The following is a 60,948-nucleotide window of genomic DNA, read 5'->3' on the forward strand; positions in this document are numbered from 1 at the left end:
GAACAGAAATCTTTGATTTGTTCATTTGTGTCCTCAGTTCTTAAAGCCATGCTTGGCACAGAGCAGACACACAACAAATAGTGCTGAATGAATAAAGTTGTTAAGTCTCTCTGAGCTGAGAGCATCCTCACTTGAAAATGAGGATGACATCAATGTTGCTGCTTCCATGTTGTAAAGAGCTTTGCCCAGGCAGGCAGACAACTGTGTAATGACAGCTGGTGTATGCCTCAGTCTCCTCATCTGTAAAGTGGGAATAGAAGGCCCTAGTCTGTAGGGCTGTTGTGAGGATTAGAAGGGTTAATACATACAAAGCACTTAGACCAAGGCCTCACATGAAGTCAGTGTTCAGTATGCTGGGCAATCTATAATAATAATAGAGGAATATGCAAATTGTCCGAGACTCCATCACAGTAATGACTGAACAGCAGGCTGCGTGGGGCAACAAGGCTGGCAGGGGGGTTAATGAGGGACGACCAAATGACTAAACAGCAGGCTGTGTGGGGTGACCAGGCTGGCAGGTGGGGCAGTTGGGGGCAACCAGACCAGTGGGGGGGACAGTTAGGGGTGACCAGGCAGGCAGGGAGGCAGTTAGAGGCAATCAGGCCAGCAGGCAGAGGTGGTTAGGGGTGATCAGGCTGGCAGGGGGTCAGTTAGGAGTGATCAGGCAGGTAGGCAGGTGAGCAGTTAGGAGCCAGCAGTCCCAGATTAGAGAGGATGCAGGCTGGGCTGAGGGGACCCCACCCCCATACACTAATTTTGTGCACCAGGCCTCTAGTCATAATAATAAAAGGCTAATATGCAAATGGTTGTCACATCGTGACACCGTAACGACCAATCAGCAGGGACCTGAGGCCACGCCCTCCACCTGGTGGGGCTTGATGGGGGTGGGGCTGGCTGGGTCTGGGTCTCGCCCAATGGGGGTGGGGCCAGCCAGGTCTCAGTCTGACGTGATTTCGAGGCACATGCGGGTGGGCGGGGACTTGACTCTGGGTTCTGCAGTGCACCCCAGACTCTGACAGGAGGGAGATTTTCATATACATTTTACTAATTTTCTTTCATCTCTGACACTTCTGTTATAGAGAAAGGACAAATAGCAATATTAAAATATTTCCTCTAATCAATTCCCTTTTAACGTGCACAAATTTTGTGCACTAGGCCACTAGTGTCATTATAATTGTAATGATATTGCCTCAGTTTTCTTAGTCCCTTCCTTTGTATCATTGATTTGAAGGATGAGATGGAGGTGGCTCAGCGAGTCAAAAGCTGAATCTTTTATTATGCCTGGGCTTGAGAGTAAATGATCCTTCTAATCCAAGGGTCAAAACAGACAAAGGGATTCCACACCCCTCTTTTTTTTTTTTTAATACTCACTAGAGGACATGCTTAGAGAGAGGAAGAGAGAGAGAAATAACATTAATGTGAGAAAGAAATACTGTATGTACCCTGACCAGGAATTGAACCCAACACCCAGGCATGTGCCCTGACTGGGGATTGAACCAACAAACCAGGAATGTGCCTTGACCAGAATCAAACTGGTAACCTTTTGGTGCACAGGATGACGCTTAACCAACTAAGCCACTCTGGCTGGGTAACCCCTCCTTTCTAAATATCCACCTAGACTTTAGGGAGTTTCTCCCCCCCGCCCCCACCCCATGAGAGCTGACTCCTGCTGCTCCCTGTACACAGGCCTTCGAGTTTTCTTCTTCTCTCTCCGTCTTTCCTCCTTTATCCCTCACCACTGAGGGCCTGACCCCCTGTGCTCACCATTTCAGCATTTCTCATTGTAGAAGTCTCCCCACGGGCCAGTGGAAATGAGGATTAAAAATCTGGGGCTCCCGGCCTTCTCCCCTCTAACTTAGCTTCTAATTCCTGGTGAACTTCAGGCCTTGATCAAGGCAGGGGACACTTAATAATTGAATGGAATAAATGAATGGGTAGGAAAAGCCCCAGCTCTGACCCTGAGCTTAAGGTAACAAATGTCTCTGGCCTTCAGTGTCCTCATAGCTAATGGGGATTGTATAGATGCCTGTCCTGTCCACCTTACAAAACTGTTGTGAGAACCAAGTGAGATCATCAGCTCTTTGAGCAAAGGGAGCGTGGAGGCCAAGCAGTCCAATTTGCTCATTTTTAAAAATAAGGCACCGGATCCCCAGAGACAAGGTATGTGCGGTATAGACGCAGAGGAACTTAATGTAATGAACGGCTTTCTACCAGCCGCATGGTCCTGGAATCTGGAGTCTGGGCTGGATTTAGAGGTTGTCCAGTTCAACCAGCCAGAGGGACTCTGAGCCTAGACAGGGACAGTGACTTCCTCCGCTCAGCCGAGAAGCTCGAGCACAGCTCCTACTTTCCAGCTCAGCCCTCTTTCCTGCTATGCTGACATCATCATGAGGGCTGGTGCCCTGGGGGCAGAGCCCAGCAGCAGGGTAGGAGGAGTGAGGGAGGAAAGCGGCAGGCCAGGCAGCAGACCCTGCTGCTGATAGCCAATCCCTGGACTCCCAAGGGGGAGGGGTTCCTAGGGGAAAATCACCCTGACCCAGGGAACCCAATACTGGCCATGTGGCACAATCAGAAGTGCCCATCCCTCGTAGTTTTGGGGAGATCAGAAGTCAGAGGCAGGTGCTAGGGGCCCTTGATAGGTGGGATGGGGCCTCCCCCAACTCCCTGTAGGCTCAGCCTCTCAGCCTGGGGATTTGCCCCTGACTCACTGATGGTGACATCATCTCAAGCCTCTTGGTACCCCTAAATCCTTCCCTGAAGTTTGTGAGCGGTTGTAGAGCCCCTCCCAGATTTGGAGCTGTGGTTGCTTTCACCCACAATTTCTTATGCAAAGGTGTTGTATTTCCTAAATGTTATTCATTTACCACCTCCATGGTTTTTGCCATAATAACCCAATCCATTAAATATATAAATATTTACTCAATGTTTTGAGTCACTTTTTTAAAATATAAACTTATGCCCCAAAGGAAACTTTATACCACTCCTGTAAAAAAAAAAAAAATCAATTGTGAAAATTACGAGAAGAAAGAAGAAGAAATACAAAGACTTTCTTAGTTTCTGGTGCCAGGCCCGGGTTCTAGTTCCAGTCATACTGACAAGACACTTGTGTGGTCTCTCGGGGCCTCTGTTTTCCCCTCTGTAAAATGGGGTTGTTGGGAGATAAGGGTACAAGATGCCTGGCCCCGAGCTGCCATGGAGTAGGTAAGAGAGAGAATTCTGGGCTGGTGTTGGTTCTGCTGGTGCCTTGGCCTCGGCCTCCTGTTCTTCCTCCCTCCCCTTTTATCTAGAAATTTAGAGTTTCCTGTGCACTTTTCAACCACGGTCTCATATGACTCTCGCACCACGTGGTGAGGGAAGCCAGCGGAGATGTTGTCCACTTGTTAAGGGGCAGGCGAGTCCACAGAGATCAAGTGACTGGCCCAAGGACACCAGGGTGGAGTCTTGAACCTGGGCTGACTCCACTGCCAGGGAAGTGTGCGCTCAGGAGGCATGTCCTGCGGATCTGGCGGGATGCAGTCAGCAGGAATCCTGACTGGCCCTTCCCCCTCTAAGGAGAAAGGAGGGAATAGACCCTGTACAGGGGAGCACCCCTGGCGGCACCGACCCTCCTAGATCTCCTTGGCTTCTCCAGCCCTGGCCAAGGAGACCGTGCAAGGGCAGGGAAGGGAAGAGGCCGGCGGTCGGGTGTGGAGTGGGAAGAAGAGGCCAAGGAAGAGAGTCAGAGACACAGGTGGACAGAGATGGAGAGAGACAGAGAGAGCAAAGAGACCGACAGAGACAGGTGCACAGAGAGGGTCAGGCAGGACAGAGGGCGCCAGAAGGACACCCACAACGACACAGAACGAAGTCGGAGCTAAAGATACATTAGATAAGAAGGACACAGGCGGAGAGGCGGGGAGAGGGGGAGCTGCGCCCGGCAGCCCGGAGGTGGATGGGGGCCGAGAGCTTCAGGGGCGGCGGAATCCACGGAACCGACGGCAGCGACACCCGCTCCTCTCCAACCCCGCGCAGGGCGGGAGCGGAGGAGGGGGTGCGCCCCGATCCCCGGCAGGGGGCGCCCTGGACTCGCGGCCAGACCGGCGGGCCGGGCTTGGGCCGGGGGCGGGGCGGGGGCGGGATGGGGGCGGGGAGGGCCGGGGCCTGGGCCGGGGGCGGGGTGGGTGAGGGCTGCCCCGGCAGCGCGCGGGCCCCGCGGCCGCCTTTATAAGCTCGCGGGGGTGGTGGCCGGGCAGCATCGTGCGCCCGCTTCACGCCCTCGGACCCAGCGCGCTCACCGCGCGTCACTCGTGCCAGGACAGACCCCAACCCAGGGACTCTGCGCAGGTAAGGACTCGATGCTGCCCGGCTCCCCGGGGCCCCGAGAACTTGGTTGCTCCCCAGCCCCTCCCACATCCTCCGCTCGCCCCGGGATGGCGGCGAGGTGGGGTATAAACGGCAGGGCCGGGACCTCCGCGCCCCCAACCGCCAGCGCAGCGCCTCGGGACCCCCAGCCACTTGTCCCGCTGGGTCCTCGCGCGCATCCCAGGCCCCCGGCGGGCGCGCTGGGCGGCTGGAGGTTGGACGTGGTTCCCGCGAAGGGAGGACTGGAGGTCCCCGTCCCAGGCTCTTCTGCCTCCGGGGTCGCTCCCGGGACCTCCATCCTGGCCCAGGCACCACCACCACCTCCCCGCCCCTCCCCCGCCCCCACCCCGTGCCCGGGGGCTGAGCAGCCCCAATGGTGAACCCTTGGTCGGAGATCTAGAGACTCCGGCTCCAACCCCGGCGCCCGGCCCGGTGCCTTCTCACGCCTCCCACCTAATAGCCCCTAGGTCCCGCCACAGCAGCCAGGGAGGGGGCTGGGCTGCCCTCGTGGGGTCTCAAGTAGTTGGGCCAGAGCTGGGGAGCAGTAGAGGGAGGGGGACGCTAGTGTCCGGGAGCCGCTGGGGGAGTCGGGGTGGGCTCAGCAGCCATGGGTCAAAACTCTGGAGCCCCGGAAGCCGAGGGAGCCTGCGACCCTCCTCTGGGCGTGTGCGCAGGTGAGTGGGTGGCTCAGGGCTGGTTCCAGGGCCCAGTCTGGTAAGAAGGGTTAAATGCATAGTCAACAATGGTGGTGTGGGAGCTGAGGAAGCCCTGTCTTCCCCCACATCGTCTCTTTCTGACCCTTTCCAACAATTAATGGGGGGGGGGGACCCCCGGAGGCCCAAAGACGAGTGATTCTCCGAGGGGACCGGGCAGTTGGGTCCTGGGAACAGCTCAGACTCCGCAGGGGGGCGGGGTTTCCCAGGCGGGCAGGTGTTGGCTCCCACCCCAGAGAAGATGAAGCAACGGTTTGAGTGCCTACTGTGCCCCAGACCTCCACCACCTGGCGTGCATCAGTGTTTACAGGTGGGGAGAGTGAGGCTCAGAGAAGTTAAGCAGGTACACTCGTGAAGAAGTTAAGCAAATAGGCATCAGGATTTGAACCCAGACTAACCCTACAACCTTAGCTTCCTACTTCCCACTCTAACACCCGGGAGATGAGGGGCGGAAAGGTGATTCCTCCTTCTGGCCCTTCCAGGGCTCAGTCCTGCCTCCCACCACCCTCCAGACCCGCCCTCTTCAAATCTAGTCCTCCCCATCCCACCCCCTCAACTCCATGCCCCTGCCCTTGTCCCTCTGCCTCCCTTTTTCTTCCTGAACTCCATGCCTCTGAATTCCGTAAGATGAGGCCCCTGGACACAGCTTCCCAACTTCCCAGCCCCTGGACTGAGACAGGCTTGGGTCCATGGCCCCACCTGTCAAATGGGTGGCTGCCTCTCCCATAAGACTATTGTGAGGAATCAAACCGAGCTGAGGCCAGGAACAAAATTTAACAGCCCTGTTCTGCTGGGTAAATCAAGCAGTAAATCAAGCAGACAAAAGCCCAGACGTTCAGACATTTGCATAACAAACTTTTTTTTTCAGCCTTTGAAATAGATGTTATAGAATTGGAATCAAGCGATTCACAAGGAAAGGGATTTTGGTCCCCACGAATAGACAAGGCAACCTAGCTGTGTGACCTGGAAGGAGTTCTGTTCCCTGTCATGCCTTGGTCTCCTCCTTCAGGCTGAGGAGATGGACGAATAGTACCTACTGGTGGTGAGGTCTAGCTTAATGTATGCCAAGTGGTTAGCCAGTGTCTGTGCTTAAGAAAATATTGGCTATCATCAGTTCTAATCTTGGCAGAAAACGCCATGCCGAGCCTGGGTATATGGTTATGTCACTGACCCTGAGCCCTGGAAACCCATCAGACACCTCCGTAGAGGTTCTTGCCCATTCCCTGGTGGGCTGCACTGTAGGGTGGCCGGGCGCCTTCCTTGCCCACACTCCGATGCCTACCATCCTAAACACAGCCTTGGCCAGGAGCCTGGGCTCTGTGCCTGAGGCTATTATCGGGGGTGGGGGGGAGGGGGGGAGGAGGGGGGCTGTGCCCTCCACCTGTTCCTGTGCCTCCAAGTGTCCCAGCTTGGAAATGGGGTGAACTCAAACTCAAGCCCTACATGTTCTCTGGCTTACATACCCGGCATTCCCTGTAAGCTAGAGTAGTCCTGACTCTACCGCTGAAAAAGCAGGTCTTGGAGAGGAGAAACGACTTGTCCAGGACACACGTGCTACCTGGGGGAGCTGGGGTTGGATGGAGCCCAGGTGTCTAGAATACCAAGTCTAGCGATCTCCGTGTTGCACCCATCTCTGGGGGTGAGGCCTCTTAATCCAGGGGTAGGATCCAGCAGCATAGCCTCGAGTTCTCACCTTGAAATAGAGACTGGAGCTATTAATACAAACTTCAGCGCTCCATGAGAACATTGCAGGGAGAGTGAGCAAGCTGGGCTGGGAACCAGCGCTCAGAAATCTCGCCGTGGCCACAGGAATGCTGACTCAGCGCCCCAGCACAGGCTGGAGCTGGGTATGTTTGTGTGTGTGTTTTTTTTCTTTTTCCTTCTAGAGATGTCCCCGCTTTGAGAGGGCAGCTAGGGGCAGTAGATTGGAGGTTCATTCCCAGCACTGCTCCGTGCCCCTGCACCAGTCACTTTCCCTTTCTGAACCTCAGATGGAGGAAACCATATGTAATGTGGGTTAATAACATGTACTTTGAAGCATTGCTATGAGGGGTCAGCAAGATCATGAATGGTTTTCAGCACCGGACTGAGCCTGTGTTAGTGACTGTTACTGAGAAGTTACTCCTTGTGGGGCAGTGTCAGCAACGTTTTCCTTCACACACAGGTGATCCTGGAGGCCGGAGGGAAGGCCCTGCTAAGGTTACAGAGGCTGGGAGATAGCAAGGGAAATGCTGGCTTGGGGGCAGCACCTTGGGTTCCACTCCTAGCTGTGTGACCTGAGGCCAGTCACTTTGCCTCTCTGTTAGGCTCCTATGAGGCTCTCAGCAATGTCTAAAGGATGCCCAGTGTCCAAAGAACATTCGAGAATAGTTTCCATATTTTTATACCATCCCATACCACCCCCCAGCATTTCATAATTGCTCCCAGAAAAACTTCATACTTAAAGTTTTCCATGCTGAAATTCTCAACCTCACTGTGGCCTGAAATCAATTGTTTGCATTTAATTTGACTTCTCAAATTAAGGGGTAAAATTTGAGATGAGGGTAGGGGGTGGGGGAGGAGATGAGGAAATTGAAGTTAAACCAGATGTGTTTTTGTTTAACTGTAGGCTGGTGGTTAAACTGCCCAAGTATTACCATCGTTCCTTCTGAATTCCAGTAACCGGGAGTCGGGTTTCACTAAAAATTGTAGTGTTCCTTCCTGCTCGTGTGGACTTGCCTTCCCCATTATTATTATTATTACTATTTTATGTTCATCTGAGGCCATGGCTGGCCAGAAAGGAGACCTCACAAATGCCTAGAATTTCAGAACTGGGAGGCATTTAGAGGCTGGCTCTGCCAACTGGCTGCTTTGCAGACCCGGGAGACTGAGGCCCCCGGAGGGGAGGAGGCTTGCCCAGGGTCACCAGCTGCCTAGGGCAGAGTTGGACTATGAATTCAGTCTCCCAGCTCTAGGCGCACGACCTTCCCCAAAGTAACCACTGTCTTGAATTGGGTGTGTATCCTGCCCGTAGTACCTCCTTCATGTACCTGGTTTTATGTTTATTTTTGAAAAGAAAGAATTGTTCAAGGGAGGATACAGAGTGTATACGTTGGTAGAGAAAGATCTTCAGCTCAGAAGAGTAGAGTTTAAGTCCTTGACCTGTTGATGCGCTACCTGTGTGACCTCGGGCTAGTCATTTCCTCTCTCTGACCCTCAGCTTCCGCATTTGTAAACCTGGATGCCTGAGGAGCAGGAGTCGGGGGATGAGACGTACCTAAGGCTTGAAATGGGTCTAATTTAATCAACTGGTCCTCAAACATTTACGGCCTAGGTTATGGCAGGTCAGTCACAAACTGCCTCCCTCCAGTGGCAAGAGACAGGTGTGGTGGATGGTTGACCCACAGTGGGCCACATCGCTGCCCATCACCAGGGCTGGAACTCATTAGCAACTGCTCTGTCCACTTTACCGCAGTCCCCACCACTCCCTCCAGCCCACTTGTCTCTTTGACTTTAGCTACCTGCCTTCTGAGCTTGCAGTTTCTGAGCTAAGTGTGCGAGGCCATGGAAGGAGGACTCAAATCTCATCTGAATGACTGCATGAAGCTTGGGCCAGCACTCAGGGACTCAGGATGGGAATGCGGGATGCGTGGACATCAGTCCTTCTTCTGTGGCCTGGCAGTCTCTGACATGTTGGCAAAGTGGAGGGGGCTTTCTTCCTATTTGGGGGGTCCCCAGGAATAGTACATAGGATCCAGAGATTTGGCAGGTGACAGAGCACCAGCCTGTTGGGGCTCAGAGAGCAGAGTCTGGGGCCTACCCCTAGGGGTCAGGCAGTGCTGGCTGCTTCAGGCATGAGGGAAGGGACTCCCTTGACATCTGCCATCTTACCTAACACTCCCAAAGAACCTAGTCATTGGTCACCACTTCACAGACAAGAAACACCACCTTGTACTCTGAGTCACAGCACCCTGTTCCACTCCCTCCACTGGGAGCAGAGACCAGGTGCTGACGGCAGGCCCCATGGTTGCAGCACAGATCTCCGACCAAGCTCCAGGGCAACTGCTTAGATGGGAGAGTCTAGAGGGGCTCCACAAACTGCTCTGGGGGTACAAGATAAGCAAGGGGAGCTCGGATTCCTGATAGTAACCACGGTCCTAGAGCCTGCAGAGTCAGAGACGTGCCTGCCCGTGTGGGAAGCAGCATTTTGTAAGGACCGCTGGGCACCAGGCACCAACATTTTCTTTGATCCTCACCTACCTCACTGCCTGGTGTTTTAGTTGAGGAGACTGAGACTCAGGGCAGACACCTTGGGTGTCAACCCCTCCTCCAGGTGCCTCTGGCACCCTGTCCTGATCCAGGGAAGGGAGGAGAGCAGAGGGGAGGCTGGGAGAACCTTTCAAAGGCCCTACCATGTGAGTTCCGGTTAAGGCAAGCGCTTGCCTTTGCTGATCCACCTTTTCTTTGTCTACAAGACAACGGGGTGGGTACCCTCTCAGACCCCAGGCTGAGGTCTCAGGTCTCTGTCCCATCATCCCCCAGGCCTCATGGTTGGCCGCCACTGGATTGTATCAGACTTGGCCTTTCTCTATCATTTGTCTCTCTCCTTCCACCTGTTTCCACTTTGACTTACCGGCCTCTTAATATATGGAGTTAGTAACTTATTCATCTGCCACCATGCTGGGTAAAAAGTGACTCGGCTCCTTCTGGCCCCTCCCCTCCCTCACGCCTGCGTGGCCTCCTATACCTGCTCTGTTTCTCTGCTCCCCCTCCCACCGACACACCACTGCTCACCTTGCCATGTCGGGTGTGGTGTTCAGTGCCTCGCCTGGAATGGCCTAGTCTTAGAGCAGACCTGTGCGCAAGTGCTGTTATCCCCCCCCCGTTACAGACGAGGAAACAGGCCCTAAGTCAGCCGGGAAGCGGAAACATACCCATTAGTCCCCGACCATTGCCCACGCGCCCCTTCAAGGCTGCTTCCTTCTCCACCAGCCAGCTTCCTAGAAGGACCCAGTTCCTTCTTTATTTTGAAGCCATAAAATATAGCACTTCCTGTTTCAGCTTCAGTTATCAAGATGTCGAAGATAACCAGAGTTCCCCTCGGCAGCGGGCCCAGGCCCTTGCCTGGATCACCTGAGTGTGTTTTGGTGAAAATGCTGTGTTTTAATTTTTCCTCTTCACTTAATACTTACGATTAACGTTTAAGGTCTTGTCAGTGTCAGGAACTGAGCCAGTCTCTGTGAATGGCCTGCGTGGATTTAACTTGTTACCCTCTCCATTTTACAGAAGAGGAAACTGAGGCTCAGAGGAGCTGAGTAACTCTCTCAGAATCACACAGCTGGGAAGTGGAGATGCTTTCTTGCTCAATCAGATTGGCAACTGGATTCACATTTTCTATGTTTGGAGATAAGCCCTCGGGGAACTGCGGTGTATACATTTGTTTTCAGTAGAACCATCCATCTGTCCTTGGGGTTTGCAAAGTGATGTGGGTGGGAGGTCTCAGAGGGAGGGACCAAGCATAGCAACTCCTGATTGGGCAAAGGCATCTGTTCTCCCAGTTGGTCTGGGCCTGGACACCTGTTTTCATCAAGAAAAGGAAATAAGAGTCTTAGCAGGAAGCACCCTTAGGAACCCAGAGGGACTTGGGTTTGAATCTGCCATTTCAAGCTGTGTGACCGCAGGCAAGTCCTTTCCCGCTTCTGGCTTTCGGTTACCCTCCCTGACCACCACGGCTTGCACCGAGGGAGGGAAGGCCTTAGGGCTTTTCTAGTTCATGTGTGGCAAATAGTTGGCATGCATGCTGCCACTCCCCTGTCCTACACTCATGGTAGACATCACTAATCAACCACTGCTGTTTTTTCTTCTAAACCTCAAATTCCTTCTAAATGCAGTCCTCCAGGCAGCCCCTATCAACTCCTTAGAGTTGGCACGTAAGATTGAAGGACATCCCAGGACCAAATTAGATTTAATTATTGTGTGGACAGGGGTGGAAGAGGGACAGGCCCAGGGTGGCACCCAGGGTCAGTGTCACTGTGCTTCGGAGTCTTCTTTTCCTTTGTCTTGTCTGGGAGAGCAGGAGGAACTCAGAGAGACTGCCCAGATCCCACCCCTGGTGGGGGGTGGGGACCTCCCATGGGGCTCAGAGCTGTGCTCAAGGTCAGTCCTCAAGGTTTCCAGGCTGGTCACAACCCAGGCTGAAAGTAAGAGTGAAAGGAGGAGGCTGGTTTCAGATGGTCCTGCAGATCTTGGCCCCCCCCCCCCCCATAATAATAGCAGTATCCTATCAACAGTAATAATAACATTACTAATAAGAGCTATTAACATTTACCGAATAGTTATTAGGCACCCAGCGACTCTGCTAAATGCTTTCTATGCATTCATACTTTTCTTTCTCTCTCTCTCTCTCTCTCTCTCTCTTGTAAATCCTCACCCAAGGATATTTTTCCATTGATTTTTAGGGAGAGTGAAAGAGAGAGGGAAAGACAGAGAGAAACATCAATGTGAGAGAAACACATCCATTGGTTGCCTCCTGCACGAGCCCTGACCAGGGTCCGGGCCAGGGAGGAGCCTGCAACCGAGGTACATGCCCTTGACTGGGAATCAAACCTGGGACCCTTTGGTCCCCAGGCCGACGCTCTATCCACTGAGCCAAACCGGCTAGGACTATGCATTCACACTTTTGATCCCTGTCACAGCCCATTTTTCGAGTGAAGAAAATGACTCAGGTGAGGTAACTCACCTAAATTGCTCCAGCTGATGAACCAGTGGAGCCACTGAGGTTTGAATTCACATCTTTCTAACCCTGAAGCCACTCCCCCCCTCCCCTCTCCCCCCGCCCCTCCAGCTCGGTGTGGGGACTGCCGGACGCTGTCCTTGCTCCTCCTCAGCTCGCCATCATCATCCCTCACTCACGACCGTGGCACTGACTTGCCTGTGGGAAGTGGTGCTCTTCCACGCGGACCTTCCGTAGACACGAGGGTAGCACAGCCAAGGCCTCTGTCTTGCACGTTAGAAAAATGGTGATCCCTCCGCCAGAGAATTCAGTGTCCTACCTGTTCCCTGCACCTTTGCTGAGCAGATGGCCCAGGGGAGCCCAGGGTGGGTTGTTGGGGCTGATGTGGGCTTGGACTTGGGCCCCCATCCCAGATGGACCAATTCTAGTTCCTGTTTTAACCAGCCATGCGGCCCTGGGTGAGTCACTCTAATACTCCCAGCCTCAGTTTCCAGGCGCCTATCCGCTGTTCTGTTTCTAAAGCGATTTCTTATTCATGAACCCCCGACTCCTTCAGGCAGCCCCCGTATTCTCTTCCTTTTGCAAAAGGGGATGTTGAGGCTCAAGTCAAATCGGTGGCAAAACCAGCCCTCAAACTCTGGTCAGGACCCCAGGCTAAGATCGTTCTTAATGTGTCCCAGCCTGTCCCATCTTTGCCTTTGCACCTGCCCGAACGGCCAATTGGCATCACGGCTGCTTCTCTCGATCTTGCTCAGAAATCTCGAGTCCTTTGTAATCTGATTATCCACATAGTGCCTGGCTCTGAGTATGAGTTCCTGAAGGGCAGGAAGCCCGTCTGAGTCATTCGTGAATTCCATGTCTCACCAGGTCACACAAGTTTGAGTGAGTGAAAGGCTGCCACCCCTGGCAGGGGTTTCTGCGCCCAGCAGGGCTTGGTTTCTGTGGGGAAGCCTGTGAAGGCTGTCCTGCTGGCTTGACACCTGAGCCACCCCAGGCTGCCCCTCCCAGATCTCCACTGTGTCTTCCTCTCCCATTCATGACACGAGTTCATGAACGGTTTCTTGGTGATTGGCAGCAGGACAAGCCAGTTTTCCTATTGACGGCTCAGGCCCTTTGTCCGTGTGGATTCCCCCAGTGTCATACCTCAGACCAGTCTTTGTTCATTTTCTTCACAAATGTACCCCCAGCACCTAACCTCAATTTCTTTAATAATAATGATGATGATGATAATGATAACTATGATAATAATAATAGCAATGGCTGTACATGGAGTAACACATCTATATATACCATGCTTCTTGGTGCATAGTATGCACTTAATACACATTTGGTGAGTGAATGACCACTTGTACATCACACCCTGCAGCTGGGGCCCAGATGAAGGTTCCCAGGAAGTGAAACCAATCTGTCAGCTTGCCCCTGTCTGGGGCAGCCCTGACTTGTGCCAGCTCCCTAGTTCCTTGGCACTGCCCAGCCACATGGACTAGCACCCCAGTTTGGAGGGAGATACTGCTGCGATCTGTAGTATCTAGAGCCAGAAATGGGGCTCAGGGTGGTTGAGTCACCTGCCCGGGGTTGCAGAGCTGGTGGGTAGAGGCGCTGGGATTTGAATCCAGAGCCTGGAGTCTTTCCCCTTTTGCCTCTGGTGAGGGAGGACGTGTCTGTGTTGGGGATATCTGGTCTAGACCATCTTAATTTGTTTAATACAGTAAGCGTTATCATTCACGGGGTGCCTATATGGGGCCTGCTAAGTAAGTGTTTTCCACACCCTTTGATAGTTGGTCCTCTTAACCTCCCACAGGTCAGGTACTGGAATCCCTGTTTTTTGTTTGTTTGTTTTTAAAATATATTTTATTGGTTTTTTACAGAGAGGAAGGGAGAGGGATAGAGAGTTAGAAACATCGATGAGAGAGAAACATCGATCAGCTGCCTCCTGCACACTCCCTACTGGGGATGTGCCCACAACCAAGGTACGTGCCCTTGACCGGAATCGAACGTGGGACCCTTGAGTCCACAGGCCGACGCTCTATCCACTGAGCCAAACCGGTTAGGGCTGGAACCCCTGTTTTTTACAGGTGAGTAGAAGCACAGAGAAGGGAAGGGACTTGCCCAACGTCATGCAGTTCATAACTGGCAAAGCTGGAATTTGAACCTGGGCAGCCTGGCTCCAGAGTGTGGGCTTGCAATCACTTAATTAGATAAATCTCTGCAGGCCAGATGGTTAAACTCTTCTTGAACCTGATGGTTTCCCGGAGCCCAACTCGGGAGGGGATAGGAGGCAGCAATGGACTACGTGACACTTCCTGCTCCCTGAGCTGAGAAGTGCAGAGTTTATCTGTCCCCCGCACAATTCCTGGGGTAAGGGAGAGATGGAGGTAGGGAGCCCAGTGGGGCAGTCCTGGTGTCTCCAGGACCAGGGTCAGGGGAAGGCCAGAGCAATTAGCCTGGCTGAAGCCGCTGCTCACTCAGAAACCTCAGTGGTGGACGGGCCCCAGCCTCAGTCCAGGACTCTGGCCTCGGGCCTGCCCCTCCCGGGTTCTATCTCAAGCTTCCAGTGTCTTCTTGGGATGGAAAATCTCAACACGCTGGCTTGTGTGACAACTTTGCTCTGAAATTTCCTCCTGGCGCGCCCAAGTTCCTGGGCTGGCCTGCCTGCCTCACCTCCCCTGTTAGGAGGAGGATCCTTCCTTTTCCTATTGAGTAGCTACATGATTTGAATAATCCAGTTTTTACCGACTGGCCCCTGGCCAAGCAGTGCTCAGCTGTGTGAAGCCTCTAGCTGGGGCTCCAAGGCAGGCCTGTCAACCTCCTTGTCCCATCAGCGAGGGCAAAATATGGGGAGAACACCTGTCCTTGTTCGCTTTGTTGTGCCGGATGATTCCTGTGACAAAGGACAGCACTGGCCTCAGGCTTTGTCCCCTCACTGCCTGGAAGTAGCTCCTGGTGGGAGAAGAAGGGGTTTCCCCTGTTCTAGGAAGTCCCTGTGGGAGTGGCCTTTCTTGTCTGCTCAGTGGGTGCTGGTTTCTTGGCACCTGTCCAGGTGGAGAAGGAGAAGCAGAGTCAGGAAGGGGGGAGGTGAGTACAGGAGCACATTCATTCATTCATTCATTCATTCAACAAACATTTCCTTAGCCCAATGCCAGCTAGGCTCAGGGCTTGGTGCTGGAATTCACAGATGGATCTGGTCCCGTTTTTGCTTTCAAAGAGCATTAGTGTGTGGGGAGATGGCTGTGTGAACAGACCCAGACAGGGTCCCAGGTGGTGAAGGGTAAAGGGAAATGCAAGAGCCGCGGGAGCAGAGGAGGCCACCTAGCCGTGCCATGGGCAGAATGACCACAAAGGATTTCTGGAGGAGGCAGCGTTCAGTCTTGTTTGTTTGCTTTTTCTCCAACGAATATTGACTGAGCATCTTCTAGCTGATGTGGTTCCAGGTGCTGGGGGTGCAGCCGCGAGCTGCAGTCTTTCCTCCCGGAGCTCCATTGCACTGGAAGAGATAGACCATCAAGTCCTTAACTTCAGGTGGTGCTGAGCACTGGGAAGAAGATACACTGGCTTGGGCAACAGTGAGGGGCTGGGGTGCGGTGGGGCTTCTTCACGCGGCGTGGGCAGGACGGGCTCGGAGAACGTGGCCTTTGAACTGGAAAATGAGAGGAAGTGAGCCAAGCAAGTGTTCCTGGCAAGAGAACAGCCACTGCAGAAATCCCGGGGGACGAGCAGGGGCACAGAAGGTCTGGGCGGTGTCGGGGCCAGGAGATGATGTCAGAAAGATGCGCAGGACCCCGAGCTTGTAGACATCCGCTGGGCTCTGGAAGAATGAGCAGGGGCCAGGAGAAGTAAGGGGTAGGGTGACCTCCCGGTTGTTGAATGGCCCCTTTAAAAACAGTTGAATAGGAATGGTCTTTGGGGCTTGACACTCCCCACCCCTCCCCAGGGACAGACCGGGTAGCTGAGCCCAGAAAGAAGTGACGCCTCCCAAGGTCACAATGGGAGGTAATGGGACTGGATCTAGGTCCCCTGCCACCAACCAACTTCTCGCCAAGATGCCCTCACAGCCTCCCTGACTTAAGGCTGACATTTATTAAATCACTGTTTGCCAAGAGTTATATACCTCGCCTAGTTTGACAGGAGGAAGGTGAGACTCGGGCCTGGTGAAGGGTCGTCGTTCAGAGCAGGTTCTTTAGGATTGATCATGGCCAAGTTTACACAGAAAAACGGGGCTAGCACTATAGTAGTCCCTCTTTACCCATGGGGAACACGGTTCAAGACCCCAGTGCATGCCTGGAGCTGTGGATGGACCAGACACCTATGATCACATTTATTTTATAAAATGGGCACAGTAAGAGATTACCTACAGTAGCTAATAATGAAGTAGAACAATATTAGCAATGTACTTAATACATGTTACGTGAATGGGGTCTCTCTCTCTCTCTCAAAATACCTTATTGTACTGTACTCATCTTTTCATTAAAGGAAGCACTCTACGGCTGTTCTTGGGCAAATTCGAATTACCAGCATCACTACTTAGCGCTCTATGAAGTAAAAGCAGGGTTGTTTGAACAAAGCGTGGCGATACCGCTCTAGGCCATCTGATAACTGAGATGGCTACTAAGAGACCACTGGGTGGGTGGCATCTACTACGTGGATACTCTGGACAAAGGATGATTCATGTTCTGGGCAGGCTGGAGCGGGACAGCGAGAGATTTCTTCACGCTACTCAGGATGGTGCACAATTTAAAACGTATGAATTGTTTATTTCTGGAAATTTCCATTTAATATTTTCGGACTGTGGATGACTGCAGGTAACTGAAACCTTGGGAGACAAAGCCACAGTGACGGGGGACTACTGAATGCTTCTGGCTTGAAAGATTGTTGAGGCCCTAACTGGTTTGGCTCAGTGGATAGAGCATCAGTCTGGGGACTGAAAGGTCCCAGGTTCGATTCCGGTCAAGGGCATGTACCTTGGTTGCGGGCACATCCCCAGTGGGGAGTGTGCAGGAGGCAGCTGATCGATGTTTCTATCTCATTGATGTTTCTAACTCTCCCTCTCCCTTCCTCTCTGTTAAAAAAATCAATAAAATATTAAAAAAAAATTGTTGAGGATTCAGTGAGCTATAATGCATGTCAACAACTTTCCATAGTGCTTGGCAAAATGTGAATATTTATTGAGCATTTTTGTTTTCATTTAAATTATTTTATGGACCCTGGGGCCTATAGAAGGATTACGCATGATCCTTGTTTCAAGCACTCACATCATTGGTCCATAATGGCCCTCTTGTCTATTAAAAATAAATTTAAAATACCTGTGAACTGTTATCCAGTACCAGGGCTAGAATGTTGACAGTAATTGGCATCGTCCTTTGGACTCCTTCGGCCCTCTCCCAGCCACCCTCCTTCCTGTGGAGTAACCACTATCCTGAATCGGGGGTTTCTCATTTTCTTGCCTTTTAAAATTATTTTTATTAATATTTTTATTAGTATTATTATTATAAAATATATATGTTTCATATATTGGTATCTAGAGTTTCTCATTCCCTTTGCCTTTTTTTGTTTACTTATTTTTTTAAATATATATTTTTATTATTTCAGAGAGGAAGGGAGAGGGAGAGAGAGATAGAAACATCAATGATGAGAATCATTGATTGGCTGCCTCCTGCACACCCCCTACTGGGGATCGAGCCTGCAACCTGGGCATGTGCCCTGACCAGGAATCGAACCGTGACCTCCTGATTCATAGGTTAAGCCACGCCAGCAGGGCCCCTTTGCCTTTTTTGATTAGTACTTACCTGTCACAGAATTTTGAGACCCATTAGAACAAAGTTTAATGAGAAAAAAAAATCATGTAGGTGAAAAAATATATTTATATGGAAGGTTGTCATGCACAATCTCCTGAGACATTTTTTGTTCATTCAGTCTTGTATTGCTGAGATTCATCCATAATTGTTGTATTCCCCTGGGCAACTGCCACAAGTTTTATTTATGCAATTTCTTGTTAATGGCATTTGGGTTATTTTCAAGTTTTTCCTAGTGTGGAAAAGCACCTATGAATATCCATGTTCATGCTTTCTAATGAATGAATTTAGAGATTTTCTCTTGATATATACCTATGGGTGGAATTATTAGGTCATAGGATCTATGAACATTTGTTCAGTATTAACAAGATAGGAGCAAAATGTTTTCCATGATGATTGTATCTGTTTACATTCCCACTAGTAATATATGAGAAGCCCTCATGGTCTGCATCTTCTGCAATATACAGTATTATTGGACTTCTTAATTTTTTCCAACCAGATAAGTATAAGGATTTTTCATTGTGGACTTGATTTGCAATTCCCTGATTACCAGTGAGGCTGGTTTGTATGAGTACATGTGTGAGTTCTCTAGTGGGAATGTCTTTTGCCCCTTTTTCTATTTGTCCCCCCACCTTTTTGGGGGGGACCTTTTCTTATTAATTTGTAATAGTTCTTTATATTCCTGAGTCTCATCATGTTTTGGAAATGGAAATTCTAAAATTTAATACAGTGTAATTTAACAGTTAGTACTTTGGGGTCTTGTTTAAGAAAGTGTGCCTCATCCCAAGGTCAAAAAGCTATTCACCTACAGTTTCTACTAAATGTTTTAAAGTGTGTGTGTGTGTGTGTGTGTGTGTGTGTGTGTGTGTGTTAGGTTTTTTTCCTTCACATTTAAGACCTTGATCCATCTAGTATAAGATAGAGATCCAATTCAATTTTTTTTCTGTCTAGATTCCCATTTTTTCTTAGGTTTCCCAGTTGTCTTTGTTGCTGATGTATAGAAATGCAGTAGATGTTTTTGCATTTTGATATTATCAAACTAACTTGCTCAACTCTTTTTCCAATCATCTGTAGATTCTATGTAGACAATCAGTTACAAATAATGATAGTTTTTTTGTGTTTTTAATCTTTATGCTTTTAATCTTTTTTCTTATGTTATTGCACTGTCTAGGACTGGCAGTACAATCTTACATAAAAATAATGGTACAAAGTATCTTTGCCTTGATTTTTATTTTAGAGAGAATGTTCTAAAGCAGCGGTTCTCAACCTGTGGATCGCGATCCCTTTGGGGGTCAAACGACCCTTTCACAGGGGCCGCCTAAGACCATCGGAAAACACATATATAATTACATATTGTTTTTGTGATTAATCACTATGCTTTAATTATGTTCAATTTGTAACAATGAAATTGGGGGTCACCACAACATGAGGAATTGTATTAAAGGGTCGCGGCATTAGGAAGGTTGAGAACCACTATTCTAAAGTTTCCTCACTTAGGATATACGTGTTACATATTTTTTATAAATTGCTTTTTTTTTTGGTTAGGGAAGCTCTTTTCTATTCATAACTTATTTGAGAGTGTTTTTAAAATAATAATTTGTGTTGAATTGTATTAAATGCATTCAGAAAGTGTCTTGAGATGATTATATGGCTTTTCTCTTTTAATCTGTTAATGTAGTTAATATATGTATAGATTTTCAAGTATTAAACCATTCTTGTATTCCTAGGATAAACCTAACTTGTTCATTATGTGATATTTGGTTATGGTGTAATAAAATTGTGTTTAGAATTATATAAGTTTGCATGAATAAAATGTGCCTCTATTTTTTACTTTGTATGTTGTACTTTTCTGCCTTGGAATTGCAATTATAATGGCCTTATAAAATTAGTTGGTAATATTTTCTCTTTTACTGTTCTCTTGAAATATTTGGGTAAACTTGAGATAATGTGTTTCTTTTTTTTTTTTTTAATATATTTTATTGATTTTTTTACAGAGAGGAAGGGAGAGAGATAGAGAGTTAGAAACATCGATGAGAGAGAATCATCGATCAGCTGCCTCCTGCACATCTCCCACTGGAGATATGCCCGCAACCCAGATACATGCCCTTGACCGGAATCGAACCTGGGACCTCTCAGTCCGCAGGCCGACGCTCTATCCACTGAGCCAAACCGGTTTCGGCGATAATGTGTTTCTTGAAGTCTGATAGAAGTCACCTTTAAAATCATCTCAGCCTATGTTTTCTTTGTGGAAAAATTTTAACTACTGTTTAAAATATATTATTCAGGTTCTTTATTTCTTTTTGAGTCAGTTTTGGTAAGTTATATTTTTAGGAATATATGCATTTAATCTACTTTTTCAGATATATTTTCATAAGTTTGCTTATAGCATGTTTTTAGTATTCTCTCCATAACAATTGTGTGTGTTCTCTCTCTCTCTCTCTCTCTCTCTCTCTCTCTCTCTCTCTACTCTTGCCTGAAGTTTACTGACTTTTAAAAAAAATACCATCTTGTAGCTTTTATCTCAATCGAGTCTTTGTTTCCTGTTTTGTTCATTTCTGCTTTATAGAATTTCCTTTTATTTTGGGAAGGTTTCTGTTTTTCTAAGTGTTGGACACTTAGGTACTTAATTCTTAGCCTTTCTTTGCTACATTCCATAATTTATCTGTAAGTGTTTTTATTATCATTCAGTTCTAAGTAAGTTTAAATTTCTATTATGACTTTTCTTTGTTCTATGAGTTATTAGGGATGTTTTTAATCTCTACATGTTTGGGGAATTGTTTGTCCTTTTAAAAACATAACTTACTTGTACCATGGTCAGAGAATGTAAACTATGTGAAACCTGCTATCTAAAATATGAGGCTTGAGCTCTGGTCAACTTTTATAAAATGTTTGAGTGTTCCTGAAAAGAATGTGTGTGTATGTACTTGTTTCTATCATCCTGCTTTTTTATTTCAATGTATCTTGATTTTTCTGTTTTATTTTTAATGTTAATTACTTAAAAATAGCAATAGCTTTCCCCCACAAAGACAAGATTAGCATTTTCTCAGTCCCCTTGGTCTCCCTCTTCCCCTTCAACCCTTATTCTTCACCAACATGCCCTTAGCCCCCTTGATATCAGATTAAAATTATCTGGAATTTTTAATTCTGAGTTGTTTTAGATACATGTTCTTCTTGTTCTTTTCTTTGATCTGTGAATTTTGTTAACACTAAACTTTACTAAGTTATTTGGTCAGCCTTCCATATCTTTAATATCATCTGTGGAATTTGTTTCTATACTTAAGTAGTTACTTTGGAAAAAATATGGTCTCTTTTTGTACAAACATGGGCCCTTAAACATGGGAATGTAATTTAGTACAGTGACTTTGGCCATTTCTTATAAAGTGAAGCATACTTACCACATGATCCAGCAATTCCAATCCTAAGGATTTGCTCAAAAGAAATGAAAATATACCTGTACAAAGATTCACACATAAGTGTTCATAGGAGCTTTATTTATAATACACCCCAAATGGAAACAGTTTAAATAATTTTTACTAGCTTTTAACATTTAAATGACAGTTTAGCTAGATATAAAATTCTCAGTTCAAATTATTTTCTTTGGTACTTTGGTCAATTCAGTTTGATACTTATTCCTTTAATTGATCTGTTCTTCTGAACTTTTAGAATGTCTTTGTTGTCTTTTTTAAAACATATTGTCATTGATTTCAGAGAGGAAGGGAGAGGGAAAGAGAGATAGAAATATCAATGATGACAAAGAATCATTGATTGGCTGCCTCCTGTATACACGCTACTGGGGATTGAGCCTGCAACTTGAACGTGTACCCTTGACTGGAATCAAACCCAGGACCTTTCAGTCTGCAGGCTGATGCTCTAGCCACTGAGCCAAACTGGGTAGGGTTGTTTTTGTTGCCTTTAATATTCACTATAATATTTCTAGGTGTGCATTTTTCTCTCATTTGTCCTGTTTGCTATATTGGGGTCCCTTTCAAATTGAGATCTTTCATCTTTTTTTACTTCTAAAGTTATCTTTATTATTTCTTCAAGTATTTCCTCCCTTGATTTATTTTCCTTGATTTATTATCTAGATTTGGCACTTTAACACCCATCTTTCTTTTTTTGTTGATGCATACTTTCATACAGTAAAATGCATTGATCTTAAGTGTTCAATTTAATGTTTTGACAAATGCACATTACCTTGTAACCATGACCACAAAACAAGATTTAGAAAAACAATCAAATCACTCCAGCAAGTTCCCTCCCATTGTCAACTTAGGAGTTCTTTATTGGATACAAGTCCTTTGTCAGCTATATGTACTGTGCATATTCTTTGATTCTTTTTTTAAAAGAATAGTTTATTGATTTTTTTAAGGGGGGGGGGAGAGAGAGAGAGAGAGAGAGAGAGAGAGAGAGAGAGAGAGAGAGGAGAGAAACATTGATGTGAAAGTACATTGATCGACTGCCTCCTGCATGCTCCCCACCGGGGATCGAGCCCGCAACCTGGCCATGTGCCCTGACCAGGAATAGAACCGACAATCTTTTAGTGCAAGGGACAATGTCCAACCAACTGAGCCACACTGGCCAGAGAGCATATTCTTTTTTATTATGTGCCTTGTCTATTCAATTTCTTACTGGTATCTTTCAATGAGAGGAAATTTTAAATTTTGGTGAAGTCCAATTTATCAATTTTTTTCTTTTATGAAGTTAGGTCTTCCTGCCTACCCCAAAGTCATGAAGATATCCTCTTATGTTTCCTTCTAGAAGCTATATGAATCTGGTTTCGTAATTTGGTTTATGATCCATTTCAAATTAGTGGAATAGGATTTTAGTTGATGTTTTAACTTTTAACTGATGTTTTACCATTTCTTAATCCTCCCTGGCTTCCTTGTGGAAGTGTTTCTCCATCTGATACCCCAGTTCCCTGTCTCATTCCTCAGTTGCCATGCCCATTCCGCCTATTATGTTTGTTATTTCAGCTGGTTTTCCATATAGAACGTTTCCATTTGGGCCCTTTAATACTTTCTTGTTCTATTTTGTTTTGCTAATATCTTTCCTTATTTCTTTTGACTGTTTCCAGTGCTTATTTAACATTCTCAGTCCATTTGTTGAACACGGCTAATTCCAGTGGTTTCTCTAATCCGTTTGTTTCGTTTGAAGCCATTGTGCTCCTTGGGTTTCCTGTTTTTTAACCCAGGAGCTCATTTCCTGGGGGTCTTCAGCTATTCTCTCTGGCGGTGGAAAGGAGCTAAGCCTGACCCTATTCTCTGTCAGCACTGAGCCCAAGGAAATGACAGTCCTGGAGGGGAGGCCAACCCCCTCCCCCTGCCCCCCCACCCCAGCCCCCCGCCAGGCACCAGAAACACACAGCTCCTCACCGGGGTTGGCATCACCATTTCCCCCAGCCCTCCTAGTAACTAACTCCACAGGATTGGGCCTCACCCTCAGCATCCCAGGAAGAAGCCGCCAGGGGAGGGGGCTGCCTGTCCAGGTCAGAATCCACCAGACTGGCGATCTGGAAGGGAAGGGGTGGTGGAGTGACTGATTCCTGCAATTCCAGGTTGCCTGCTGCACTGCCCTGAAGTTACTCCAGCAGACACTTGCCATCGGCCTGGGCCACTGATGTCCAAGTGAGAGCATTGGCCTCATTGTTCCAGGGCAGTGCGTGTAGGTGTGTAAGGGGGTTGGGGGTGGGTGGGGAGAGGGAGGTTACTGGGAAGGCCTGATGCAAAGAGACAAGAGCAGAAATCAACCCCTATATTCTCCCACAGTATTCTCCACCGTCTCTCTACTCCCTGACCCCTCTCCTGGCAGCAGCACCCTCCTCGCCCTACACACACCAGTTTAAAACCCCCTCCTGCCTCCCCAGGAGAATCTGTTTTCCCCATCCTTTCCCAGGAATAATTTTGCTCTATTATTCGAGGGTGGATTTAGGGGAGGAGCCATCTATCTTCGTCCTCCCTCACCGTCAGTCTTAGGGCGGAGTGCGTTCACGGGCACCGCATCATCAGCCAGGGCACAATGGCTTAGGAAGAGAACCAGCAACCTGATTAGAGATCCCACTGGAGTCGGCGATATGAGAACCAACGGGCCAAGAATTTTAAATAAGCATTAGAAACATGCAGAAGGAATAAGGAAAGATAGTAGCAACATAAAACAATAAGAAAGTGTTAAATAAAACAACAGGTGGAAATACTCAATATGAAACACTGGCCTCATCCTCCGTCTGCCCCTACCCCAGCCTTTGCACTCATCTTACAGCTCATTGTTCTCAAAAAAGAGACCTTCACGGCCTCTAGACCTTTCCGTGGGCTGTTCCCTCAGCTTAAACGGCCTTTCCTCTATTTCTGCTGGAAAAATTCTTGTGCATCCTCAAGATTCCTTCCTGATGGCCCCTCCTGGTCAGTGTGATACTCCGTGATGGCGTGGGGTTCTGGAATTAGGAAACTAGGGTGCTTGCCCTGGCTCTGTGACCTTGGACAGGTCACACTACCTCTCTGGACCTTAGGCTCCTGCTGGGGGTAAGAAGAGAGTGTTGGGTAGGGCTAGAGTACTATTCCTAGAGTCCCTATTCGCTCTGACGAGCTGGTGGTTGCTTAAGAACAGAGGTTCTGGAGTGACACTGGCCACGACCCCCTCCTGGGTCAGCACTTAATCACTATGTTTCCGTGAGCAGTTATTTCAACCCGCGCAGCCTCGACGTACTAGCCTAGCGTAATGGTTAAGAGCTTGTACTTTGGAGTTGGACAGTTTGGGTGCATAATCCCTACCACTAGCCTGCTGTGTGACTGTAGGCAAGTGGCTTGACCTCTCTGTGCTCAACCCCCCTTCTTCTTCTGTAAAATGGGATTGATACTAACAGTGCCGACCTCAGCGTGTAGGAGCCCGATGAATGCAGCTATTGTTCTGCTGCTGGTGGTTGTGCCCCGTTATACAGACGTCTCCATTCAGTCCAACAAATTCTTGATGTTTGTCTGCCGGGCACTGCTAAGGGTTTTCTCAGTTCGCTGTCTATTAAATGTTATCTCTTGACAGGTGCTCTCCATCGCCTTTTATCTTTATAACAACCTTGCAAGAGAGGGGTGACTAGTTCTGTTTTTGCAAATGAAGAATCTGCAGCTCCAGTGACCTTTGGAGGTTACAAAGCTGCATGGCCAGGACTGAACCCAGGACCACCTCCTCCACGGCCAACGTCTCTCTACAACACTGCCGTGTTCAGAACGATTAGCCTGGGTTTGGGGATCACCGAACAAACTCAGAGGGGAAAGCTTAGCGAGACGCTCCCTACCCCCTTACACGTGTGCTCCAGCTGTCTGCCTGCCCTGGGCCATGCCCAAGATGTCTTTTGTAGGTTTCGTGCAAATGTGGGCCTAGTGATGGGCCAGAAGTTAATTGAAGAGACAGAGCAAGGGTGGGTTGGACAATGAGGGGCTCAAATGACCTGGGAAAGAGAGCCAAAGGGCCTCTGGGAGAGGGAGGAGGACTCTTGGAGGACGTGGAATCAGCTAAGAGGAGGATCGAGTTTCAACAAGCCTGGAGCTGGAGCGGGAGGCCTGCAAAAGCAGATGTGGGTCTTGCCCAGAGGCAGTCCCAGAGGACGGCCTGGGGCTGAACCTCGCCTTGCCATGTGTTCCCGTGGGTCTGGGTACATGGCTTCACCTCTCGGAGCCCCAGTTTCTTCATCTGCAAAAGGGCTCCGAGTACCATTTGGTACCGTGAGGGGAGGTGGCCCGTGGGAGACAACTGGTTAGATTGGCATGCAGGAGCCTGAGATTTAATCCTGAAACTTTCCTTCCCTTATCTGCAATTTGGAAATCACATTCTCGGTTGCATGGGATTATTGCATGGCGACAGCAGGACACTTTTTTTAGTGAGACCTTCTCTGACCTGTCTATTTAAAACTGTAAATGTCACCTCTTCTCCCCCTCCCCCTCCCTGCCTTCTTTTTCTCCATCAAACTTACCACCACCTGGCATTCTATTTATTTTCCTTCTTGTCTGCTCTCCCCACTAGCAGGAATTGGGCTGTTTTGTTCAGCACCTAGAGCAGCACCTGGCTTATCGTAGGTGCTCAATAAACAGTGGTTGAACGAATGTTGGTTGAATAGCACATAGGGAAGGCCCTAGTGCATAGGGAATGTTGAGTCAGAGTCAGCTGGAGCTTAGAGGTGGAGGGCAGAGGCACGAGTGAAGCTGGGACAGGTCGCTTGGGGTGCCAAAGGCTGCCCAGGAAAGGGGCCTGGATTTCAGGGTAGTGCCTGGCCCCTCTCTGGCCACAGGCTGCAGAAGGTGAGCCCTGTAGGAGAGTAGAGCTGGGTGGGCCTGAGCACTGGGACTTCTCAAGGAGCCAAGGCTCTTGGGAAACAGGAAGTCCGTGATCCTTGGTTTTCCTCTTTCCTTTGGCTTTTAAACCACTCTGATTGCCCCTACGTGGGACAAACTACCTCAAAGAAATGACCAGTGCCATCCCTGCCACCCCAAAGGCTAGGAGAAAAAGCACTGGGTTTGGAGCCAGGTTAGATCCGGGGACATGGCCTGGCCCTGCCCCACTTTAACGGAAGGACCTTGGGCAAGTCACTTCACCTCTCTGAGCTGTGTCTTCTGTGAAATGGGTGCAGAAGTGTTCCCCCGTTCACAGACTTTCTAGGGCTTTTGTGTAAGACCCGTAAGCATGTGTATCATGACCAATCGTCATTAGACGGAAGCGCCTAGATCGGAACTGGCACCGGCAGCCCCAAGCGCAGGGCCAGGCACACAGTTGGCACTTGGAACCTAGTGAGCAGAGTTGTTAAACTCAACTGACAGCAACCTGTTGTGAGGGGAGGGTCCGAGTCCCTCCAAGGAGGCCCTTCTACACGACGTCTACAAGTTTATAGATTCGAAGAGAACCTAACTTGTATTCAGCTGGACTCATAGTTTACCATGAACTTGAAACTTATTGACCCACCCTGAGCTTGTTTGCAATATTTGTTCGTTGGTGCAGACAGCTGGCTGAGCAGGCTATGACGTGCTCGCTTACCATGGCAGAGAAAAACTAAACCGGGTCTAAGGTCAGATTCTGTGTTTCAAGTAACCAAAAGTCCCAGGCAAACGATAAGGGGAATTAATTAGCTCATGTAACTATGATCAGGGGTAGGCTTCAGGCCTGGCTGCACCAAGGAGCTCAAACAATGTCCCCAAAGACTCAGATTCTCTGCATCTCGTTATTTGACCTTGCTGAGGGGTTGCTTTATCTTCAGGCTCCACATAATGCCCTCGCCACCACCTCACACCCCACAACACACCATCCAGGTGGAGAAAGCCTCCCACCTGGACCACTGGCTGAAAGGGGAGTCGCTTCCCAAGGGAAACTGCTGTATTCTCAGGCAGGAGGAATGGATTCTGAGTGGCCATAAGTTACTGCAAATCTCCACTACAGTCATCAGAGGCGGGCAGTGGGAAGCCATAGAGACATGTGCCTTCCCGCGCCCCCCCGCCCCCCCGAAGCCAGTATTGGAGGCAGAATGGCATTAATCACCCCTGGTTTGCAGATGAGGACACAGCCCTTGAGCACTCAGCCTCTCTGTGCAGAATCAGAAACCCAGACCGGCCGACCTGGGAGGTTGGGGGCCACTGTGGCCGAGGCCCTCCCTTCATGGAAGGAGTGCTTTGTCCAGATAGGACAGTCCCCAGGGAGGCGGCAATCACGTGACAGCCCAGGAAGAGCTGGTCAGCGTGGAGGGAGCAGCCCGACCAGGGTGGTCATGAGACAGTGTGGGCACAGACACGGTGGGAGTCTGGCAGCAGTCACTTCTCTCTCTCTCTCTCTCTCTCTCTCTCTCTCTCTCTCTCTCAGTGAGGTCAGCTGCCACGCTCACGCCAGCCTCCTGTATCTGGGGTGGCCGAGACATCAGGTCTTCCATCCGTGACGGAAGTTGGCATATGACCGTGATGGGGGTAGCAAGCACACTGGATATGGTGCCAGACAGGCCTGGCCAGATCCCAGCTCTCCCACGTGGTTGCTGTGTGACCTTGCACCTTCCTCCCCCTGTCTGAGCTTCAGTTTTCTCTCTGATCCTGAGCTGACCAATCCCACAAAAAGCTCCCAGCACATGGTAGGTGCTCCATTAAGACCTTCTCCCTTCCCTCTTCATAGCGTCCTGCTAATAGCTGTGTGTCCTTGGCCAAGTTACTTAACTTCTCTGGGAGCAATGATAGCACCTACTTCATAGTGTTGTGAGGAGGTAAAGCGTTTAGAACTGTGCCCGGCACACTTGTTATCACTATTACAACTGGCTAACGTTTACTGAATGTTTCATACGTGCCAGATCCCTGCCCTTATCTCACTGTTTATTGTTGAATTATCATTCTTGCAATAGTACAGTGACAGGCACGCCCCGGGATGACCCCCACTGACCATAAGAGGAAACTGAGGCCTAGAAAGGCGAAGAAGCCAGTAAGCAAGGGGGACTCTGCCAAGCTGTGCGCTTGGCTTCTTGTCTGGGGCGTAGTCCCTGCCCTGGTCCCTCCCAGGGTCATTGAGGAGATCGGTGCAATAGCAGCCAGGAGCCTCCACCGGCTGGAAGCTTCTCTGGGACTGTGAGGACCATCGTTATCCAGAGCTACCTCTGGAAGCATCAATGCACTCCCTGCTCTGACGCGAGCAGGGCATTGACAAGCCCCCTGCACACGCCACCAGGGATGCTGCTTATGCTGGCCACCCCCCAGCAAGCTACAAGTTCATGGCCCATTTCCCCACAGTCCAGAGCCGCCTCAGTCTCCTCTTCCAGGGCCGTGTGGGGCCATCTGTCGGATGGAGGCTTCCTCTCCTAGGGAAGGGCCGCCAGGGTGTGTGGGGCACGGGGGCCAGAAGCAGGGAGAGCCATGGTGGCCCAGTGTCCTGCGCGAGGACCAGCCAAAGGGGTCGTGGGGGAGGGGCAGCGTGTCCAGGATCACATAGGGGTGGTGCACAGCTCAGGGACCTGGACTCGGTCAGTCTTAGATGTGGCCTCTGGCAAGGCACCTTACCTTTCTTCTGTAAAATAGGGACAGCCCTAGCCGGTTTGGCTCGGTGGATAGAACATCAGCCTGTGGACTGAAGGGTCCCGGGTTCGATTCTGGTCAAGAGCACATGCCCGGGTTGAGGGCTCGATTCCCAGTAGGGAGCATGCAGGAGGCAGCCAATCAATGGCTTTCTCTCATCATTGATGCTTTTATCTCTCTCTCTCCCTCTCCCTTCCTCCCTGAAATCAATAAAAATATATTTAAAAATAAATAAGTAAAATAAAGTAGGGACAAGGGGAAGTCCTCCCTCCGGGGGCTGTGGTGCACATACAGTGAAATGACATCTGGGAAGAGTGCAGTGAGTATGAGTCAATAGTAGCTGCAGGAAATCCATTCAAATACGCAATGTATACATGGCGGAGAGAACAGGTATTCGTTCAGGTCTTGCCGGCGGCTTTAGGAGTTGACCCTTTTCTCTGGGAGACAGGAACACCCACAAATACCGCTGAATTCTGGCTTAGTTACTTCCTGGCTCTGTCACCTTGGGCAAGCCACGTAGCCTCTCTGTGCCTCTTTTTTAAAAACCAGGGACAATATTGCCTATTTCATAGGTTGTTGTGGAATTAAATGAGTTAATATAGGCACGGTGTTTAGAACAATGCCGGCACATAGTAAGAGCTATGGAAAGGTTCGCTGTTATTAAGAATACAGAGTAAGTAAAGTAAAGATTTTTCTAGAACAGTCTGAAATGTCTCTTCTGTTGACACAAATCATTAATGTCTGGAATTCCAAGACACTGGCATCCACATTGCCTTGCAGACTGCCTTGTACTTCCAGTAAAAGCTCCCCAAATTCTTAGCTGGTTAATGGGAGACCTATCCTGCCACTGATGTGCTGTGTGACCCTGGGGAGGTCATGTACCCTCTCTGTGCCTTCCTTATTGTGGATTGTGAGAGCGGGGATGGGAGAGCCCCATCTAGTACCAGAGGGGGTCCTGCACTAGGAGTGTTGAGTACCAGAGTATGAGGGGTGGCCAGCGTCTCAGAGAAACACAGCACATGGCCCCGCCCCCACCCCCTCAGCTTCCAGCCTTGGCTCAGAGCCAGGTGGCCCGGAACAGAACATGTCCTCTCCCTGGGATAGTGGAAGCCTGTGTGTCCATCGAGCAGCTTCCCTGACCTTGCTCTGCGTGGGCGCTCTGCCCACTGCAGGCCTGAGGAGCGCTGTCCCTGGGCCCTGTCCTCCCCCTCCCCGCCTCCTGGCTGCCAGCTCTCCTCCCACCAGTTGAATTTTGACTGGCCCAGGCCTCTGCCCTCAGGGCCAGGCACCTCAGGGAGCCCCAGAAAAATCTTTGACTCCAGAACCCAGACCCTTGCCACTTCTGGTTCCAGCTCTGCTGCGTGGCCTTGGGCAAGAGGCAGAGCATCTGAGCTTCCGCATCCTCACCTGGAAAATGGGCTGGCGACGAGGCTTGTCAACGAGACGGGCATGCAAAGGGGCTGCTCCGAGCTCAGGGAGCAAAGCCCTTTGTGGTCGGTCCAGGCTGCCTCTCTGTCCTCTGTCGCCAACTGTTGGCTCCTGTCTGTCTCCCTGACCTCAACCCTGCATTGCTGCCTCCTCGCCTCTGCACATGCAGGTCCTCCTGTCGGAGCGTCCTCTCTCTCTGTTCCTCTCACCCTCCAGCCGGGCTGTCTTCCCCCCCCCCGCTCCATGGAAGCTTCTGGCTGACCCTGGACGTTCTCTCTGTCTGTCCTTCAGGAGAAAAAGAAAGCATCAGGCTGCCTGGTGAGTTGTTTCCTCCCACGCGAATCTGTGTGCGTGCGTGCGTGTGTGCGTGTGTGTGTGAGAGAGAGAGAGGGAGACAGACAGACAGACAGACAGGTATGGTTCTCTCAGGAAACACAGACAGACCCCTTTGACTGTAAGAGCTGGGACCGCTACCCCTTAATCGGATACCCCACCAAGTGGAGGTGCACAGCAGGCCGGTGAGCCTTAGGTTCCTAGAAAGACCTTGCGGGCCTCCCGTGAGCAGGTCGGCAAATGGCCACCTGGCCGAGTGGGCAGAGAAGGGTCTGCCCATTCTCAGCTACAGCCCCTCGTCTGCCCACTTGCCCATCAGTCCGTCCTCCACACCCGTGACCATAGCTGCTGGCCAACATTCATTGAACACTGACCCTGTCCTGGGCTCTGCTTTAAGCCTTTCCATGTATGAACTCGTAGAATCCTTCCAACTCCCTCTGGCTTCTATTATTCCTCCACTTTGCAGGTGGGACGCCTGAGGCACAGGGGCGAGGGGTCACTGGCCCTGAACTCCCCAGCTTGAGATGGGCAGAGGCAGGATCCGAACCTGGAGCCCTGGCTCCAGAGCTCACTCTTACTGCCGCTGAGCGGCCTCTGCAGCCAGTCACCGTGGACCCCGCCACCCTTCCGCCCACCTATGGACACCCCCACCCAGGGGGCCGGGCGCCAGGCACCAGGCTCCACCGGCCCGGGGGCGCCACCATCCTCAGAGCCACACCCCTGCTCTCTAGGAGCTCACACCATGGGGAGGAGGCAACACGGAGAGTCTGGTAAATTCGACCAGGTCTCGAGTGCCTCCTGGGGTTCTGGACGCTTGGGGAGGAGCTATAATTGCTGCCGGGGCCTGGGTGGGGTGGGGCAGCTCCACGGAGCTGAGTTCAGGGTGAAAGGGTGGTGGGAGGACTTCATCGGGTGAACAGCAGGGAACATTCCAGACCAGGAACGCAGTGTGCAGAGGCTGGAGGTGCACGCGGGACAGCTGGCACCTCATCAGAGCCTTGACGACAAAATGGCCTGGAAGCAGGCAGGCTGCCACCGAGCCTCCCTGGACACTCCCACTTCTGTGTTCTGCTGACCGGCTGTCAGCAGCCAGAGGTCTGAGTTGTGCTCCATGCCCAGCACCTGGCCCACTGCCCCTGGGGGAAGTCCCTCCTTCGGTCTGACCTGCAGCCCACGCTGACCACCACGCACTCCCTTCTGTGCCCTGCACTCAGAGGCTGCCTCCTGGCAGCCATAAATAATTCCGACCGTGAATGAATCGAGTGCCGGCCAACCAGGCTTGCCAGAGACACTGGGCTTGGCTGAGACAGGGGCAGGTCTCCTATCCCTGACCCTGAGCTGAAACGTTCCTGGGCCCTGTCTTCAGCCGCACGCTCTCCCTCTCCGGGGCAGCTACCGCCGCCCAATTCGGTCTTGCAGGAGCCCCCAGCCCCTATTCCATTCCCCTCTTTCCTCTCCACCTCCACCCCCCCGCCCACCGCCGCCCCCAAGAGCACAGAGGACGCTCAGCACTTCTCAGCCACAGCTCCTTGCAAGAGCCAAGAAGGCCCAGCTGACAGCCCAGAGGACTGGCTCCCAGTTGGCTGCGGGCTGGTTCTGACTGTTCCCTGTGTGTATCTATCAGGAATAGGAGCTGGGAGGCCGGGGTAAGTCTTTGCTTTTCTTGGAGCCTCAGTCTAACCATCTGGCCGATGGGAAAATCTCTAAGGCACAGTTTGCCTGTGAGATTCTGAGTGAGTAGGTGTGGGGTGGGGGGAACAGGAATTTATTTAGGGGGTTGTGTCTCTTTAATTTCTCTTCTTAAATTTGAGTACAGACACTCCATTAAACTAAACCCTTTCCTCCTCCCCCAACACTCCCTTAACTCAATTCTTATCAGATCCTCACAACACCCAAAGATACAGCCGGTGGGGTTCTTAGGCACTAGGCGAACTTTTACATGTAGCACATGGACATGTAGCTACCTCCCAGATCTCGTAAAGACACTTCCATCGCCCCAGAAAGTTCCATCGCACACTTCCCAGTCTCTACCCCTCCCGGGTAACACTTGGGAATAAGGCTTTGTCCCCAATCACACCACGTGATGTTTGTACTCCCGTACGTTTGGGGGCATCTGCTCAGAGGACCCTCCCCAGCCCAGACATTCCAGATCATGATCTCTGGCCTGGGGCTCCCTCTGACCCCACCGGGCACTCGCTGGGTCTCAGATGGAGTTACTAGGCTGGCTGGGGGTGGAGCTCTGTAGGGGGGCCCAGGCCCAGACCCTGGGGCGGAGAGGGAGGGGGAGGAGGGGGGAGTGTGCCTGTGGGGGAGGGAGCCTGCTGCAGGGGTGGCTCCTCAGGGGTCCCTGTGCAGGGGTTGGCTCAGCGCCGTTCATCTCTGTGGCCCTGGGTGGCCTTCACTTCATTCCCTCGCCTGCGAAGAGGGACAGCTGTACCTCGCCCTCTCTCCAGGTGGTTAGTGAGGGTTAAACCAAGCTCAGCGATGTCATAGGTGCTTTTCTCAGTGGGAGAGGGATGCTCAGAGGTGCAGGGACCCGCCCGGCATCACACAGCCGGGAAGGGATGGAGCGGGGCCTGGACCACTTCCGCTGGCTATGATACTTGACCGAATGACTCCACTGATAAGCCCCAGTGTCCCCATAGGTCAGTGAGGCTAATACGCCCCACCCTGCCTTTTATCACCAGGATGTTGTGAGGACCTGCTCCAATTCAGGTTAAGGCAGTGGTCGGCAAACTCATTAGTCAACAGAGCCAAATATCAACAGTACAACGATTGAAATTTCTTTGGAGAGCCAAATTTTTTAAACTTAAACTATATAGGTAGGTACATTGTTATTAACTTAATTAGGGTTAATAATTAAGTTATTAATTATTAACTATAGGGTAGTCCTAAGGCTTAGGAAGAGCCACACTCAAGGGGCCAAAGAGCCGCATGTGGCTCGCGAGCCGCAGTTTGCCAACCACGAGGTTAAGGGATTATCGAGAAAGAAAAAGGTTTGATTGAGTAATGTCACTGGTTTTCCTGTTTCCATGGTGACTACAGCAGCCTTTCTGGGGCCAGAAAGAGAGGACCTCCCTTGGCACCGGCAGGGTAAAAGCATCTCCCCGATCCCGGGTACTTTGTACCATGGGGTCTGCGGTGCCTGAGGAGGCAGGAAGCGCTGGCTTTCCTTCCGGGCTCTGCATGTGGCAAACGGCTTCACTTCTCTGAGCCTCAGTTTCTGAGTCTGTAACATGGGAACCATACTCACCATCCTGACTTCATGAGATATTGTGGGAACCCAAGAGAAAATGAAAACGGGGGAGGGCGCACTTCAGGCCCCTCCGGGCCGGCGGCGTGCCGCCCAGCTACCTCCAGTCTGTCTCTTGGGTGGCCACTGGCTTTGGGCCGACACCTGCCAGGGACCTGACTGAGCCTCGCCGCTCCCCTGCGAGCCTGGTGCCGGCCCAGTTCCCAGGAAGTGCAGACAGGGGTCCCCTTCCTGCTGCTGTTTTTACCCCACAAGGTGCCAGCACAGCGCTGGCGCACAGTAGGTGCTTGTCTACCCTGGCCGGTCAGGACTGTCCAAGGGGACAGAGACGGTGTCTGCCCTCTTCCCTCTGAGCCCTAGTACCTAGGACAGAGCTGGGCAGACCGCAGGTGCTCAGTAAACGTGTGGGAATGAAGAATGAGTGAGCAGCAGCCGTGTGAAAGGACTGGGCTGGGGGAGGGGAGCTTTGTGGGCTAGTCCCCTCCCATTTCATCCCTCCTGGGCTAATCCCCGAAGATTAACCTGGGGACAAAGCCAGGTCACACTGGCCACTGACCCAGGGCTTTGGCGTGAGCGTCCAAGGCGAGTGTGGCCAGGCGTGTATAGGGTTGGAGGCCACTCCTAACGACCCTCTTCACGTCAAGATGGCCCTCCTGACCCCCACCCTGGACATGGTCCTCACAGGGGTCCTCAGCCTCCTCCTCCTGGCGCTGGCCGTGGTCCTGCTGTGCTTCTTCACCTGCCGCCTGGCCAGGCCGCTCAGGTAGGAGAGCTCACCTGGCCCCACACTCTGCTGCCAGCTTCCTGCCTAAACTCCTTTCGCTTCTGTTTGCACTTGCGGGGTAGGGAAAGGGCGGGCACTAGCCTCCCTCCCTCTCTGAGGTGGAGAAACTGAGGCCCAGAGAAGTTGCATCAGCCTGGGGTTGAGTTGCACTTGGCCGTGGACAAGCTTCGCTCACTTTTCTAAATATTAAAATGAGGGGCGGGGGGGGGGGGCGAAGGGGAGGGGCTAACAACACTCGGGGAGATGAAGTGAGATCACAGGTCACAGCACAGGCTGGGTACAAGAGTGCCCGAGAAGCGGTAGTGATTTTTATCCCTTCTATTATTCTGTCCTTTGTCCTGGGCCTTTTGAGACCCAGCCCAGGGCTGGCTTTTTGCCCAACTCCCGGGGCTCCCGCGCCTTCTGCCCCAGGATGCTGACTCAGGGCCAAGGCCAGCCCCTTGCTCCCTCCCCTGACCTGCCAAGTAGCTGCTCCTTCTCCCTGGACTCTGCCAGGGCTTCTGCACACTTGTCATGAATAATCAGGGCACGTAGCCGGGAGCCTGGCAGAGACGGACCGGCTGGGAGTGGGGGTGATGGGGTTGGCGCACACTCGGACGGTCCATTCTGAGCTGGCAGAGCATTGGCAGAGGGTGGTGGGCAGCCGGGGCCCCCGCAGCCCCAGACTGGGCCCCACGGGGCCCGTCACCCATGGCTGCCAGATTGCAGACTTGGAGCCTCTGAGTGGGGGTGGGGGTGAGAAAGGGGAGCCAGCAGGGGAGACTGGCTTCCTGGATTCCCACCCCCTCTCCTTTCCAAGCAGAGGCAATGGGAGAAGGCACCTGTCCGTTTCCAGGACAAGCCCATCTCAATGTCCCATCCAGAACATTCCAGCCATTACCATGAGGGTCTTTCACTCAGTCCGCATTCACAGAGCTGTGCGTGGGGTTAGAGATTCAGAGCTGGATTCGATGGTCTGTACTGTCACAAAGCAGTCAGTCCAACAGAGAAGAGAGACAAACAAGTACAACCGTTAGCGGCTGGATGAGCCTTCAGATCTCCTGGGGCCACCCTTCACTTCTCCTTTTCCTTATCAATTGTTTGCTTTGGACGCTTGGTGCAGAGAGAGTTGAGTAAGTCATATCTCAGTGTATAGTGGACTGTCATGAACTCAGTTCTTGTTTATTCATTTCCATCTTCACTCCTGCTCCCTGCTCCCCACAACTCCCCCAGGTCCTCATGTTCATGTGTTAAACATGGCCTGGAATGTGAAAGTGTCCTTGGAAATTATGCTGTTTTCTGTATGAGGGCGTGGCTTACATTTATACACAGGAAAATGCATCTTATTCTTTACACCCTTCATCCTGTGTGCGAGTTCACAATACACCACTGTTTTGACTTCTGGTTTTAATGCCACAGAGATAGTGCCACTGCTGCCACCCTTTATTAATTAATTCCCTAGTTATAGGCAGAGAGGTCGCCCCAAATCCTGATAAGCCCGCGGTCAGGGGGAACATGCCGACTGTTTCTCCAGGAAGCATGATGGTTTCTGTAGGTGTGGGGTATAAAGTCTTCGTCAGGTTAACGGAATTCTTTTCGGTTCCTGGTTTTCTGAGGGCTTTTATCGTCTCGTTATCTCTGTCTCCATTCCCTCCTCCTACATGATCTCATCAAGTTTTATCAAGGCTTGACTGTCACCTCTATGCCCCGGTTCCCCAAGTGTCTACCTCTAGCCAAGGCCGCTCTCCCAAGTGCCAGATGTGTATATCCAACGTGACATTGTCCACTCGACATCTTCACTAAAAGACATCTCAAATGCTACGTGTTCCTCATCTTCCCACCAAATCTCCCCTGCCTCACACCTCAAAATACCACCCCAAATGCAGAAAGACTGAATGCTTTTCCTCTCAGAGCAGGAACAAGGCAAGGATGTCCACTCTTGTCTCCCCAATTTAACATGGTGCGGTGAGTCCTAGCCCGTGCAATGAGACAAGAAAAGCAATAAAAGGCACACCAGTGTAAAGGAAGAACTAAAAGTCCTGTTTGTCAATGACATGATTCCCTCCATAGAAGATGGCAAGGAACCCACGAAACTCCTAGAACTAATAAGTGAATTTAGCGAGGTCACAGGATACAAGGTCAAAACATAAAAATCAGTTGTATTTCTATGTATGTACCAGCAATGAACAAGTTAAAATAATGATACTATCACAGCGCCCCCATAAGTGAAATACAGGGGTATAAATCTAACAAAACACATACAAGTTCTGTATGCTGAAGACTACAAAGGAAGAAATGCATGGAGAAGCATACTATATTCTGACTGGGAGACCGAACATTGCAAAATGTAAACCCTCCCCAGACTGGTCTACAGAGTTAATACAATACCAATCAAACAACAGTGATGGAGAACAGATCTGGGGTTGCCAGGTTTAGGGATGAGGGGTGCTTCTGTGACTACAATGAGACAATAGGAGAGAGTGTTTTTGAGTGGTAGAACCGTCTATATCCTGATGTGGAGGTCACACAAATCTATACATGTGTGAAGCCTGTCTCTTCATTCCACAGTTGGGGAACCAGACCCCCCGCCCCCCCTTGGGCAGGTGGCCAGTGATAACCTCCTTGCTAATTCTGGAACCAGCAGCTCTGTAGTCAGGGCTACCTGCTGCCTACTCTGCCACCTGCCTGTTTGTAATTTTGGGGAAGTCACATCTTTCAGAACCTTGGTTTTTCTCATCTACAAAGATCGTAAGTCCCTCTCTGGCCACTGGATAGGTCATTGGTGAGAAATCATGGTGAAAGACTTCATGATCAGTGAACTGCGTGCGGTATGCAGGCCTTTTCCACCTTGTCTGTGTCCTTTATAGATTGTTTATATACGTTCCCAGCGAGTAGTGTTTTTATATTATTGAGGTATAACATACCTCCTCAGGTGTCCATATCATAAACGGACAGCTTATTGTGTTTGCAGCTGAACCCACCCAGTTAACCAGCACCCAGGTCAATCAACAGAACAGCACCTCACAGTCCCCCGTGTCCCCTTTAATCTCCACCCACCCCCTCCAGGGTAGCCTTTTATCTCATCTTCTAACACCCTGGGTTGTTTTTATAATTTGCATCATTGGAATCACACCATATGTATTCTGGGTCTGCTTCCTCCTCTCGCCCTCACCTTCCCCAGATCCATCCATGTTGTAAGGGGAGTTGTCGGTTGCTTGTTCTCATTGTTTTGTGTCATTTCCATCTTGTGAGCCCACACAATGTGTTTATCATCCTGCTGAAGGCGGACGCAGTTTTGAGGTCATTAGGAGCAGGGCTGACATGAACGTTCTTCTTAGTGAGCACACGTGCCCATTTCTCTTGGGGGGCATGTGGGTAGGGTCAGCTCTGGTAGAAGCTGCCCATTTTCCAAAGTGGTTGTACCAGCCTGCACTCCATCAGCAGTGAACGGATGGCTGGGGAGTTCCACAGTCCATCGGGACCCGCCAAAGTCCACACTGGACTTTTCTGCACACACACAGGAAGGATTTGGGGTGATTCTTTCCTTTCCCCTCCCCTCCCGCCTGAGAGCACTGGCTTCCAACTGATGTAAAGATTTCCTGTGCCAACCACTGGAGCACAGACAAACCAGGCAAAGTCCCTAGAACAGTGGTCGGCAAACTGCGGCTCGCGAGCCACATGCGGCTCTTTGGCCCCTTGAGTGTGGCTCTTCCACAAAATACCACGTGCAGGTGCGCACGTACAGTGCGATTGAAACTTCGTAGCCCATCTGCAGAAGTCGGTGGACCCTCGCCCCTGGGCACTGGGGTGCAGCATGTACAGTTTTTTTTTAAATATATATTTTATTGATCTTTTACAGAGAGGAAGGGAGAGGGATAGAGAGCCAGAAACATCAATGAGAGAGAAACATCGATCAGCTGCCTCCTGCACACCTCCCACTGGGGATGTGCCTGCAACCAAGGTACATGCCCCTGGCTGGAATCGAACCTGGGACCCTTCAGTCCGCAGGCTGACACTCTATCCACTGAGCCAAACCGGTCAGGGCAGCATGTACAGTTTTCAGGTTGACTCAACCTCACTTTTTCCGGCGGTAGAGCAGCTCTTACCTATCATGACACTAACCAAGCAATGCGGTGCATCCCTGCCGTTTCTCATGTGGAAAATAATATAAGCAGGACCGCTTCAAAATGGAGTTGGAGCCGCCAGCCCGGGGGCCTGCCTTGCACGTCTTACTCCTCCCACGCGTGGAGCGTTAGAACTGGGCACGGTCACCTTGGGCCGGGCCTGAAGCAGCACTGTAGTGAAATAGCTGTTTGCAAAATATGACGGGAAAGCAAACATTGTGACCATAATGTCTGACTGAGAATTAATGGCACTCTTTCCAATTGCCGTCGCTGTGCTAGTATAGCTGCACCTGTAGAGAAATTCCTTCCTTAGTTTATATGACTCATAAAAATTCCCTCCTCCTACGGATGTAACTCTTCCCCATCCCTTTCTCATAAATTCCCCTTGCCATCAACTCCTAATGCTTCCCAATATTGCAATTCTTTTTTTTTAAAATATAGGATTTGATTATTACTATTATTTTTTAAAACATTTTTATTGACTGCAGAGAGGAAGGGAGAGGGAGAGAGAGATAGAAACATCAATGATGAGAGAGAATCTTTGCACACCCTCTACTGGGGATCGAACCTGCAACCCAGGCATGTGCCCTTGACTGGAATCGAATCCCGGACCCTTCCGTCTGCAGGCCGACTCTCTGTTCACCGAGCCAAACTGAGTAGGGCTACAATTCTTTTTGGATCTCAAACGCTTGTTGCCTCTCACCTTGACTTTTTTTTATTTTTAGGTGAACATTCCCAACAAATGGGAGAGTCGTTTTAACCTTGGTTTTGGTGGAAATAATCACATTATTTCCTAGTGAAGCTCTCGCTATTTAAAATTCTCCATCTTCCATTAACATTTATACAGGGCTAGTGCATTTCTCAGCTGCCAATGGGTGGGTCATCCCTCATGAACCTAACAGGATAGCCACAAGTTAAAAACATTTGTATGCCATTAATACATGCTCATTTTAGGCAATTAGGAAAAATCAAAAATATAAAATAAATCATTCACAGTCCTACTGCCCAGAGAAAGCCACAGTTAACATTTTGGTTAACTTTTTTTTTTTTTTTAAATAACATTTTCAAAAAAGTATAAAGGTAACATCTCAACACAGAAGAAAAAACTTGGGAAATGCAGAAAAAAAAATCATCGGAGTGATCTGTAATGTTACTACTCAGAAATGGCCACCCTTCCCAGCCAATCTTTCCCTATCGGTCACTTCTATGGTTTTGTATCTCTCTCCGTAAATGACAAGCTCTGGAAGAGAAGGTAGCAGACGTAGACGTCCCTCTAAGAAAGGGTGGACTCTTTCTTTGTCTCTGATGTTCTCAGGTCACAGGTAATTAAGAGCCTGAAGACTGATGTTCTAGAACAGTCTTCCCAAGGTGTGGTCCATGAGCTAACAGCAGAGGGATCGCCCGGGAGCTTGTGGCAATGCAGTCCGAAGCTCTGGTCGAGGATGGGGGTAGGGGCAGAATCTAGTTTAACAAGCCCCGTAGGAGGTCCTGACTCGCGCTACAATTTGAGGAGCAGTGCACGGAGAGCCCGAACTCTGGCGGGTCCCGACGGACTGACAGTGAGCGTTCACTTGGGAAGTGGGAGGGAACCACTTTGTGGCATGGCACTCATTCATCATCCTACCGCCGTGTGGTTAAGCTTCCTGCGGGAGAGACCACCTAGGGGGCATCCCCAGCTCCGGCTTGTCATAGGGGCTCAGCAAAGACTTAGTGAATGAATGAACCGACAAAGGAATTAAGTGAATGAACATATGAACTCTGGAGCTGTGGCCCACGTGTCCTTTTAAATTTTTTTCTTTTCACTTTTAGGATCGGAACATCAGCTAACATCAGCTAACGGCTGACCACTGCCAGCCCACCCCTCCCACCCGCGTGGATTGTACGTCTGGGCTCCAGAGAGAGAGCGGGGCTTGGAGCGCATCATGATTTCACCATTCTTGGTGCTGGCCATTGGCACCTGCCTTACCACCTCCTTAGTGCCAGGTAGGATTGGGGGGCACAGATGGAGGGCAGGAAGACCTGGCGCAGGTGGGGTAGGATGGGGGCATTGCCTATGTTCAGGGTCATAAAATCACCCGAAGGGTTTAAGAGCAGGAAACAAATGTTCAGAACGGAAGTCCCAGCTCGCCTACTGCACATGCTCGTGTTGTGGGCCACGCTTTCTGCTTTATGTTTTCTTGTTCTTTAATTGAGGCGCCTCTTCTCTCATCTCTCTATCACCTGAAATAGAACTTACTCGATAAACTCTCCCAAGGCGTGGCGCGCTACGTCTCCTGTCGGTTTTGTCTGCTTAGCCCGTGGAGGGGGGGTGCATTTCCTTGCGGTTTGTAATTGTTGCTTGTGAACTCATCTTCAGCAGGAGTTTGTTTTTGTTTTTTGCTTTCTATTGGACAGTCATATGGAAGTGTTTCTACAGTGCAGATGATACCAGGTTTTCCAATGAATTCTAGATAAGTTTTTATGTTGATGCCTCACTTAGCAATGGCTCAGTTTTGGAGCCGAGTTCACATTTCTCATGACTGGCTTCTTTCCCTGTCCCTTCCATAGTCAAACGTGCACCTTCAAACAGCTTCCACCTAGACCTGCATCTGGTCTCACTTCCCAGGGCCCGCAGCATCCGCTCCTGTTTACTTCTCCGGTTTTGAATTTCCGGGTATACCCCTTCCCTCTTTTCCTCCTTCCTCAAGCTATGTCTGTTTTTAATTGTTTTGGGTTGGTTTTCCCCCCAGCATTTCAGTATCTGTGATTAGAGAGGGGAGCCCTCCTCGGCTCCACCCACCATGTGGCTGGAAGCACCCCCGCCACCCTCACTGAGCCTTAATTTCTCCATCTATTCCATGGAGACAATTCCTCCAGGCTATTGTGGGAAGGAATGGTGCAGTCACAGTGTCTAGCAGGGACGGGGGCTATTAGGAAGAATATATTTCAACAGATCAGGAAATTGGGGTACAGAGAAGGACCGGCCTTCCCAGGTCACCCAGCGAGTCAGTACAGAGCTGGGACGAGAACCGGAGCTGCTGGGGTTCCCAGGCCGCCGCCCCCTCTGCGACCCCATGAGGCCTCTCAGTGTGTACTTTTGGGGACCCAGGACCGAGTCCTGGGTGAGAGGTGAGCAGATGGATGAACAGGGAAAAGAATGAAAAAGCAACGAAATGAAAAACCTTCCAATATTCAATTTAAAAAAAAAAAAAATCAGCACCTCAGTTTTTGTGTGATCTGTTTCGTTTTAGCCGCTCTGGTGAGTGTGCAGAGAGGTACACAGTGTTTTCTTTCTTTTTTAAAAAAAATTTGGTATAATTTACACCAAGTTAGTTATAGACATAGTTTTGTATCCATGTAAGCCCCGCCCAGACCCAGGAAGAGCACTTCCAGGCAGGGGACACCCAGGGGCTCTCCCTGCCCCTCCCAACCCCCAGGCCGAAGGAAGTAACTACCAGCAGGTGCTTTCCTGCCACCGCAGACGAGGTTTGCCCCTTTTGAATTTCACATAAACAAAATCACACAGTACGTACTGTAAGCTGACAAGTATAGCATTGCACGGTGATTGGAGCTGAGAAAGAAATGGCTGTGAAAACAATGGCCTCCTGATACTCAGTTGTCCGAAGCCGTCATGGCTTACCTCCGTTCTCTGACAATGAAGTCCGTTCGGCATCCACTGGACCGGACTGAGGGGCAAGCCCTGGGATGGCTCTGGTGAGAATGGCACGGGTTCTGCAGGAAGCAACACAGCAGGGAACTTGGCAAACTGGTAGCAGAGCTTGTGTGGGGAAGGAGCCACAGGTGCTGGGCCAGTGGGGCGGCGGGCTGCAGGTGGCCAGGAAGGGTAGAAGTTCATCACCATCCCGGTGGCACCCAAATGGCCAAAGAAGCTCCTGGACCAAAGCTGGGCACTGTGGGGTGAGGTAGGGGGACGGCAGGAAGGAATCGCAACCAGCCCTGAGCCAGTGGGATCCCTGATGAAAGCCAGTGCCGGACACTTCCCCAGGCTTTGCCTCATTTAACCCTAGCACTGCTGTAGGCTGCTGTGTCCCCCCCTTTGCCTGGGGTCTGAAGTTAGTGAGCTCAGCAGACACCTTCAGGAGAGAGGCAGTGCTGGGGGCTGCCAGGGGAAGGTGGGGGCTATGGGGTTGGGGTGAGTGACATAAGGGGAGACCTCTTGGGGGGAGGGAGTGAAGTGTGGATGGGCCCAAGACCTGAAGCTGAGGGCAGCTTCCTTCTGCCTCCTCGCGCACCTGAGGCAGGGGCACAGCCCCTAGATGTGTGGGTTTCCTGTTTTTCTTTTTCAGCTCTAATCTCCGGGCCCCATGTTGCATTTTATAACGTGGAGGAAATACGGTGGCCGCCCCATCGGGCTGCGGTGTGCGAGGCTCCTGGCACTTGCCTGGAAGCCCTGCAGGGCAGCGCAGGCCTGAGCTGGGCCCAGGGGTGAGGCGTGTGTCCTCAGCCCACAAATATGCAGCTCGGCCTTGGACGAGACCCTCCCACGCCTCCCGGCCTCAGCCTTCCCTTCTATGACCGGGAGGCCACTGGAAGAGAGAGCCTGTCTCCAGGCCTCGGTACACTGGTGCGCTGGTTTAAGGGGCCCAAGCACAGGGGAGAGCCCAGCAGGCCTGGGAAGGACCCTGCGCCCGAGGACAGGGAGCTCGGCCTCTGGAAAAACATGGGAGGCCAGGTCTGGGGATGGAATCGCTAGGGGCCGCGGGGTGGGCTTTTCATGTTCTCCTGTGGGCCAGGTGTGTCACTGCCTAACCCAGTCCTCATAAGACCCCGAGAGGAAGGTACAGGCAACCGCATTTGAAGGCGGGGAAACTGAGGCTCGGGGAGGCGACTCGTCTGCACAGCCGGGACTTGGCACAGCTACATGGGGAAGGCGGGCAGTTGAGGTTCGTCAGACACCAGAGCCGTGTTCTTTCCACTGGAGGACTGACTACTGGACACAGCACAGGCGAGGGAGAGGGAGAGAGGAAAAGAGGAAGAAAAGAGAGCATTCCTGGTTCCGTCTTATCTCCAGATTGGGGGTTCAGAACGTGCTAATTTATCCTGACAGGAGCGAGATTGTGCGTAGCTATTTCCACTTGGTTCCTTAAACAAAAGGCAAGTCTTTAAACAAAAGACAAGTTTCACTTTCCAGCACTAAGCCAGGTTCCTGCTGAACCTGCTTTAATCAGTAAGCCACGCAGAGTTTATAATTGATGACTGAGACGTCTGGGGACTCCCGCAGTTGTAAGTAGTTTGTTCTCTTGAACGGCTTAAACATTACCTTCCTAATCTCGTGCCAGCCCAATTCATTTGCTGCCTTAGCAGAAATGTCCCTCTACTGCAGTGGTTCTCAACCTTGGCTGCACGTTAGAATCACCTGGGAATCTTTTTAAAATCCTGATTTCTGGGCCTCATCCTCCGGAAATTCTGTTTCTTTGTTACGAATGTTATGGCCTCACCCCATAACAAAGAAACAGAATTTCCGGAGGATGAGGCCCAGAAATCAGGATTTTAAAAAGATTCCCAGGTGATTCTAACGTGCAGCCAAGGTTGAGAACCACTGCTCTACTGGGTGGAAGGAAAGAGCCTGAGCTTTAGAGTGGAACTCAGCTCTGCCAGTGCTGTGTGGCCTTGGGCTAGTCACTTGGTGTCTCTGAGCCTTGGTTTCTTCATTCTGAGATGTGGGGAGAAGACCCAGGGTCCATAGGCCTGTTTGGAGGGTTAGACAGGAATAGGTTTACAAACCACACGATGACTGTCGGATGGGCAACTACTGCTCCCTCCCCAAGCCCTGGCACCCTGCCCTCAGGCATGAGAAGTTGAGGTCCCTGTAAGTCTGGGGATGAGAAGCTAGTCCCACCCCCTGCAAATAACTCTGCTTCGCTGTCTGTACAGAGAAAGAGAAAGACCCCAAGTACTGGAGAGACCAAGCTCAGCAGACCCTGAAAAACGCCCTGAGCCTTCAGAATCTCAATACCAACGTGGCTAAGAATACCATCATGTTCCTGGGAGACGGTGAGGCCTGAGGCCCGAGGGGGGGGGGGGGCTGGACAGGGCACCTAAAGTGGGGGCCACAGAGCCAGGCAGAGGCGAAGGGGACTGTGTTGAAGAGGCTGGAGCCCTGGGAACATTTTAAGAGGATGGGGCCAGGCCGTGGACCCATGAGATCGGCTGTGCCAGGCAGTTCCCTGAGGGTCTGGGGAGGGAAGGGGTGCCCAGTCACATTTCCAGAGCCATACTCTGGTGCTCAGTGCCCAGCCTGAGTTGGCACTAAGCTAGAGAGCTATGGGTGCCCGGGAAGACTGGCTGGAGAGGCTGAGGCCCTCTTTTCCCTCCACAGGGATGGGCGTCTCCACGGTGACGGCCGCCCGCATCCTCAAGGGCCAGCTGCACCACAACACCGGAGAGGAGACCAGGCTGGAGATGGACAAGTTCCCGCACGTGGCCCTCTCCAAGGTGAGCTCCGGCCCCGCCTCGCAGCTCACAGCTCGCAGGAAAGGGAGGCGGAGTGCTCAGCCCTCCTGGCGTCTCCGAGGCCCTCCTGAGAATGGGGACAGCAGCAGCTACCTCCCAAGACTTTATTTTGAGGGCTTAGCTCGTTGATTTTTAAAAATCGATGGGAGAATAACATACAAAGAGACAAGTACCCACGCGCACAGCGTGGGTTTTCACAAACTGCCCGTGCCGTGTCGGTATAACCAGCATCCGGGGGGGATGAACGTGACAGCAACCAGAGGCCACGGGCCCTCGCAGGCCTTCGCAGCCCTTGCCCTTGCCCGCCCGCAGACTAGCGGTCCCTGCGTGTGTACTTGATGGAAAGGGAGTCGGGCAGTATTTACTCTCCCGCGTGGCTCCGTTGCCTTCATTCTCTCCCAAGGTGGCCTGGGAGGTTAGTGCGATGATGGCTGGGAGTGGTAGCTGTTGTTACCGGTGTCGTCATCGTCATCGCTGGCAGTGGTGTTCGGAAATAAAGATCCTCTAGACCAGTGGTTCTCAACCTTCCTAATGCCGCGACCCTTTCATACAGTTCCTCATGTTGTGGTGACCCCCAACCATAAAACTATTTTCGTTGCTACTTCATAACTGTAATTTTGCTACTGTTATGAATCGTAATGTAAATATCTGATATGCAGGATGTATTTTCATTGTTACAAATTGAACATAATGAAAGCATAGTGATTAATCACAAAAACGATATGTAATTATATATGTGTTTTCCGATGGTCTTAGGCGACCCCTGTGAAAGGGTCGTTCGACCCCCAAAGGGGTCGCAACCCACAGGTTGAGAACCGCTGCTCTAGACCAAGCGTGTCAAACTCACAGCCGGCGGGCCACATGCCTCGTGTCATAAACGAGTTTGACATGCTGGCGACACTCCCAGGGAATAGCAGGACCGACTGAGGTTTTCTGTGCCTTCAAGGAGCTCTCAGGCTGGTGGGGACGGGAGACAGCTTCAGGGTCTCTACTAGAGGTCTGAAGCAGGGGAAGGCCTCGTTCCCATGTCCCCATTCTAGATCCTGCCTCCCCCTTACTTCCCCTTCCCGCCCTCCATCCCCCCCACCTTCAAGAACTGAGCCTCCTGCCCCTCATCTTCCCCTTCTCCAGAACTCTACTGCCTTCCCCTTCCCCTTGCTGCCTCCTACAGCCCAGACTCAGAGAGAGGCCTCACTGGCCCAGCCCCTCTCCTCTGCCAGACATTTCCACGTGTTGGAGGGTGGCCTTCCTGCTCCTTTTTGCTGTCCTGGCTGCCAGGGCAGAGGGAGTGGGGGCAGGAAGCAGGCAGCTAGGTGATCCTGTGGCTCTGGGGGGACCTCAGTGGGCAGCAGGGCTCAGCCAAGGCTGTGGGAGACTCTCTGTCTCCCTCATGCCCAGGCCCCATGGTGTGAGTGGGGGTGGATGGGCAGCAGGGTGAACCAGGGCCTGGCCATCTTCCAACCCTCCTTCCCTACCTGCAGACATACAACACCAACGCTCAGGTCCCTGACAGCGCGGGCACCGCCACTGCCTACTTGTGTGGGGTGAAGGCCAATGAGGGCACCGTGGGGGTGAGCGCGGCCACCCAGCGCTCCCACTGCAACACCACTCAGGGGAACGAGGTCACCTCCATCCTGCGCTGGGCCAAGGACGCCGGTGAGTGGGGGTTGGGGTAGTGGTGGGGAGTGGGGCCTGTCTGGGCCTCAGTCTTCCCAGCTGTACAATGGGGAGAGGGTAGAAAAAAGGTGCTCCCAGCTCCAATTCTGAGAATCTGAACTATTCGAATTCTCCTGCCTTCCCCTTCCCCTTGCTGCCTCCTACAGCCCCAGACTCAGGAAGGCTGGTGGTTTAGGAACCCACTCCGGTGTGGGTCCTGGTCCTGGAGCATTTCCCTGAGGCTGTTCATCCCACTGTAAAATGGACATGAAAACCTGGCCCCTCAGAGGCTTGGTGTGAGGAAGGCCCGGGGCCCAGCCCAGTGCCAGCCCATGGGGGGTCAGGGAACGTCTCCTCCTCCTTCCTTCTGGAAGTGGGAGGCTCTGGCCTCTGTCCCCAGGAGTTTTAGGGTCAGGGTACGAGACCAGCTGACACAGGTGACACCACCACCTGAGAGCCCGCATAGGGGCCGCTGTGCTCCTGCAGGCTCCTCAGTGGAGAGGAGGACTCACCCAGATGCTCACAGCTCAAGGATCCTCCGGGAGGCAGAGTGTCTGAGCTGCCAGAGTACATGAAAGCCACCATCCCCCTGTTAAGTGCTGATGGGGGGACTGAGGCCCAGGTGGTCATGCAACTAACAGGAGGCCAGTCTTTAGCCAGGAGGAGGGAGAGGCCGCCTGGACACCGCCGTCTCCAGATGAAGCCAACCCCTCCTCTCCCACACCCCAGGGAAATCCGTGGGCATCGTGACCACCACGCGAGTGAACCACGCCACCCCCAGTGCCACCTACGCCCACTCCGCCGACCGGGACTGGTACTCGGACAACGAGATGCCCCCAGAGGCCCTGAGCCAGGGCTGCAAGGACATTGCCTACCAGCTCATGCACAACATCAGGGACATCGAGGCGAGTTCGGGGGGTGTGCAGCCAGTGCAGGGGTCCCCGAGCTGGGAGGCAGGATCTCGGGGGGGGCGGGGGACTGAGGCCTCAGGTACAGGCTGGCACGGGAGAAGCAGCTTGGCCTGGCTCCCCAAACACCTGGGAGGGCTCCCAGCCCATTAGGGGATTTGTGGTTGGGGCAGGGAGGCTCTCTGCGCTGGGGCTGAGGGATAAACCCTGATGTGGCCGCCGCCACACTGCAAGAACCAGGCGCCCAGGGATTATTTCGTCAACTGGAGCCTGGCGCTGCACCCCCACGACACAGGGAGGTGGGGGGGCCATCTGAGGGGAGTCTGCCCTGTACATTCCCACGTGCACAAACAGGGATGTGCCCCACAGGCTCATCCAGCATGCTCAGGGACAAGGTGGTGTGGACGGGGGTAGCACCAGCTCTCACTTTTAAACCTCTTGGGTTCAAATCTTTGCCCTGTTTGCTAGCTGTGTGACCTTGGATCAGTTACTTCACCTCTCTGAGCCTTCCCTTTCACCCCGCTTTGTGAAATGTACCCATCGATTAGTAAGCCCGTTGCAAGATCTCAATACAACGGTCCCTGTAGCGGCTGCACAGGGCCTGACACCTAGCGAGAGCTCAGAAAGCGGTGACGTTTACGAGTGAGCCGCGTGTCCTTGCCCGAAACACAAGCTTTAAAACCCCGAGCGGGTGTGTGAACGCTTGCCACCCGGACATGTCCAGAGGGGTCCCCACTCTCTCTCCCTAATGAGGACTTCTGGCTTGTTCCTTTCTCAGTGGGGATCGGGTGGGGGAGCAACGGGACTTTGGCCCCCCGAGCCTCGCAGGGGTTCAGTGAGGCTCAGAGGGAGCCCTGGGTCCCGCCTCCCCCTTACCTCTGTTTCTAACCTTACCAGACAAACTTGCTGGCTCCCTGACCCTCCTCTGCCCCCATGGAATCCCCCCAGTTTCAAAGTGCCCCCCCAGCCTCTGTACCAGCCCATGCCCTCCCTTTTCCTAGCGATGGATTAACACCCTTTCAGGACAAACTGTCCTGCTGACCCGTTTAGTGAGCATATATCCAAGGCAAGGCCGCCATCCTGACTCGTGTCCTGGGACAAGTCACTTCTCCCCCCTGACTCAGTCTCCCCACCTGTACAAGAATAGAGAGCCCGCTTGCCCCCCTCCTAGGGCCACTGGAGGCCGAGATGAGGTCATGATGTGAGAACATTTGTTGTACAAGCACAGGGTATAATTATGGGACTGCTCTTTAGAGAGATTTGGCAGGAACAGCCTGAGAGGGGACCGGAGTTTAAGGGAAGATTTCTCCAGTGGGGGTGAGGGGTGGATTGAGGGGGGTCCTCGGGAGCCACTGGGGGATGAGCGTGGGTGACAGTGAGGAGGGAGGGCCGGGCGAGTCCTGCCTCTCCTCCCTTGCCTCCCTTTCTCCTCATCCTTTTCTCTCCCATCGGCCCTGCATCACCGCCACCCCAAAGCCCCCGGCCCCCAGGCTGCACATGAAACAAAAATCTTGGTGTCCGCCCTGAAAATAAATATCTTTTGCTAAAAAAACAACAAAAAAAGAAAGACACAAACCCAAACCCCAAAGCAAACAGCAAGTCTGTTATTTGGGAGTTTAATGAGCCCGTGTGAAGTCTCTGCCGGGGCTGGAAATGAGGAGGCTCCAGGCACGAAGATTGGGGGCTTCGTTTCCACTCCGAAGATGCCAAGGGGTCAGGTTCTGTGGGAATGGGGGGGGGCAAGGGGTCAGTGACCCGGGGCCCCTTCTCCTCCTCCTCTCACAGCCTGCCCCACCCCCAGAGAATGTGCCCCTATGGAAACCGTGACCTCTAATTCCTCTGCCAGTGGGAACACCCTGGCAGAGGCCACCCCTGGGTGCCTGCAGTCCTCCTGCAACGGTCCTGTGGGTGGGTGTTATTTCCATTTTATAGGTAAGGAAACGGAGGCTCAGAGAGGAGAAGTGACAGGCCCTTGGTCAAGAAGGGACAGAGTCAGGATTCAAAGTCGTGTCCCCACCAGTTCCCCATGATCCTGGCCGGCCCTGGGGCGCCCTGCCCACCTGGACCGCCCCGCACAACCTGGGTCCCGGGAGGCAAACGGAGCGGAAGGTAGAGGAGGGCCTTGAAATGCCAGCCGGCCCTGCTCCCCGAGGTGTCAGCCAGGGGCGGCGGCCTGGGCTGACGCCTGTGGTGGCAGGACACCGGTGTGGTGGTGACTGTGGGCGGCAGCTGTTATGCTCTTGGCCCCGTTTTAAAAATAGTCAGGACTTCAAACATGGACTCCCAAGGAAAACAAACAGTCCCGCGTCCTCCGGCAGCGGTGGGTAAAATTAGCCTGGCGGTGACTCCGCAGACGGCAGCCCTGGCCCGCTGTTTGCCCAGCGCCCAGCTGGGCTGCCCCAAGACCTCCCTGGCGAGGCCTGGGCCTGCGGGCACCTCGCCTCTCGCTGTGGGGAGAGGAAGAGGCTCTTGGAGGCTCCATCGTGGGCTCTGCGGACACCGCGGGGCCCCGGTGCCAGGGTCGGAAGGAGGCTCGGGTTCGAATCCTGACTCTGCCCTTGCTGGCTGTGTGGCCTCGGGGAAAAGACATCCGATTTCTGCGGCCATGTCCTCGTGGGGAAAGTGAGTACAGCACACGTCTCCCCGGCGGCCTGGGGTGAAGTCGAGTGGAGGATGTGTCGGGAGCGCCCAGGCCCTGACACGGGCAGCGCTGAGCAGTGGTACTGTTTGCACCCAAGGGGCAGTTCTGTCAGGCCCCCCGGGAAGCAAGTGCGGGCGGGTACCCGCAGCTCCGACATGTCACCATCCCGTAGACTCGCTGGCCTCCCCCACCTGGAAAGGGAGGCCCCAGAGAGCAGCGCAGACTGACCCAGGACTCTCGGCTGGAGAGGCACCCACGCCACCCTGAGGCGGGGGCCCCTGGGCTGCCCGATGGCTTGGAACCCCAGGGTACTGATGGCTCCTGTCCCCTTTAGGTGATCATGGGGGGTGGCCGGAAGTACATGTTCCCCAAGAATAGAACCGACGTGGAGTATGAGCTAGACGAGAAGGCCAGGGGCACGAGGCTGGACGGCCTGAACCTCATCGACATCTGGAAGAGCTTCAAACCCAGACATAAGGTAGCCGTTCAGTGACCTGATGCGGGGTGGCCTGTGGTGGGGCCAGGGCTTGGTGGTCATACTTCTTACCTCAGCGGGCTCAAATGGCCTAACAGATACATGAATGGCACATAGTAGGTAATCAATTCCTTCCTTCAGGGGAGGGCAATGGGAGAGCTAGACAGCAGGAAGGGGGTGGGCCAAGGAATAGCCTGCATGGACATTCAGTCCCTGAGTCCCTACTGTGTGCAGGGCCCCTACTGTGTGTAGGGCCCCTAGCTGGCATGAAGTCCAGTGATGGATCGGATGGTCAAGGAAACGTGGAGCCCTGTATGCTCGCATGGTGGATGCCCAGGACCTACTGGAGCCCAGAGGGGACAGGCCACAGGGAGGGGCCGAGGCCTGACCATGGGGAGGCAGGAAGGAGGCAGCTTTGGAAGGTCTTGCAGGCAGAGGCGGCAGGGCGTGAGGTGGAAGCCCTCCACAGTGAGCTGGCTCTGGCCAGGGCGAGGGCACGTGCTGGGGAAGCGAGGCTGGAACGTGGGAAGGGCCAGCCTCTGGCTCCCGGAGTGGCTGTGGCCTTTGTAATCTGTGCTGCTGGCCGCTAGGCCTGGGGCAGCTGGGGTCTGGATGACTGTGGTCAGGGCTGAAGACAGTGGGGAGCAGCCTGGCAGCCACTTTGATGTCACTCTGGGGTTGGGTTTCTGAGGGTTCCAGGACTGGCCCCAGGGGAGGCCTTGTGGGTTGGGGCTGAGCCAAGAGTGAGCCGGGGGCAGGGGCTGGGGAATGAGCCCCGTGGGGCTGGTGAGCTGCTTTGAACCTTTCCCATTCCTTCTGAGTCAGCTCGGGCTGGGCCAGAGCCGCTCCCGGCCCAGGCCAGCAAGACAGCACGCCTCCCAGCCTCAACTTCTCTACCTGGGACATAGGACCAGAGCTTAATTCTTGCATAGGCGGGGAGCTCCAAGGAGCTCAGTCTAGACCCCCAGAGGGAGGGAGAGGGCCCACAGACTGGCCCAGGCAGGGCGTCACTGTGGGCTCCCAGAGAGGCCATATATTCATTACGAACCATGCCTTAAGAGTAGGTTCTAGAGTGTCTTCACCACCGAATAGCTATGTCATCTGTGTGTCTCAGTTTTCTCATCTGTAAAATGGGCATAATAATCCCAACCTTATAGGGCCGATGTGGGGTTTAATGAGATAACACACCTCAGGGAAGCAGAGGACAGGATGGGAGTGGGGGAACAGAGCCCCACTGTCTTAGCCATAACAACCTCCTTCCCATAATAACCCCTGAGGTTTGAAAACCCCTGAGCCTAATGCCATGGCCCAGAGAAGGCAAAGGACACTCCCCAGGACTCACAGCTGATTCCTGGCAGTGGTAGGACCCCCCAGTCCAGGCCCTGAATGCTGCCACCTCCAGGCAAGCCAACCAGCCTCTTCCTGTGGCCTCTGTGCCCTGGACCCAGCACATACGGAGTCCCCAGGACAGAGCTAGGGCTTCACTTCCCCCCTGGCTCTCCATGGCCCAAGGAACACAGCTCCTACCTCTCAGTGGGCACTCAAGACTCCTTGTGACCTATGCCTGCCTCTTCTTTGCCCCATATTCCTCTACTTAGAACTCATCTCCCTGACCCCAGGCTGATCAATTTCCACTTGTCCTCATTAAGACATCACCTCCACCAGGAAGCCCTCCCAGATCTCACCTTTGGGCTCACAGTGTTCCCTGGTCTCTCAGAACTCTTCCCCTACATTAGACTTACCTATTTATTTGTCATTTCTTGAGGGTAGGGATGGTCTGTCCTCAGGGAAGGATTGTTAAAGGATGAAAGGAAATAAATACATGCCCCAGACTCAGGGACCAGCTGGGATCAGTCCTTCCCGCTCCCCCAGCCCCAGCACGACTGACAGGCCCTTCCTCCTAGCACTCTCACTACGTCTGGAACCGCACCGAACTCCTGGCCCTCAACCCCAACACCGTGGACTACCTCTTAGGTAAGGGGGCCGGGGGTTGGAGTGGTGGATGCCTGGCTGGGTGCCCTGGGGCCACAGCTGTGTGACCCAGAACCTGGGGGTGAGGTCCCAGCCTGCCTCCCCTACTTAGGGACCTTTGCCCTCAGGCTCCAGGGCCTGGGAGGGGTGAGGAAGGGGTTCTGGTTCATAGAATTTCGGCCCCAAATCTGCTGGCTGTGCAGGGTGAATAGCACATTGAGCACAAAGGGACACTGAAGGTCAGAGAAGGGACGCGACCTCTGGCACGCCCCCCGGCTGATTAGAGTGTGGCCCAGGTAAGTCAGAGCTGAGGCAAACAGGGCCCAGGCTGTGGAGCAGGGGCCTGGAGCCAGCCCTGCGTGCAGCCAGGGCGGAAGCCAGCCTGGCTGTCTCTGCTGATCTTGACAGGGGGAGCTTTCAGATGATTGCAACCTCGTGAGAGACCCAGCCACGCGGCTCCTAATGCCTGACCCAAAGAAACAGCACGTGCAATAACAATTGACTCCTATTTTAGACGGTTCAGTTTTGGGATAGTTTGATACACAGCAACCGATAACCTAGACCAGTGATGGCGAACCTTTTGAGCTCAGCGTGTCAGCATTTTGAAAAACCCTAACTTAACTCTGGTGCCATGTCACATATAGAAATTTTTTGATATTTGCAACCATAGTAAAACAAAGACTTATATTTTTGATATTTATTTTATATATTTAAATGCCATTCAACAAAGAAAAATCAACCAAAAAAATGAGTTCACGTGTCACCTCTGACACGCGTGTCATAGGTTCGCCATCACTGACCTATACAGTACATGAGCTCATTTACTCCTCATGACAACCCTGAGGTAGGCCCTATCATTGTCCCCATTTTATAGAATTATTCCTACTTTTAGAAGGGAAATCACCTGCTCAAGGTTGCACAGCTCATCGGTGGTGGGAGCTGGATTTGAACCCAGCTCTCTGCTCTCAGCTCCATGAGCGGCACTGTCTTGCTCCGTGAGTGCATCCCCAGCTCCACACAGCCTATGTGTGGTAGTCTGTGCCATGTGGCCCAGGCAAGCAGAGGGCTGTGTGTATCTGGGGGATTCTCCAGGCGCCCAGCTCTGAGCCCATAATCACCAACGACACACCCAGGACCTGAGGGCTGAGCTCCTTGGGAAAGGTTTGCAGGAGATTTGGCCACCACTTGCTGGGCACGGTAGCCGGTGGGAAAGAGGACTCGGGTGTCTGCATGGTGGTGCTCACGTCTCCTGCCACCTAGCCCAGGGCCCTACCGCGGCTCCCTTCTCCCTGGGGAGGAGGGAGCAGACTGGGTCTGGGGCTGCCAAGACGGCTTGCTCATATGGCTCATGGGTGGGCAGGAGGCTCAGTCCCTTGCCCCATGGACCGTTCCATTGAGCTTCTTGAGAGTCCTCACAACATGGCGGCTGGCTTCTCCCAGAAACCCAAGAGCATGCAAAGCCGAAGCTGCAGTGTCCTAGGCCCAGACCTGAGAGTCACACACGGCCATTCCTGCAGAATTCTACTGGCTGCACAGGCCAGCCCTAGTCATGGAGGGAGGGGGCCCGCCAGGGCTTATTGGGTGCCATCTTGGAGGCTGGCACCTACCAGCTTCCAAAGCATTTGGAGCGGCCCGAGGTACAGAGTGAGCGTTCTGCTACTCGGAACTCTTGTGTGGCTGTGCACGCACTCACGGAAGGGCCATGGTTCTGGAAGGATATCCAGAACCTAAGACACCGGCCCGGTACACATGCAGTCTTGTGACATGGACAAGAAATGGGTCCTTCCTCACGTCCCACGTGGGGAAACAGAGCTCGGTGAACAGAAGGGACAGTGACCCCAAACCTCCTGTTGTTTCCCTGCGCAGGGCACTGTGCACTTGACCCGTAGTGGCACGTAAACACACAGTCACGCTGCCCTGTGCAGTCCAGTCCAGGGCACAGTCCTGCCTGAGGGACACGGTGCTGTGTCCGGGGCCCTGCAGGCTGGGAGGTAGGCGGATGGACTTGACTCCCAGCTCTCCTACTCAGCAGCTGAAAATAGCAGTTACTGACCCCCCGAGCCTGTCTCCTCTTTAAATGGACATGGTGACCTCCCTCCACGGTGTGGCCATGAGATGACAGGCGGCAACGCTCCCAAAGCGCCTGGCACACTTTGGGTGCCAAGCGCCATCCAGATGAGCTTCCTTCCCTCCACTTGGCCCCCAAGTTGTGTGTGGGGAACCTGTGCTCCCTGAGACACCGCAGGTTCCTTGGGGACCCTCCTGGCCGGTCATGAAGTCTCACCATCCACCTCCTCCTCAGGCCTCTTTGAGCCGGGGGACATGCAGTACGAGCTGAACAGGAACAACGTGACGGACCCTTCCCTCTCCGAGATGGTGGAGGTTGCCATCAAGATCCTGAGCAAGAACCCCAAAGGCTTCTTCTTGCTGGTGGAAGGTAGGGCTCAGGCCTGACTGCAGGGCTGCTTGCCCGAGAGCGTGTGGATGCACAGCCCTGAGGTCAGGGGATAGGGAGGTCCAGCTCTCAAAGGGAACTGTCCAGTTTGGGATGATGGGGGAAGTCCTTTGGGAGGATGGGGTATGGGTTGGGGGAGAAAAGGGCAGTGCTGAAGCTCCTAGCCCAACAAGCTGTTCATCACACATACATGTGCGCCAGGCTTCCTAGTCCAGGAAGGCTCCCTGGAAGAGGAGGCGGGTTTCTTCCTTCTGGGAGGTCCTCCCTGAGGCCTGGCTCTGGAGGGGTGTACAGCCCCCGAAGCTTCACCCCTCCCAAAAGACAAACCAGCAGGCCCAGTAGACATCTGCACTCTGAGCAGCTGCCTGAAGGGGCTCAAGGACACAGGCCCAGGGGCCTCTTCTGCAGATGCCTGTTGGTCCACGGGAGCCCTCACAGCTGGACATCTGTTGTTACTAGGCATGAGCGGGGCCAAGGTCAGGTTCCTAGTCCTGTCCCTGAGAAGAAAAGGCCCAGGGCAGGCCCTGGGATATCCCAGGTCCCCCAGGTTGGGAGAGCCAGACCCTATGGGAGTGAACGGTGCTGTATGTGGCATTCGTTTCCCGGGCCATCGCGAGGCCCTGGAGTCGGGCTCGGGCCCTTGTCCTGATGCTGCCCTCCGCTGGCTGTGTGACCTCCACCAGGACATTTCTATTTAACGAGGCCCCACACAGTCCCCCTCTCATAGAAGGGTTATTAGCATCCAGTATGTTCAGAGACATAAAGTACTTGGAACAGGGCCCAGCAGAGAATACATCCTCGGTGTTGCTATTATTACAATGGTGATATTTACATACGAGCTAAGTCAATAACAATAGGAAGCTTGAGGACATGATAAAGTTCCTGGAATCTCCCAAAGTTCTAACAGCCACAGTCTTCATGTACACGCACACACACACACACACAAATTTCCACACATACAGACACACTCAGACCCTCCGCCCTCCAGAGGCCAGTGGCCGCCAGCCCGGCTTGACCACTTTCTTGCCAAACCCCGGGGTTCCCATTCAAGCATGGCGGTCTCGGTCTCGGCCTGGCCCCGACCAGGCCTCTGACGCCGAGGACCCAGCCAAGACCCCACGGCGGTGAGCTGGGGCTCCCCCGGGAGCAGAGCTCTTTGTGAGCAGGGCCAGGACTGGGCCCGCCAGGCCAGCGGCTCCAAAGCCACAACAAAGGAAGGACCCACCCTCCCAGCCTGCCAGGCCAGAGTGGTGAGGCCCAGGCCAGCGGCAGGGAGGGTGGCCAGGCCCCCAGGCTCAGGACCCTCAGCGCTGGGTGTCCACCGAGGCAGCATCTCCTGGTGGGAGACGAGGAGGCGCTCCCGCAGGTCACACAGCCCTTGACTGTGACCTTTAAGCCGGCTTTGTGCCAGGCCTCTCGTACTCACTGTGGAGGCAGCATGGGGTGCAGCACGGGGTGCAGGCTTCCACAGGCCTTTCTGGGATCCTGCGTGGGCCCTGCCCAGGCACCGAGGGCTTTCACCACCTTTTAGGACTGTGCTTCTCACTCAGGGGGGACTGTTCAACGCGGAGGAGGAAAAGCAGGTGATCTAGAGGGAGTCACACCTGAGTTCAGGTCCCAGCAAACACCACGTTGGGCACGTGACTTCCCCACTCTAGGCCTCAGTAGCTCCATCTGTAAATGGGGCTGATTGTACTCGTCTCTGCCCAGGATTGTTGTGAAGGGGAAACAAGATACCAGCTTGTCATGCCTGGCACCTAGGGGGCACTCAGGCATGTTGGTTCCCTCCCTGCCTCTCCGTCATCTCGGGGACTCCAAGCAGCTGCAGAAGGGGTGCTGGGAGCAGCGTGGGGTGGTGGAGGGAGCACAGGCTTGCAGTCAGGCGGCTCTGCTTTAAATCCTGGCTTTGCACTCTCCACGTGTGAGCCTTTGGTCCAGCAACTCGCCCCTCTGAGCTGCTGTACAGGCCGAACGGCTGCACAAAAGCCTGGTGTGCCTGGCACATGGCAGTTCCCCAGCAAAGAAGATGAACCCGCGGTCGTGCGGTGGGGCTTGGGGCTGTCCCTCTTCTTCCCCTCCCCCTCACCCAAGGCCTTTGCCTTGGTGTCCAAAGGAGGCAGGATTGACCACGGGCACCACGAGGGCAAGGCCAAGCAGGCGTTACACGAGGCAGTGGAGATGGACCAGGCGATCGGGCTGGCCGGCACCATGACCTCCCTGGATGACACACTGACCGTCGTCACTGCTGACCACTCCCACGTGTTCACCTTTGGCGGGTACACCCCCCGGGGCAACTCTATCTTTGGTAGGTGGGCCTCCAGGGGGGTGGGCATCTGGGAGCAGGAGGGGGTTGGTGAGCCAGCAAGCCCAGCGCCTGGCACAGGTGGCACTCATGGGGATTTACTGGTGGTTGGGGGAATGCAGGGTGGAGGGACAGAGTGAGGGGAGTGCATGATGGGTGGCCGGCTGCCTAGGTGATAGATGGATAGAAGAATGAGAGGGAGAATGGATAGATGGATGGAAGGGATGTGGGCACAGCGAAAACTAAGGGATGGTTGGTGGGAAGTAAATCAGGTTTGGAAGGTGGCTTCATGGAGGCGGGTCGGGCCCTTCAAAGGGACTGTACCCCCAGTGCTCCAACATGACCCCCGGACCCATGTCTTCCTGTGCAGGTCTGGCCCCCATGTTGAGCGACACGGACAAGAAGCCCTTTACTTCTATCCTGTATGGCAACGGGCCCGGCTACAAGGTGGTGGGCGGTGAGCGAGAGAATGTCTCCATGGTGGACTACGGTGAGACTGGCAAGACGCAGGGCTGGGAGGGGGCAGGGCACCCCTCGGGGATGGGCCTGGGAACGGAGTGCAGGCTTGTGGTCAAGGTCCGGGGTCTCGGAATAGCCAGCGCTGAGTCAGAACAGTCTCAGGGTGAATCCCCTCGTGCCATTCACTAGCTCTGGGACCGTGGGCCCATAACTTCAGCTCTCAGCTTCCGTTTCCTCCATAAACGGGTCCTACCTCCCACGGTCACCTGAAAAACTAAAGGGGTCTGATGAGCGTAGCACAGAGCCTGGCAGAAACGGGTGTTTGCTATCCAGTGTCATGTTTACTGGCTGCATACTATTCCAACACATGAGCCTTTCCAGGTGTTCATCCCATTCCCTATTGTTGAATGTGCATTTGTTTTGATGTCCCCAGAGGCCCCTGAGGGGCATCTAATGTGCAGCCGACGGTAAGAGCCGCTCCTAGGTTGACGCTTCCCTTCTAATCCAAATAGCTGATTTTCTCTCCTGAGGTTGAGAGTACAGGCTTCTACGTGAGAACAGACTCAGGCCGGAATCCTGCGGCCTGTGTGGAATGTCTTCCACGCACTCAGCCCCAGTTTTCCCTCCTGTAAAATGGGTCATTCCAGCCAGCCTGGGAGGGGCACGGAGACGCTGCTGCACAGCGCCAGGCCCTGGGTGGGCTCTCTGCAAGTGTTGCTTCTGGCCCACAGCTCACAACAACTACCAGGCGCAGTCCGCTGTGCCCCTGCGCCACGAGACCCACGGCGGGGAGGACGTGGCGGTCTTCGCCAAGGGCCCCATGGCACACCTGCTGCACGGCGTCCATGAGCAGAACTACATCCCCCACGTGATGGCGTATGCGGCCTGCATCGGTGCCAACCGCGACCACTGTGCCTCAGCCAGCTCCTCAGGCAGCCCCTCCCCAGGCCCCCTGGTGCTCCTGCTGGCCCTGCTCCCGCTGGGCATCCTGTTCTGAGGGCCCAGGGCCGGGGCACCCACTAGCCCATGACAGATGGCCAGCCTCCCTCTCCCAGCGCTGCACACCGCCTGCAGCCCACACCTCAAGGGGCAGGGAGGTGGGGCACCCACAGCCTCTGCAGCTGCCAGGAAGGGGACCCAGGAAACCAAAGTCCGCTGCCCGCCTCGCTCCCCTCCGGATCCTCCTCTGGGCCCAGACCAGTGCCCAGCCGCCTGCCCCCACCCCCATCCCCACCCCCACCCCGCGGCCCCTTTGGCCAACAGGCCAGGTTTCTCTTGGGCAGGCAGAGAACACAGACTGCAGAAATCCTCAAAGCATCTTATTTTTCTAGCAAACATATTTCTCCAGCTCCGGAGGCTCTGGAGCGTCCATGGAACATTCCAGATCTGACCCTCCCACTCCCCTCTCCTTCCGTCTGGAACCTACCAGGGCCCTCCATGCTCATGTCCCCACCTGAAGGGGAGACCAAGCCTTCTCTTCAGGATGGGGGTTTGCTCACTCACTCATCCCAGGCCTCCCAGGGCTCCCAGCAAGCCAGCTCCTCTGACGGCTGTCCCGCCCCAGGTGGCCTGGGCTGGGAAGAGCAGCCTGGCGGGCAGACACTTCCCAGCTACACACACACACACAGACACACACACACACACACACACACACACACACACACGCACGCCAGCTCCTCCCTGAAGTGACTCTCCTGTTTGGAACGGCAAGAAACTTTTTCTCTTTTTGGTGTTGGTTAAAAGGGAACACAAGACATTTAAATAAAAATTTCCAAATATTTCTGAGGACAGAGCTGAGTCTTTGTGGTCAGGGAGGAAGACACTGAAATAAGCTCATTTCTCTCAGAAGAGCTGAACTTAGGCCCGGGAGTAGGGGTGGGGGTGGGGGTGGGGGCGGGGGGAGGAGGGGTCTCCTGGCCTGGGGGCTTTAACACCCATCACCTGGGTGACTTTGGACAAATTGCTTTGTGTCTCTGCATCTCCATTCTCTTATCTGTAAATTGGGAGACAGCCCACACCTAGGTTGCTGTGAGGATTAAAGAAGAATGCCTGTGTGCCCCGAAACCACAGGAGGGAGGCCTTCAGGGGCCCTTAGACACCCTGGCTGCGTGGCGCCCACAAACAGAGCTACATACCATGGTAGCTGCCCATTCATTCATTCATTCATTCACGGATGTTGAGTATGTGCTAGACCCTGTACTAAATGGTGAACCACACTGACATCTACCTGCCCTCACAGACCTTCAGCCTGGCTTGGTGACTGAAATCTCTTCGTTCCTGATTGTCAAGCCTGGGGACTGGGTGCAGAATTCCCTGAGTTTGTTCCCCTCATCATTAGAATAAAAGCCCTTATAACAATAATGGCAATTAATGTTAATCATTTACCTTCTGCCCAGCTTTGTGCTTGATGCTTTCAATCCTCTCTAGGAAGCAGGCCCCATCATCTACCCTTAATGAGGAGGACACCAAGCTGCAGGAGGTGAAATGATTGCCCGAGATCCTCCAAGCCAGGGGTGGGCAAACTTTTTGACTCGAGGGCCACAATGGGTTCTTAAACTGGACCGGAGGGCCGGAACAAAAGCATGGATGGAGTGTTTGTGTGAACTAATATAAATTCAAAGTAAACATCATTACATAAAAGGGTACGGTCTTTTATTTCAATAGTTTTATTCATTTCAAACGGGCCGGATTCGGCCCGCGGGCCATAGTTTGCCCACGGCTGCTCCAAGCTGTGGAGCTGGGATTTAAATCCAGGTCCATTTGATTCCAAAACTCCTACAATTAACGGCGCCCTTTGTTTACCATGCGTTTCTAACTTCCTACCAACCAGGTTCTGAGGCGGCCAATATGCATGACTCATCACAAATCCAGTTAAATATGAACTCAAGAAGTTGAGACACCATATGTCAGAAGTGGGGGATCCTTCAGAAATAAAAATGCAGCTGAACAGATTTCTCTCTGAGCTTCCTAGCAGTCCTAGCAAAAAGAGAAACACAGCCAAGCTGATGCTGAGATAAAAAATTAAACTACAGCCCTGGCCGACTTGGCTCAGTGGATAGAGTGTTGGCCTGCGGACTGAGGGGTCCCGGGTTCGATTCCAGCCAGGGGCACATGCCTGGGTTGCGGGCTTGGTCCCCAGTAGGGGGCGTGCAGGAGG

The 60,948-nt window shown here is 52.7% G+C and overlaps 1 protein-coding gene across 1 annotated transcript; it reads left to right on the forward strand.

Annotated features, from left to right (window-relative positions):
• Nucleotides 1-4,173: 4,173 nt before the first annotated feature.
• Nucleotides 4,174-59,571, forward strand: ALPL (alkaline phosphatase, biomineralization associated). The gene is made up of 12 exons (XM_036351713.1): nucleotides 4,174-4,323; nucleotides 40,281-40,454; nucleotides 44,346-44,465; nucleotides 44,791-44,906; nucleotides 46,406-46,580; nucleotides 47,310-47,485; nucleotides 50,464-50,607; nucleotides 52,509-52,578; nucleotides 54,878-55,012; nucleotides 57,144-57,335; nucleotides 57,703-57,822; nucleotides 58,523-59,571. The coding sequence occupies exons 2-12, from the start codon at nucleotides 40,394-40,396 to the stop codon at nucleotides 58,786-58,788; spliced, it is 1,575 nt and encodes a 524-aa protein (XP_036207606.1). The 5' UTR covers nucleotides 4,174-4,323; nucleotides 40,281-40,393; the 3' UTR covers nucleotides 58,789-59,571.
• Nucleotides 59,572-60,948: the final 1,377 nt, after the last annotated feature.

This window comes from Myotis myotis, unplaced genomic scaffold (genome assembly GCF_014108235.1).
Source record: "Myotis myotis isolate mMyoMyo1 unplaced genomic scaffold, mMyoMyo1.p scaffold_m19_p_2, whole genome shotgun sequence".
NCBI classification, from domain to species: domain Eukaryota; kingdom Metazoa; phylum Chordata; class Mammalia; order Chiroptera; family Vespertilionidae; genus Myotis; species Myotis myotis.

Excerpts from the sequence above, each read along its gene's own strand:
- ALPL (XM_036351713.1), top strand. The coding sequence starts at position 40,394 with ATGATTTCACCATTCTTGGTGCTGGCCATTGGCACCTGCCTTACCACC. Across the intron at positions 44,907-46,405 it reads CGCACGTGGCCCTCTCCAAG|ACATACAACACCAACGCTCA; the intron begins GTGAGCTCCGGC and ends CCCTACCTGCAG. Across the intron at positions 57,336-57,702 it reads CCGGGGCAACTCTATCTTTG|GTCTGGCCCCCATGTTGAGC; the intron begins GTAGGTGGGCCT and ends CTTCCTGTGCAG.